Below are 72,089 nucleotides of genomic sequence, written 5' to 3' on the forward strand. Positions count from 1 at the left end.
CTTCTCAGAGAATGTCTGGTGCTGGTAATACGAACCGACAGTCCTAAATGAGGGGAGGGGCTCCGTCATATTGGAACCACATACGCACTTCAGTAACGAGTGACATTTGTTCCAGGAACCTGGGGAGTACGTCAGTGGTAAACACTGACAAGGAGACGGCACGACCGTGGGGTCGAGGATTTGTCCGAAATTTTGAGTGGTGAAAGAAGACCCCTAACATCTCACGTGGTTAAAATATTAGGACGCACTACTCGGAAAATCCCGAGAAAAATCGATCCGAAATTTCTTAGGTGAGTTATGAGTAAATAATGTTAGTCCTTTGCCGAGCCGCCGTCTGTCCAGAAGGTTAGGGCTCAGACTCGGACTTTTACGCCAGAAGTCTCGGGTTCGATTCCTCCTCTAGCACTTTTTTTTCTTCTGTTTCATTTTCTTTTGTTATTCCACCAATTATTCAAAATGTTTCCCAAACCTACATTATTTTTAAAACATTATTTTTGCTGAAGAACGGAAAGTTTTTCATTCACTGAAAAATATTCGTGCTCATGCTCGTTGATATTTTACATCGGTAAAAACATTTTGTACGCAGAAAACATGTATTTACCTGTTTGGTCAGTATTTATCACATAATCCTCATGGTATTGACGGATTAAACGGCACGTCTGCCGACGAAAGTTCTCCGCAGACGCCTGGATGTCCTCCATTGACACCGCTTCTTTTTTCGAAACCAGTTTCGTGATCTTGCGTTGTGAAATTCTGTGCTTCTGTTTGAATGCCGTGACCCATCGATCAGACGCCTTGAATTTGAAATCGACGAATCGTGCAGCCGCAGCCAATGCCCATTGCTGTAAATTTCTTGTCGTGACTTGCTGATATTGCTGTCTTGCTTCCACGAAACGGTCGTAGGTACACGAATCTATCTCCTCAAATTTATCCATTCGCGTCCCACCACTTTTAATATCCTTCTCCCATTGTGAAAGATATTCTTTTCTCTTCAATTGGCGACATCCTTTTTTTGCAATGAAATTATTTTCCCTCAAAGCTTTTCATAAAACACCACTGCATCCTTCAATCGTAATTTTGATAGATCACTACGAATGGATTCTTCAGGAATTTCTTCTCCTATTCGAGATGAGGCAGCAAGTTCTTCAGTCGACATGAAATTTGAAACAGGCACCTCTGTTCACGACGAAATCAAAAAACAAACTGCCGTTTACTTCTCACAGCTCGAGCACAGTGCTATGCGCAGATGACTTTTATAATCCCAAGGGGACCCTTACAAAGCCCCTTTAAACCTTGAAACCCCATAAAACGAAATAGAACAACGAGCAAAAATATTTCTCATTGGATGAAAAACTTTACGTTCTTGAGCTAAAATGATGTAGGTTTGGGAAACGTTTTGAACAAATGGTGGAATAACAAAAGAAAATGAAACAGAAGGAAAAATAGTACCAGAGGACGAATCGAACCCGAGACCTCTGGCGTAAGAGTCCGAGCTCGAGCCCTAACCATCTAGGCCAGACGGCGGCTCGGCAATGGACTAACATGTTATCCGCATAAAGCACCTAAGAAACTTTGGATCGATATTTCTCGTGATTTTCCAATTAGTGCGTCCTAATATTTTAAGCACGTGAGGTGCTGGTGGTCTTCTTTCACCACAAAAAACTTCGGACAAATCCCCGACCCCACGGTCGTGCCGTCTCCTTGCGAGTACGATGGTGCATTTAAGCAGGGATGAAGAAGAGACGGGCCTAGTACGTAATCACTGAGTAGGCCTGGTCACACGTTAGCTGATAATCTGTGCTGATGCCTTTTCACAACTGTAGCGCGGGGATTCTCATGGCCCAAACATGACTATTGCGACTATGTAGTATTCCGCTTGTGTTGAAGCTGGCTTCATCTGTGAAAAGTATATGCGCAGGAAAGAGAGGATCGACTGTAAGGTGGTGCAACAACAACTGGTTGAACACGACACGAGATTTGAAGTCAGCAGGAGTCAAAGCATGCACTTTGTGGATGGCAGGAGTTTAGCTGCATTTCCCGTAACACTCGCCACACACTACTCCGCGAAATATTCATTCCTCGTGCGACTGTTGGAATGCTGATTGCAGGCGCCACATTTACCCGAGCAACCACTGCATCTTCTAACTCAGGAGCCCGTATAGTTCGTCGTCCCCCTCGCTCGTCGTACTGTTATACCAACTGCCTGTTTCACTTAATCGTTGGAACAGTCGTGGAAACATGGTGTGAGCCGGATGTCTTTCATACGAATATTTGGTCCTGTACAACATTTGCGCTTCACTGCTGGTTCCATTCGCTTGTCCACACACGAAAACCATGTTTGCAAGTTCCGTCACCGGATACAACTCTATCTCGTTAGGGTTGGTCGACGTTAGTACTTCAACTTGTAAACACAAACTGCAGAGCGCTACAGTACAGACATTGTAAACCAGGGCTGCTAACGTCAGTACATCTGCTTTGGATTAGCCTCTACACCTAAGCGCTCGTCGAGAATGCATACCTTACAATCTTCGCAACAACGGTACCCGTACTTGTGTTCCGCTGTCAGAGGTACCGGTAGGATTTTCTCACATAACTTTCGACTCAGTCGTTTACGGACCAGAGTCCCTTTCCTCAAACTAATACATTTACCTTCCCCATCATCCCTGAAAGTTTGTAACATCATCACGAAATCACGTTGTATGTTGAAGCAATTATCAGCAGCCAGCTTAGTAGCAATAAAAGGGAGGTAGGTGAGGTCGTGTTATGTGATGTCGTCTAGCACACACGTGCTTAAGGCACGATCATCCCGATAACTATAATGCTAGAGTGAATCAACTTTCATGACCGTTACTTATAAGACACATTACTTAGTTACATCTAGTAGCTGCTGTTTATCTCTTTTTGCTTGTGTGATATCTACACTTCCCCTCCGGTATTTTTCATAGTGCAACAGTTACTATGTTCCAAAAGAAAGAAACCTATTTGTAATTTCTATTTACCATGAATTTTACAGAAATCCTTATGTCTTGAAAATAGATAAATTGATAAGTAGTAGAGGGACTAAAAGGAAAGATTTCTAATTTTCGTTTGAATTTTTACGGAATTTTATTGTCTTGCTTTATGTGAGATGGAAGGTCGCTGAACAGCTCACCACAGTAGAACACTTCCATCAAATCATTATTGTTATTATTATTATCATTATTATTCACTACAAATACAGTTAATGGATAAACATAAAGGGAACGGAATGAAAATAATCCCAAGATCTTTCAATAGTCCTATGCAAGACTTACAGTTACCTACTTTCGAAAGCATTTTTACCGTGTTTGTAATTCCACGATACGATTGGATGTATCACCTCGTCACAGTATCCACAGTATTTTCACTGTTCACAAGCGATGTGATTTTTGAACGCTATAGATGAACTCTCGTTTACCGTTCGTTAGAACAAGTCTCGACAATGAGCTGTCCATTTAAGTTAAGCAATACTAGTGTACGGTTCCTCAGTTCACTCAGAGTGGTAAAACTGCTGTGACGCATTCGGTAAAGGAGTTTACTAAATTGAGTAAAAAATGAACAGACTTCAAAAATTCTCAAATTCCTAACTTCCGTAAGGTGACCGATTGCTAAGGGGATCCAAGGGAGAAACAATGACAGCAACACTCCTTTACCCTCTGCAAGATTCCGGTAGCTGTCACCATTGCTACGCTGAGGTGAATACAGCTGTTTAGTTCTTTCGGACTAATTAGCTATTGTGAAATTGAAATAAGCATTTTTGTCAAGGGACGTCATTCTAACGACTACTACGAACTGTTTTTAGCATACTGAAAATGCGTGAGTTTCTACATCTCTGTCTATACTTAGGAAGCCACAGTGCGCTGTATGTGGACGGTACTGTCGGCATCACTAACATTTCCCCATTTTTATTGCCATTCGGGAGTGGTCCTTGGGATGAGATACTGATGGAACTCTTTCGTAGGATCTCGAATTCATCTGGCTTTTGCCGTCGTGGTCGTTTTGCGAGATGTATGTGGGAGCAAGACGTGTTTTGCCTGGGTCCTCTTCGAAAAATTGCTCTCGAAATCTGACGGCAAGCCTCTCAGTGATGCACAACGCCTCTCTTGTAGCGTGTACCAATGGAGTTTGGTGAGGGACTTCCTAACATTCTCGCGGTTACTGAACGATACCGTGAAGAAACGCCTCGCTCTTCGTTGGATATTTTTTCTATATCCTGAATTAATCCTACATGATGAGATCCCTGACTGACTAGCAATATTCTCTAATCAGTGGAACAAGTCATTTGCAAACTACCTCTTTCATCAGTAAATTATATTTATCTGACTCTTGCAGTAAATCGACACCGAAATGTTCGTTTCCTACAAATAATTTCATGTGTTCGTTCTACTTTAGGTCGTTCCCGTTCTGTACTCGTGGATGTGTTACGGTAGTGACTGTTTCTAGTCACTGAGCGCCAAACGCACAGTCAAAAAATAGCTTGCATCTATTTGTTGTTGTCTACATTTGTCTACGCTGAGGCTCATTTTCCAGCCACTGTACGAAGTGCCGATTTTTTGCAGGATTTTCTGTACTTCGCTACAATTACCTGACGTTGTGAGCTTCCTATATACAACAAAATTATTACTAGCGAACAGATCACACAACGTCTGATGTGTTGTAACACCGAAAATGCAGATAAAATACCTCCCGCACCGTTCAGAATTGTTCGGCATTTAATATCCGTTGTAATGTCACTCTGAAACTGTAAGCTTTATTACAGAAATTATATTTAACACGTAATCGATGTAATCGTGTATTTATTTCCGTCTGTATATAATTGATTGTGATTATAATAAAAATACTGTAAATTGCTGGCTAATAGCAAAGGGAACTTTATTGAAATGTATCGATAGCAACGACAAAATGGTAGTAGCTGTGCCGTTGTTTATCTTTGCGTACGGAGAGTTTCTGTCGCGTTGCGAGCGGAGAGGAAGCAGAGGAGATTGAGTCAGAAAAGACTGCTGAAGTATTTGCTGGGCGCTCCCGCAGATGTGGGGTGCAGCTACGCTCGCGCCAGTGTAGGCGCACCTAATTCGTTAACCCGCGGCCGTGCGGTTCTGGGCGCCGCAGTTCGGAACCGCGGGACTGCTACGGCCGCAGGTTCGAATCCTGCCTCGGGCATGGATGTGTGTGATGTCCTTAGGTTAGTTAGGTTTAAGTAGTTCTAAGTTCTAGGGGACTGATGACCTAAGATGTTAAGTCCCATAGTGCTCAGAGCCATTTGAACCGTTAACCCGCGAGTATTGGGAGCACAATAGGAGTGGACAGGCGGAGGAAGCGGCAGTTCCAGCTACTGCCTGTCCCATGATTACCCGTCGCTCTGCAGACGGCTCGGGGTTCTCATTCATCAGCAACAGCGCAGCTCAACATTGTCGTCGGCTACATTTTCCGTCGTCCGCACACCCAGAACATCGTAAGACTGTTAAGTGAAAAATGGTAAACTTACGTAGACATAAACCAGCGACATTTCTTTCACAAGGTATGACAAACTTGAATAATGGCCTGCAATAGTTAAAACTTGCAGAGCACCTGTGTTGTCATTGCTCTCAGATTCTATTACCAGGCATGGTCCCTTTCCTCTCCATCCAATCACCGAGTGTTGTAAGAACATGAAAATTGATTAACTATTTACTGCCTGTTTTGTCTGTTTGATAATGAGCAGTTTGTCGCCTCTGTAGTTTCCTGCGAGCGGATCAGGATGGGAGCTAGACGCTAAGCCTAGTAATGATGTGGCTCGTCCCACTCGACGTCCTGGCGCTGGAAACCAATCTGGAAATTCTTTACAGATAAGGGAACTCGGTGCGATACAGGACGTATACTTCTGATGAAATAACTGAGACGAAACACGAGATAGGATAAGAGCACTGTCGAACCGTAAGAGGCACAAACACATTGAATGTAAGTTGTGCAATCCTGCATGTACCCTGTGCAGCTAAGTGCCACGAGAAACTAAGTCCCGTCCCGAGGGCAGAGTTACTCAGGTCCAGCGTCTGAGGCAACTGTCGAAGGAATCCCCCAGCAACACCAGCGGCCCTGCTTATATAGACTCGTCTAATGCAATCCCCGCAATCACGCGCGTCTCCCGTGTCCTGTCGTCCTTCTAGAACATTCTGTCGTAGCTGGTCACATAGCTCCAGCGACCCTTACCACAAAAACGCAACCTCTCCCGCTGACGTTAGGTTGCTTTCCTACATGTCCATCTTATGCAATATTATGCATTTCTACTCATATCCGCGACCCATTCGCGACGAGTTTCAGTCTAAAGTTTCTGCCTCAGTAACTGTTCATTCTTGTGTTGCATAACATAGGCTTGAATAATTTGCAATTTTAAGTTTTAAGTGATTTATGTAATACTGGATTTGCCACTGGCAAAAATTAATAACTAAAGATACAGCGCAGATTAATAGTGGGCAATTTCATTTATTCTGTATTTAGCTTAGCGAGTGACTTCTGCTGGCTTGGTACATATTTTATTGTTATTAAATTAAAAGCAAAATCAGTTGCCAGTTTCATCAAAGTAAATTCAATTCAGTCTTTCAATAATCAAAAGCAATTTGCTTGCCTTTTTCTAAATTTTGGATTACGTTACAGACGGGTTACTGAAAGTAATTTTTTTTTAAATAACGAAGTTTTAGTTAGATTTATTTAATTAGTGACTCCATTTAACTTTACTTTCAAAATTTAGTGCTTCAGAATAAGTAACTGCAGACTCAGTGCTTTCCGATTCCTTTATTTTCTCGTGAACTGTTGTGCTGTGGAAACGAAGGCAAACATGTGCATTATGTTGTGCCGGATGTCAGCTTGTGGGATGGAGTTCTATGCCTGTTGCACTTGGTCGGTCAATACAGGGACGGTTAACGCTGCTTGTGGATGACACTGCAGTTGTCGTCCGATGACGTGTTGTGTGTTCTTGATTGGAGACAAATCTGTTGATGGAGTAGGCGAAGGCAACATGTCGACACTTTGTAGAGCATATTGTGCTACAACAGCGGTGCGAGGGCGGGTCTTATCCTGTTGGGAACACCCACGGAAGCTTGTTAACGGATGGCAGCACAACAGGTCGAACCGTCAAACTGACGTACAAATTTTCTGTCAGGGTGCGTGGGATAACAACGAGAGGACTCTTGTTGTAATACGGGTCCGAAATTCCCTCGCTCTGTTTGCGAGTGGAACAGAAAAGAAAGTGGTTAGCAGTGGTACAGCTGGCCGGAATGGTTCAAATGGCTCTGAGCACTATGGGACTCAACTGCTGTGGTCCTAAGTCCCCTAGAACTTAGAACTACTTAAACCTAACTAACCTAAGGACATCACACACATCCATGACCGAGGCAGGATTCGAACCTGCGACCGTAGCGGTCGTGCGGTTCCGGACTGTAGCGCCTTTAACCGCTTGGCCACTCCGGCCGGCCGGCCGGAGTGGCCGTGCGGTTCTGGGCACTACAGTCTGGAACCGAGCGACCGCTACGGTCGCAGGTTCGAATCCTGCCTCGTGCATGGATGTCTGTGATGTCCTTAGGTTAGTTAGGTTTAATTAATTCTAAGTTCTAGGCGACTGATGACCACAGAAGTTAAGTCGCATAGTGCTCAGAGCCATTTGAACCATTTTTGAAGTAGTGGTACAGGGTACCCTCCGCTACATGCCGCACGGTAGATTGCGAAGTATCTACGCAGATGTAGATGCAAGTACGAAGTCGCACCCCAGACCATAACTCCAGGTGTAGGTCCAGTGTGTTTAGTACGCAGACAGATTCTTCGTAGGCCCTCAACCTGCACATGGTCACCACTGCTACCGACACAGAAACAGCTTTCATCAGAAAACACAACAGACCTCCACCCGCCCTCCAATGAGCTCTCACTTGAGTCATTAATGGCGGTGGTTTGGAGTCAGTGGAATTAACACTACAGGGCGTCTGGCTCGGAGCTGTCCTTGAATTAACCGATTTGCAACAGTTTGTTGTGTCACTGTGGTGCCAACTGCTGCTCAGATTGCCGCTGCAGAAGCAGGTTGATGCGCCAGAGCCATGCGCCGAACTCGATGGTCTTCCCTTTTGGTAGTGTCACGTGGCCATCCGGAGCCCGGCCTTCTTGCGGTCGGACATTCCTGTGAGCACAGCTGCCACCACTCACGTACATTGGCCACATTCCTGCCAAGTTTCTCTGCAGTACCGCAGTTTCTCGTAACCCCTGTTATATAACCTCGTTCAAAGTCGGTGAGGCGTCGACAATGCCGTTTTTGTCGCCTTAAAAGCGTTCTTCACTAACATTGTCTCGCAACGTCCAATCTCAAATGTAACTGACGCTCACGACCGTTACAGCGCGTGTTTAAAGCAAACAAACCTGATAAACATCCTCATGGAAAAAATGGAAATGTCGTGTGGCTAGGGCCTCCCGTCGGGTAGACCGTTCGCATGGTGCAGGTCTTTCGATTTGACGCCACTTCGGCGACCGGCGCGTCGATGGGGATGAAATGATGACGATTAGGACAACAGAACACCCAGTCCCTGAGCGGAGAAAATCTCCGACCCAGCCGGGAATCGAACCCGGGCCCTTAGGATTGACAGGCTGTCACGCTGACCACTTTACGTAAATAAGTGGACTTTTTTTTACATAATAGTGAAAAAAAAGAAAATAAAATATCCTGCTTCTGTCCGTACAAAACAATAACGTTCTACGTTCCTCTTTTAGGCGCGTACCTCCCTAATCCCGTCATACCTCGCGTTGGTGTCGGGTACGTCTTCACGTGTGTTTGTGGATCCTCTCCACTGTCCTGGTCCGTTCTTGTTCTGATACTTATAGACAATAATTACATTCTCCTACCCGGGACACCCCAACTGGGTGGGGGATCAAGCAAGGCACTCCCTAAAAAATTTGCGTAATATGTTCGATATCTCGGATGTCTCATAAGCTGTGAGTGATGTTCCTGTAGTAAGGCCCAAAAGTCAAGCACATTCTTACTGCCGTCTCGGAAAAGATAACGCACAGTCAAACCTCGAATCCAAGTCACTCCGTTTGTCTTCGTTCGGGGATAATATGTCCTATCTGGGAGAAGTAGTGTGCGTGGTTCTATTGTTTGCGGCCCCACCCGAAGGAGGAAGGCGATCATTTTTTTGACCAAACACCATACGTACGCCGAAGGCCCGCATATCAGGCGATGCTCCTCAGTGTCTATAACATTGCACTGCGGACACAGTGGCTCGTCCGCCATATGAATTGTATGCAACCGGGAACGAGTCACGTATTTCCCATTTACCACCTGATACCACAGTGCGCGCGTTCCCGTATCAAGGTGTGGGTGGTGCACTGTACGCCATACCACTGACCACGTAACTGTTGGTTGGCGGCGCTCTGCGGCATTATTCGGCCGTCGTCGAGTCAAGATGTGATATATATCACGTGCCGTCGCCGTCCTGGTAGTCGGTAGTTCCATATGTACATAACTGTGTTCCACAAAGAAGGTTCGCATATGGGCAAGCGATGGTGAGATGTGGGCCACCGCTACCGGAGCCGAAAGAGAAGGTGGAGCGAGTTCGTCTATCAAGCTGCCCGTCAGACCTGTCTGGTGTCGTGTCCACAGCTTTATCATTGTGGTTACATAAATAGCCACTGCTCGGTCGCGTACGTGGACTATTCCAAGACCTCCACGACTACGAGGAAGGGTGAGGGTTTCGTATCCTACCTTAAAAAGCAGACCTGTGCTCACAAAATATCCTAGTGCCGCCAGGATTCGGCGGGCCAACACCACCGGCTTAGGAAGAACTTGTGCCAGGTGGGGGATGCGAGAGGCTAGATAAGTGTTGGCAAAGGTGACCCGTTGTATCATATCCAGCGCCCTTAACCTGTGACTTCGGACACTCGCACGAATTGTATGCAGAAGATGTCTGTAACTCAGTGCCGCCGTGCGTCGAACGTCTGTAGTGAAGATAATTTCTAGGCATTTCATCTTGTTGATCGGCTGTAATGGTGCTACACTTCCTGTCGGGAGTCCTCTCCCGATGTTCATCGCTCCTGACTTTGCCATGTTCAGGCGACTTCCCGTAGCCATACAATACAAATTAATCCAATGCAAGGCCACTCTTGCCTCGTCGCCTGACCGTGCTAAAAACACTAGGTCATCTGCGTATGTTCGGCATATAAACGTGTTGTGCCTTATCGTCATTCCTTGGAGTCGATTCCGGAGCCCGCAAAGCAGCGGCTCGACAGCGATGGCATACAATATCGTTGACAGCGGGCACCCTTGTCTGACCGATCGTGAGATGGTGATGGGCCCCACCAAGCGTCCATTGATGAGCACTTTGGATGCGGCTCCGTGGAGTAGTCTCATGACGACGGTGACAAAACTTTCCGGAAACTTAATTTTCGTCATCACGTTCGTGAGATAAGCATGACTCAGCCTGTCAAATGCGCGATCGAAGTCTATCGAGACCAATACACCCCGGAGACGACTTGTTGAAGCCAGTGCGATAACATCGCGGTAGTCGCTGAGTGCCGTTTATATATTGCTAGCTCCTCCTAGCTGGGTTTGGTCGAGTGAAATCACTTGGCGTATCACGCGTTTAAAGCGTGCTGCAAGTATCCTGGCGTAGATCTTGTAGTCGCAATTAAGAAGGGTCAGTGGCCGGTAGGCCTGTATCCCTGTGCCGCCAGATGGTTTGTGGCTGGGGATGATCATTCCTTCCACGAAGGAGGGTGGAAGAGTCACGTTGGGAGACATCAATTCGCAGTACATGGCAGTCCATCGTGGAATCATGAGATCTTTAAATGTACGATAGAACTCTAACGGAAACCCGTCGGGCCCCGGCGATTTGCGCGACGCTCCCTTATCAATCGCTTCCATTACGTCGTCAATTGTGATTTCACCTGTTAACTCCAGGTTGGCCGACTCGTCGAGACACGCGGAGAGCGTTCGTCGGACCTCATGAAAGGCTGCCTGATCGTGTTCCGCTTCTTGATAGAGATGACCGTAGTGTTCCACGAAAGCGTTGGCAATGTCTTTTTGCGTCGTCATGCGGCGACCATCTGGCAGTACGACCGTCTGTATTAAGGTTCTGCGACTACGTTGTTTTTCTCTGATAACGTGATACATCGACGGGGATTCTCCACGGACTCGTTCAAAGGCCCTTGCACGGATTGCGACACCCTCCAGTCGGCGGCGCGTTATGGAAATTATTTGGGCCTGTGCTCGTTTTATACCGGCACGACGCTCCTGTGAAGGTGCTTGTACAGAAAGTTCGCGGAGCATCGTGAAATAAAATTCCGTCGTGTATCGCCTCCACATCATCTGCTCTCTTCCGTATGCATTTAACGCTCGGCGCAATGCAGGCTTAACGCATTCCAGCCACCACTGCAACGTCGTCGGATATGTCGGGAGGCGTCGTTCACACACGTGCCAAGTGTCTTCGACTAAGCGTCTGCACACAGGTTCCCTAAGGTGTGCTGTATTCAGTTTCCAAACACTGCGACTCCTCCACACTTGTTGACGACTCAGGGAGACCGTGCATATATATGCTATGTGATCTGAAAAGGCGACAGGCCACAGTTCCGCATCGAGGATCGCAGGTTCGAGACGACGTGTTACGTAAATGCGATCGAGACGACTTGCAGAGTGACTCGTGACGTAGGTGTATCCACGTCTGTCGCCATGTATCTTCTCCCATGTATCAATGAGATTCATGTCCTGTATGAGTTGCCGCAGCTCCGGGCACGAAGTATAACGTGGGTGTTGATCTTTTGGTGCGAGCACGCAGTTAAAGTCACCTCCAAATAAGACATGTTCATACCGACCTAAGAATAGTGTTGCGATCTCCTCTGCGTAAAATCGGGATCGGTCGCGCCGTCTGTCTGACCCCGACGGTGCGTAAATGTTAACTACCCTTACTCCCAGCACTGTGAGCGCCAGTCCTCGCGCTGACGGCAGGTACACCACGTCCTCGCCTACTATGCCGCTACGTAGAAGTATCGCTGTTCCGCTGCCGCCGTCGGTAGTAGGTGTAATGTACGTATCGTACCCATAGAGGTCGGGGAAGCTCACAACACATACTTCCTGCAGCAGAACGATGTCGACGTCTGACGCATGCAACATGTATCGTAATAATCGCAATTTGATAGGCGTTCTGTTCCTCAGTGCGTAAAGCGCACATGAACGCTTATGTTAATTTGTGTGCTGCTGCCCGGTGACATGCTGTCCGTGCGTCAGTCTGCATCTTCTGCGCGGTTAACATCCGGTGGACGCACCACTCGCCATGGCGGGTGCGTCGTCGGTGTGGGGGTCAGTATCGGATTCGTCGGCCCAGTTCCTGTGCTGGAGGTCCAGCTCCCGTCGTGTCTCTCCGGCCGGGCTGACCGAAGGCTGTGGCGTTGCTACGGTGGGTGGAGGGACTCCTTCCGTCGGCTTTCCGTCCGGTTTGTCTGTATTTAACCCCTGTGTGGCATGATTCGCGTCGTACTGCTGTGTGGGAGGTAGAACCTCCCGTTGCGCATCCGGATGCACTGTATCGACGTTACACCCAAGTTCGTCTGCCGTGGACTGCAGTAAGCAGGTATCCGACGGCGCTAGCCGTCGTTTCTTGTGGCGCTTCGGCGATCGTTGTTTGCGCGTGTGCGCCTCCGTATCCGAGTGCGGAAGTGACTCCCGGTGCTCAGGGACGAAAGCAGCTGTCGGCACAACAGCAGGATCAATGTCCATTTCTCCTACCGATCCTTTCCGCTCGGTTAAGTGCGTCGTCGGCGCCGGAGCGGCAGAGGTGTGCGTCGTTTCGTCACTGGAGGCGGTCTCTGCCGCAGTCGGTTGCCGTAAACTGTCAGGATTCTGTAGCTGGTCATTCTTCGGGATGGGATCCGTTCGAAACGCGTCCGCATACGTTAGTGGCAGCGGCGTCAACGTGGACGGAGGTACGGGTTCGCCGTTTGGAACTTGCACTATCCTCCGCTGCATACATTCGGAACGGACGTGGCCCTCTTTCCCGCAGCCTCAGCATGTTTTGGGTTGTCCATCGTATATGACTATAGCTCTGCATCCGCCGATGAACAAGTACGAGGGTACATGTTGTGTCAGTTCTATTCTGATTTGACGCACCCCATTGAGAACGGGGTAAGTCGTGACGTTGGACCATTTTTCCTCAACGTGGCTAAGCGCTCTTCCATATGGGCGTAAGGCGTCAAAGACCAAGTGAGACGGAACCTCGAAGGGAAGTTCGATAATACGTATGTTTCGTAAGCCCAGTCCTGCATGATCAATAGTTACTTCTCCAACATGTCCATCAGAGTGACGAAATTTGAGTCCATGTTTAGTATCTCGGATGATTCTGTCACATACTGTATCGTTAATCAGCTTGACGTAAACGACACTGCTCACTATGGAGAGGTGGATTCCGATAAGTTCGTTGTAGTCAAGTTTAACTTCGTCTCGTAGGAACCTTTCTATTTCGTAGGCTTTCGGTCTCGCATATTCATTCGAAAAACTAATCTTGAGAGTCGACTTTCGGTATGCATGTGCCATTCTATATCGAGTCGTCTAAACGCACGAGTACGCCGAAGAGGTAAACAACTGCGCGAGCGCGAACTTCTCCGGCAGGGACGTAAACAGACGTCCGTGCCGTAGCACCGCCGAAGGCAGACTAGCACTCAGCTACCGGGGCGGACTACATCCTCCTAGTGGCGCTACTAGCATCACTCTTATACGACTGGCGTGGAATATGAGTAGACATCATCTTTCAAATGTAGAAACAACGCCTACCAACTTTTGTTTATGTCGCCCAAATCCTTATTGGTGTTGCGATTTTTTTCCATCAGTGTACATAGTCTGGGCAAGGCCTTGCCACAGTGGATACACCGATTCCCGTCAGATCACCGAAGTTAAGCGCTGTAGGGCGTGGCCGGCACTTTGATGGGTGACCATCCCTGCCACCATGCGCTGTTGCCATTTTTCGGGGTGAAATCAGCCTCGTGATGACAAGTGAGGAGCTACTCGACCGAATAGTAGCGGCTCCGTTCACAGAAACCCATTATAACGACCGGGAGAGTGGTGTGCTGACCACACGCCCCTCCTATCCACATCCTCAGCGGAGGATGACACGGCGGTCGGATGGTCCCGATGGGCCACTTGTGGCCTGAAGACGGAGTGCATTATATTGTCTGATGATCACCTTGTAAACTGAGAAACGGTTAACCGTATAAATTAACAGTGTGCAACATCCACATTTTTGTGCATTTCATCTATAAGTTATTCTTAGTTGAGGTTTGCAGCGAGAAGATGGCAAGTAGGTGGGGGAGGCAAGGGGAGAGGCAAGGAGAGGAAATCAAGACCGAGTTGTGTCTGAGTGAATAAAAGATTTTTCTTTATTTCAGATGGTATGTTCAGTTTGATCCCTTTTACTTTTTACAGATTCTTCGCGTCTCTTTAAGGCGACCGAGGCTCTGTATTGCTGTCAACTGCCCGTTTTTTGTGACTATATTTATCGTATAACGGCAGTTACGGCATTTTTTTATTTTTTTTTCTGATTTATAATTCGTGGTCTGGTTATGTACTTCCGTTTATGAACCATTTCTGCGTGTGAAACTTCCTGGCAGATTAAAACAGTGTGCTGGACCGAGACTCGAACTCGGGACCTTTGCCTTTCGCGGGCAAGTGCTCTATCAACTGAGCTACCCAAGCACGACTCACGCCCCATCCCCACAGCTTTAATTCCGCCAGTACCTCGTCTCCTACCTTCCAAACTTCACAGCGCACTTGCCCGCGAAAGGCAAAGGTCCTGAATTCGAGTGTCGGTCCGGCATACAGTTTTAATCTGCCAGGAAGTTTCATATCAGCGCGCACTCCGCTGTAGAATGAAAATTTCATTCTATTTCTGCATAGTGAACTGACTTACAGAATGTAGCGGTGGTACAGGAATAGCGTCATGACTCCGTCTTTATCTCCACATGGTTCAAGCAGGACGCGCAGGTTCTATCGAAGCAGAGGCAACGAGACACGTGGGTGGAACTCCCTCCGTCATATGATGGACCTGCAGAAGGCTGACACCGCCAGGTAACGTCCATTGTTCGGCAATTAGTGTAGGTCGTGGGTCGAAGGCAGCGGTCGGGGGCGAAGGAGGACGTGCCTGCCGCCTTCTACCTCTGGCGAGACGCTGGCGGTCACCTGTTGCCCTGAGCAACGGGACTCCACACCGGCAGAGTCGTCCAGTCGACCAGCAGGCAGAGGAAAAGGCGTCGTCACCTTCCGCCATCACGCTAAGGAGGAGAGCACAGCTACTGCTTTCTTGCTCTCTGCTTGCACACCTTTAGTGCATACACTACTGGCCATTAAAATTGCTATAGCACGAAGGTGACGTGCTACAGACGCGAAATTTAACTGACAGGAAGAAGATGCTGTGATATGCAAATGATTAGCTTTTCAGAGCATTCACACAAGGTTAGCGCTGGTGGCGACACCTACAACGTGCTGACATAAGGAAAGTTTCCAACCGATCTGTCATAAACAAACAGCAGTTCGGCGTGTTGAAACGTTGTTGTGATGCCTCGTGTAAGGAGAAGAAATGCGTACCATCACGTTTCCGACTTTGATAAAGGTCGGATTGTAGCCTATCGCGATTGCGGTTTATCGTATAGCGACACTGCTGCTCGCGTTGGTCGATATCCAATGACAGAATATGGAATCGATGGGTTCAGGAGCGTAATACGGAACGTCGTGCTGGATCCCAACGACCTCTTATCACTAACAGTCGAGATGACAGGCATCTTATCCGCATGGCTCGTATCACTAACAGTCGAGATGACAGGCATCTTATCCGCATGGCTGTAACGGATCGTGCAGCCACGTCTCGATCCCTGAGTCAACAGATGGGGACGTTTGCAAGACAACAACCATCTACACGAACAGTTCGACGACGTTTGGAGCAGCATGGACTATCAGCTCGGAGACCATGGCTGCGGTTACCCTTGACGCTGAATCACAGACAGGAGTGCCTGCGATGGTGTACTCAACGACGAACCTGGGCGCACGAATGGCAAAACGTCATTTTTTCGGATGAATCCAGGTTCTGTTTACAGCATCAAGATGGCCGCATCCGTGTTTGGCCACATCACGGTAAACGCACATTGGAAGCGTGTATTCGTCATCGCCATACTGGCGTATCACCCGGGGTGATGGTATGGGGTGCCATTGGTTACACGTCTCGGTCACCTCTTGTTCGCATTGACGGCACTTTGAACAGTGGACGTTACATTTCAGATGTGTTACGACCCGTGGCTCTACACTTCTTTCGATCTCTGCGAAGTCCTACATTTCAGCAGGATAATGCACAACTGCATGTTGCAGGTCCTGTACGGGCATTTCTGGATACAGAAAATGTTCGACTGCTGCCCTGACCAGCACATTCTCCAGATCTCTCACCAATTGAAAACGTCTGGTCAATGGTGGCCGAGCAACTGGCTCGTCACAATACACCAGTCACTACTCTTGATGAACTGTGGTATCGTGTTGAAGCTGCATGGCGAGCTGTACCTGTGCACCCCATCCAAGCTCTGTTTGAATCAATTCCCAGGCGTATCAAGGCCGTTATTACGGCCAGTGGCGGTTGTTCTGGGTACTGATTTCTCAGTATCTATGCACCCAAACTGCGTGAAAATGTAATCACATGTCAGTTCCAGTATAATAAATTTGTCCAATGAATACCCATTTATCATCTGCATTTCTTCTTGGTGTAGCAATTTTAATGGCCAGTAGTCTACCAGGTCCTCCCCGAGCCAATTCTTGTATACTTTTTCTTTGGCTTCTCTCGTATTTTTCCTTGCACTGCGAACAAAATCGAGCAGTTTTACAGGCCACCATCGTATAGCGAGACCTGACCAGAAACGCTGTTAACATTTCATGAGGGCCCACGACGATTGGGCTGTTGTACATCTCAACCAACTCACAACTCTACCATATCTGCCAGTCTTCATTGCCCACATCTTTTGCTCAGATACAAAGTGCGTATCAAAGTCTTGATTACAAGTAATCCACGTTTCGCACCCAGACAATATCTCTAGCTGGATCTATGTCTATGGTATTAGTGATTCACGGTTTGTAGCCTTACTTTGATCTTTGGTATTAGTGATTCACGGTTTGTAGCCTTATTTTGATCACTGTCATGAAATGTCTTATGGAAAAATTTCTCTCGGGTAGCCAATCTGAATTATCTGATGCTTTTCTAGATCGTGTCCCGGCTGTCAGTGGCTGCAGTCGATCTGCTTCTTTAACCTCTCATCAGCTAATACGAGATACATGGTCTTTGCTTCACTTGCAACAAGATTAGTTAGAGCGTCTCAGCGCAACGACGACAAACAATAACGACAATAAACAAATCAATCCTGTCCACTCTAATATTCATGCCTTACTCACTGCTGTAAGTTGTAACAGTCCGTAATTATTGAAAGAACTTATTTTACTTTATTTATGTCAATTAATGGAGAAGTGGTTTATGAGAAAAAGGCATAACATATTCTTAATCAAACTGGAATATTAAAATTTTATTAGCCTACATTAATAAACTATCAAAGTATAATCATTAACAAAAAAACTAAACATTTTCAAAAATTTACAGATTTCTGAATTAGTTTGCCCTGTCTGAGTTAACAAGCAGGGCTGTTACCAGGATGCGATGCGAATTTAAGTTACAGTGGAGTAGTTAAGATACTGGAAAGGTATTTGACAGAGACAGCTACAAGAAACTATTCATGATCTTGAAAGAAGCAAATATAGCCTGAAAATACACAACATCAGTATTAAACACACAAAAATCCAATGCGTGAGGATAAAAGCTAATGGTGAGCAACATAAAGGTAAAATTAATAAAGAGGAAAAGATTAGGTTGTTCTTTAGCACCGTGGGCGTTTACCCTCTTCGTGCAATAGCTACGAAGAATTTTCAAAGGAAAGGCATCAGGAATTGAGTTGAACGGAATTCTCATTCACTGTAAAGAGCTGTGACTGATATTGCTCGAGCAGGTCATTGTGAAAAATATATGCAAAATAGACTTTCTGAATAAGCAACGCTCCTGAAGAAGTTTGAACCTGAAATTAATAACTAAAAATTATGATGGTAAGGAAATCAAAGATCAGATACCAAAATCGGAACAAGTAAAATACAAAAACGTCGATAAAATTTTGTAATTTAAATACCTTAATTACATGAGTCAATAGATGTGATATGGAAAGAAATGCAGCAGGGGAAGTGCTTTGCAATGAAACAGGGTAACTATTTTTTAAAGGACATCACATTCCTCGTTGTCTGCAGAAATTATTTACTTCAAGATTGCAGTTCGGCCTTTGGGCCATCTTCAAGTGGTAATGCAAAAGATTTTGCTTCAGCACATGTCAGATTTTAAAATCCTCTGAATTGTGTGCATGTCATTATCAAAAATAAGCCTTTTCACTGTAGAAATACAGTAACATCAAGCGAGTGCGAAGCTCTGTACCGTGTGAATTTTACAACTTGGAGTGTGTTTCTTTATGGATGTGAAAACCGGGCACTGCTAAAGGCAGGCAGAAAATGCTCAAAAATGAGAGAAATGAGGTTTCGGAGAAGGTTAATGAGGATCAGGCAGACAGTAAGAAAATCTAGTGAAAATGTTTCGAACGAAATCATTGAGCAAAAATTCCTAATCACAGATATTCACGAGAGGAAAACGATATTTTGCGACTTTTATTTGACGATAATAAGTTTTTAGCTAATACAGGATAGGCAAAATATCGTAAAACTGGTCCAGAAAATATTTCATGCGTCCCAAGATAACGCTTACTTTAATCATCTGCACCTGGGACAGACAACGCAAGTTGTGTTGTCTATCTTACAGTGATGAAATTATTCAAGGCCAGCTTTATTTTGCCTCTCCAACATATTGATAGGTAAAGTTTTGGGATAGAAAAGCAAGGGGAAGCCAAGACAGAAAATACTAGAAAATTTATCGAAGTTTTAAACAAATGAGGAGGACAGCAAAGAAGAGTAATTGCTGCGACAAAGCATGTGTTTTAGAAGTGGGTGTAAATCATGAAGAGAGCAACAGAGTTTTTCTCGCTAGCGACTGCCCGGCACGTTGCGTAGAACTTCGCTGAGGTGCGAAGGCACTACTGCAGTGAACGCGCGCACTCGGTTATTGACGTTCCAGGACCGGGTTCAACAAGATGTTTGGTATCGACGGTAGTACCTAAAATTTTATCAATATTTAGATATTATCAGAACAAATTTTTCGATACCGACGACTTGTGTGTTTTAAGATTTTTCAACACAATAGTGGTTATTTAAAATAGAAGTCGAAATACGAAATTATGCTACGGTGTCATGAACCAACTTGATTATATAATGAAATAACGAAAGCAGTAATGGTCAAATACGCCTATCACAAACAAAATATAGGTATGGAAATAAATGTTAGGCTGTCCATATGTGTCGCCATTACAGGCCCTAATTACAGGCTTTACTTAATGTAAGAAACAACTGATATTGAATGCGAGGAAAACTACAGAAGTTATACCATGTTTGCATGAACAATCTCGAATATAAAATCAAAACATGAGCTACCTTTCAAATGTAGGGGCTAAATAATTAATAATGGTGGCATATGTTGCCGATACCTCAAATGTTTGTAACGAAATATGCATTGTACGTAATTTTACTACTGGCTTCCTGATTGCTACATAAGAACTACATAAATTTTACCTCTTATTAAAGTAGTAGAGAATAAGATTTTCACTCTGCAGCAGAGTGTGCGCTGATGTGAAACTTCCTGGTAGATTAAAACTGTGTGCCGGACCGAGACTCGAACTCGGGACCTTTGCCTTTCGTGGGCAAGTGCTCTACCATCTAAGCTATCCAAGCAGGACTCACGCCCCGTCCTCACAGCTTCAATTCTGCCAATATCTCGTCTCCTACCTTCCAAACTTTACAGAAGCTCTCCTGCGAAACTTGCAGAACTAGCCTAGCACTCCTGAAAGAAAGGATATTGCGGAGACGCGACTTAGCCACAGCCTGGGGGATGTTTCCAGAATGAGATTTTCACCCTGCAGCGGAGTGTGCACTGATGTGAAACTTCCAGGTAGATTAAAATTGTGTGCTGGACCGAGACTCGAACTCGGGACCTTTGCCTTTCGCGGGCAAGTGCTCTACAAACTTAGCTACCCAAGCACGACTCACGCCCCTTCCTCACAGCTTTACTTCTCGCAATATCCTTTCTCTCAGGAGTGCTTGTTCTGCAAGTTTCGCAGGAGAGCTTCTGTAAAGTTTGGAAGGCAGGAGACGAGGTACTGGCAGAAGTAAAGCTGTGAGGACGGGGCGTGAGTCGTGCTTCGGTAGCTCAGATGGTAGAGCACTTGTCCGCGAAAGGCAAAGGTCCCGAGTTCGATTCTCGGCCCGGCACACAGTTTTAATCTGCCAGGAAGCTCCCCAAGAACATTCACTGCTTCCGATGCGTTTAACTAAGATTGAATTCATCATATCGACGTCAGTACCTCAGGTATCAAAATAATAGTAGCTGTAGTTACTCCTGTCAGCATTTCTGGGACGTTCGTAGCTGAAGATGAGGTGCCGCCCCTCTTTGCAACTGGGTACCGCAGCGAGTCGCGTCGGGCCCTGCTGTCTGAACCTTTGACAATGTCTCTCCCGCGGTAGTTGAGAAATTATGAGCCTGTTGTTTACATGTGGTACCTGGATCGAGTTGCTCGCGAAAGCCAGCCATGGCAAATTGATTCCGCCTGGTGTGCAAGATATATGAGACAGGAGAAATACCCTCAGTCTTCAGGAAGAATGTAATAATGCCCGTTTCACAGAAAATAGGTGTTGACATGTGTCAGCCGTGGCTGCAAAATTATTTACATGATTGGAAAAACTGCCAGAAGCCGATCTCGGGGAAGATCAGTTAGAATTCGGGAAAAATGTCGGAATACGCAAGGCAATACTGACCCTACGACCTAGCCTAGAAGATAAGTGAAGCAAAGGGAAACCTATGTTTGTAGCATTTATGGACTGAGAGAAAGCTTTTAACAGCTTAGATTGGACTACACTCTGGAATTCTGCAGGGAGCAGGGATAAAATACAGGGGCCAAAATGTTATTTACAAATTGGAGAGATATCAGACTGCGGTTAGAAGATTCGAAGGGCATGAAAGGGAAGCAGTGGTTGAGAACGGAATGAGACAGGGCTGCAGCCTGTACTCGATGTTATTCAATCTTAACACTGAGCAACCGGTAATGGAAAGCGAGGAAAAATTTGGAGAGGGAAGTAAAGTTCATTGAAAAGAAATAAAAACTTAAGTTTTCCCGATGTCATATTAATCCTGCCTGAGACTGCAAAGAAGTTGTAAGATCAGCTAAAGGAAATGGATACTGTCTTGAAATGAGACCCAAAGAGAATAGAAGCTTTTGATAGGTGGTACTACATAAGACTGCTGAAGATTAGATGGACAGATCACGTAAGTTATGAAGCGGTACTGAATCGAACTGAGGACAAAAGAAATTTGTGACACAGCTTGACTAAAAGAATGGGACGGTAGATCTTCTCAGGTATCAAGAGAAGTGTATGTGGGAGGTGGGGGGGGGGGGGGGATGGAGAGAGGTAAACAATCCAGAGACAGATCGAGCCGTGAACAGGTTCAAATAGAAGAAGGTTGAGGTAGTTACGCACAGATGAACGGGCTTGTACGCGCTAGTCTAGCATGGAGAGCTGTATCAGACTAGCCATCGTACTGAAAACCACAACAACAACCTGGTTTCTAGGAGACACTCTCTCTGGAGGAGAATACGTCCCACTATGACTTTACTTCAAATATGGCTTGATTTTCTGCACAAGTCAGTTATTTCCTTTTTAGGTGGACTTTTGGCAACTTTGTCTCGCCCTATTCTGATGCCGATCGTTGAAACCAGTGCGTGTCGCTCAGCATGCGCTGAAGTCCTCAGCGTGTCATAAAACGTGAAGCTCGCCGCAGAAGAAATGGATTCTTGAGTTTGTTCAGCGTGCCTTTTGCAGAGAGGCCGTGTAGCAAATGTCTTCCCAAGCGATATCATGAGCCCTGCAGATGTTAATAATAACTGAACTTTAACTATAGGTTGCACACAACTACGGTTACTTTCTGATGTCGTTTCATATCCATAGGTGAGTTGCCACAGAGTTGCAGCCAGAATCAGTACAAGACCATCAGTATTACCGCGTCAGCTATGCTCTTATCTCAGACTTGAATTCTGTGAAATTTCTGTTGGAACGTTTCCTTCACTATCTTTTATAGGAGACAGCCTGTGACTAAAGGATATGTTAAGTTATTTTCCACCCATAAGAGTAGAAAATATTTGTAGAAGGAACAATTACAATATGCAGTCTAAGGGGAATGTTGTTGTAAAAAGATTAACACGGCAGCGAATGAGATGGAGAACACAATGAAGCCAATCAAAAACGTAAGGCTAATGAAGAATATTGCTTTATATATTAACTATGATAATAAAAAGAACAAATATCGTTGATTTCTTGTGTGGGTGGGCCAGCGAGTCCGGAAAACGTCGCCGATCGAAAACGCGGCGCAAGACTTCTCCGAGATTCGGACCCGCGGAGTAGATGGACTGTGTTTACCCTCTCAGCCGCGGCATAAGCACAGTCATTACTAAAACAATGCTCGCTACCTCAATAATACCAAGAATAATCCAAAGCGAATGTCTTCCCAAGCGATATAATGAGCCCTGCAGATGTTAATAATAACTGAACTTTAATTATTAATCTGTCTCCGGCGGGCCACCCCTAAGTTGCCTTTCCCTAGCGAATTTAGGACGAAAAATAAAAACTCTCGTTTTGTTTACGCTTTACGCGTTACTTGGCGCCGGGCTACGGCCGCTTTCATTATTCATACTAGTGCGAATTGTATTGCGCGCGCGCGCCACCTTTAATTATGTATTCAGCACTCTTTAGCTAAGCAGTAACTGGTACTGGGGAGAGCCGGAGCTTTTTCGAAAAAAAATGACGTAAGCTGGCACCCGCGGGGGCGTCGCGTTGCGTTTCTGCCGCACCGCACTCCTCTTCCGGAGCTACCGGCTGGGACCCAGTCGCTGTCCTGCCAACGACGCGCTAACGAGTTCCGCGAAATGTGCTGTCGCCGTCATATTTTAAGCGTCGGGATCAGACCTGTTCAGTTCGAAGAATACCTGTATAACCAAAATCCCTCTGCAGCCCGTTTTATGCATTATTTTCGTTAACAGCTAGGAAGCGCCTAGGATGCTGGCTCCTATGTACGAGGGTTATTGGGAAAGTAATGAACGATCGGTCGCGAAATGGAAACCACAGGGAAAATCCGATGAAGTTTTACACTGGTGTGTTGGGCAGTGTTTGAAGTATGCCCGTCGATCGCGCTACGTGGCTGGTCCCGGCGGAGGTTCGAGTCCTCCCTCGGGCATGGCTGTGTGTGTTTGTTCTTAGGATAATGTGTGAGCTTAGGGACTGATGACCTTAGCAGTTAAGTCCCATAAGATTTCACACACATTTTTTCTCCCGCCAAGTACGAGGGCCTGGTGAGAAATTTCGCCTGAAGCTATGCAGCCAACATTGCATAACTGTCGTGCGTTTTCTTCTTCAAGACAAATCTCAGCCGGATTCTGAAGGGGAAATGTTTGATTACTCACAATACAGCCTGTAATTGTCTCCCTCTGAGTTTCATCTTTGCTCACATGAACCGCTGGCTGTGAAGACAACATTTTGGCACAGACAACGAGCAATGGCGGCTGCTTTCTATGGCGAGGCTATTGGAAAGTTGGTACAACGCTACAACAAACGTCTAAGTCGGATCGGTGTGCATGGAGATAAGTAGCTGGAAGTTGTAGCTAACTGTTGCAAATAAAACAGTTTAGATTTTCACTGCGGTTTTCATTTCGCGACCTATCGTTCCTTACTTTCCGAATAGCCCTCGTATAACGTCAGGAGAAAGTGACTTTTTCAATTAATCCTCCTGATCGTGCTCGGATTTATTCTCAGCAGTGTGTAATCCGCAGTTAGAACTAGAATTAAATCAATTTCACTTTGTATTTAATTGGCCGATTCGTTCGTCGAGAGAGACAGAATTGGATGAATATGGCTGTCTTTTGTCCTCGTAAAATTGTTGGTTCTGTCGATAAAAGTGGAAGATGCCTTTTATTCCTGCAGCTTGCTTCGATTTTTATGATCTCAGACTCAGATTTTATTCGTCGCTGGACTCACAACTTGATAAATAATTTCATTTTCACGTTAAAGAATCTTTAAGTAGGCTGTTTAGGTTTTTATGTTGGTAACGCCACGTAGCGCTCTGGATGAAAATCACTGGCTGTGCTGTGTGCAGTCTGTGGCTGGTTGGCATTGTTGGAATATTCGCTATTGTAGTGTTGGGCAGTTGAATGTGAACAGCACGTAGCGTTGCGCAGTTGGAGGTGAGCCGCCAGTAGCGGTGGATGTGGGGAGAGAGATGGCAGAATTTTGAGAGCCGACGATCTGGACGTGTGTCCATCAGAAAGAGTAAATTTGTAATATTGCATATCACATGAACTGATATACACTCCTGGAAATTGAAATAAGAACACCGTGAATTCATTGTCCCAGGAAGGGGAAACTTTATTGACACATTCCTGGGGTCAGATACATCACATGATCACACTGACAGAACCACAGGCACATAGACACAGGCAACAGAGCATGCACAATGTCGGCACTAGTACAGTGTATATCCACCTTTCGCAGCAATGCAGGCTGCTATTCTCCCATGGAGACGATCGTAGAGATGCTGGATGTAGTCCTGTGGACCGGCTTGCCATGCCATTTCCACCTGGCGCCTCAGTTGGACCAGCGTTCGTGCTGGACGTGCAGACCGCGTGAGACGACGCTTCATCCAGTCCCAAACATGCTCAATGGGGGACAAATCCGGAGATCTTGCTGGCCAGGGTAGTTGACTTACACCTTCTAGAGCACGTTGGGTGGCACGGGATACATGCGGACGTGCATTGTCCTGTTGGAACAGCAAGTTCCCTTGCCGGTCTAGGAATGGTAGAACGATGGGTTCGATGACGGTTTGGATGTACCGTGCACTATTCAGTGTCCCCTCGACGATCACCAGTGGTGTACGGCCAGTGTAGGAGATCGCTCCCCACACCATGATGCCGGGTGTTGGCCCTGTGTGCCTTGGTCGTATGCAGTCCTGATTGTGGCGCTCACCTGCACGGCGCCAAACACGCATACGACCATCATTGGCACCAAGGCAGAAGCGACTCTCATCCCTGAAGACGACACGTCTCCATTCGTCCCTCCATTCACGACTGTCGCGACACCACTGGAGGCGGGCTGCACGATGTTGGGGCGGGAGCGGAAGACGGCCTAACGGTGTGCGGGACCGTAGCCCAGCTTCATGGAGACGGTTGCGAATGGTCCTCGCCGATACCCCAGGAGCAACAGTGTCCCTAATTTGCTGGGAAGTGGCGGTGCGGTCCCCTACGGCACTGCGTAGGATCCTACGGTCTTGGCGTGCATCCGTGCGTCGCTGCGGTCCGGTCCCAGGTCGACGGGCACGTGCACCTTCCGCCGACCACTGGCGACAACATCGATGTACTGTGGAGACCTCACGCCCCACGTGTTGAGCAATTCGGCGGTACGTCCACCCGGCCTCCCGCATGCCCACTATACGCCCTCGCTCAGAGTCCGTCAACTGCACATACGGTTCACGTCCACGCTGTCGCGGCATGCTACCAGTGTTAAAGACTGCGATGGAGCTCCGTATGCCACGGCAAACTGGCTGACACTGACGGCGGCGGTGCACAAATGCTGCGCAGCTAGCGCCATTCGACGGCCAACACCGCGGTTCCTGGTGTGTCCGCTGTGCCGTGCGTGTGATCATTGCTTGTACAGCCCGCTCGCAGTGTCCGGAGCAAGTATGGTGGGTCTGACACACCGGTGTCAATGTGTTCTTTTTTCCATTTCCAGGAGTGTATATATATATGATGACTTTTGAATATTATTAATGTAAATACATTGTTCGTCCTCTATCAAAATCTTTCATTTGCTAACTATGCCTATCAGTAGTTAGTGCCTTCAGTAGTTAGAATCTTTTATTTAGCTGCCAGTATTGGCGCTCGCTGTATTGCAGTAGTTAGAGTAACGAAGATTTTTGTGAGGTAAGTTATTCATGAAAGGTATAGATTATTGTTAGTCAGGCCATTCTTTTGTAGGGATTACTGAAAGTCAGATTGCGTTGCGCTAAAAATATTGTGTGTCGGTTTAGTGTTGATCAGCATAAGTAAAGAGAGGAATGTCTGAGTACGTTCAGTTTTGCTCAGCTGTTTGAAAATCAAATAACGACGAAGAGGTTCATTAGCACAGTAATTCATAAATTTTTCTAAGGGGATGTCTCAGATCCACATAACTCAGCAGATAAACTGCCTTAGAATCGTTGCCCACGCATTAAATAATCTCTTTACACTTGTTGATTGAGTAGGAAGGAGAAATATATTTCACTTCATAAACTTTTATTAGGGTCGTATAATACACAAATGGTATGTATGATATATATTAATGATAGACATGAGAATAGAGGCTGTTTCACATGTACATTTGGAATTACATTTCGTCATTCATTTTTCATTTAAATACAATTTTTGTAAAAGAGGAGAATGTAGCGGTAACACCGGTCGTCTTAAACGGCAATCGATGCTAACGTTAAACCACTGCGAGGAATTTTTGAAATGTTGTGAGCGTGAGATAACCTAATGGAAACAGAACAATCAAACTGGGATTCGTTTCCGAAACACTCCAGCAGAGTAAAACCAACAGTAAACAGGTGGGTCGCGAATAGACGTTCTCCCAGCACAAAAGCAAGTTCTAACATTACGTATTAATATCGGTCGGCAGCCTAATTAGGCATTCTTGTGTCAAGCAATATAATAAAGCAGAAGGCAGTGCTAACCTTCCTTGAAACACACTGAACTCTTTCTTTATACCCGTTCACACTACAATACAGTAAGCTAACCTTGCAGATAAATGTACCGCTAACTTGGAAGGCAGACAAACAAATGGACAATGAGATAGCAAACAGTAACATATGCGTCTCAACAACTCCTACCTTAAATGAACTAGATACAGTATTTTATAGACCCAATACACATAAAACTAATAGCAGTACTAAACAGCATGAAAGGATTCTGATTTAAATCGGGGGTCTGTTAATGATCACACTCTATGACTTCACTGCTTAGTATAGCGTCTCTATGACTGAGCATTAACCAACTTGCATTAGAATAGCTAACACAGTAAATATTTCTTTCTTAAACTCGGTATGAAGCAATTAAACGGAATGCAAATCTAACTAAAATGGCTCTGAAGAAGCTTTTTGTATTGCTTCATTAACTAACCAGCCTAGTACATGAGGGCCCTTAGACTTTCATGGTTTGAAGAACCATGATCATTAAAAAGAACTACACCAGTATGTTTGAGAAATGGTAAGTATTCTTATCAATAATTATTAATTAAGTAAAGCACAACAAACTATTACTCTTTAAATAACAAATGTGCTTTGATACGCACTCTTTAAATCTACTGAAAATATAATTGGCTGTGCAAATGCCAACACAACATTAAATTCAAGTTCAAGCACTTTCTCATGAAAAGATCACTGATAAAACTTCGTAATTCGGATCAAAGTGCATAAATGCAACAATTAATAATCTTTTTCATTTCAAGTTAACTTTGCTACTTTCAGGCAGATTTTCAAATAAGAAAATAACTGCAGATTGATTTAAAATTGCACTGGAAGTGGAGTATTTCTCAAACTATAAAACTAAACTTTAAGCACTGTAACTCCACACATTAGAAAACAATCATAACTATTTTACAGCTGCCGAATAAGTCTTTCCATAATAATTGAAGACACTCGGAATTACATTCACTAGGATAGGAATCCTGTCCAGATTTGCGATTTGGGATAATCACGGGTGTAAGACAGAGCTTTCAGCAACACCACGGTTATTATTAAAATCAATCAAATTTAACAAATACGTGGCCCATTTACAGTGTGCTATATATAAAAAATTTCCTGGCAGATTGGTGGCGTAATTTGCAGTGGCTGTTAACTTGCCGGCGATGCAGCCATGGCAGTATTGTTGGCCTCGCCCTATTACTGATCTTCATGGCGTCGGAATTACATTTTCTATACGGCCAAAAACCATGCCATGATAATAGTATTACCAAATACAGCGCCCGAGACCCGTAAGTACTGCTCTTAAGCTCTTCTGGCCTCAAAACTCCAAGAATATGAGCCACACTGATCCTCTGCTGCTAGCGAGGTGTTAACCACAGCACTGCTCAGCCCAGACTCCTTAGCCGTCACAAACGACGAGTTGCCACTTGCGCGCCAGTCACACCTTTTCCACCCCGCCAGGCTACTTCCGTCGCTGCAGGGCTTCCCCACATCTTTTACATTCAGCCCTACGTTCCCTAGCTGTGGACTAAAGTCATTTGCAGTTCATTATCTAACAATCATTCCAGTAGTTATTTAAATCCACAAGCATAATTTAAATAACATCTTTCAAAAGTTCACATAAATGAAATACAGCGTGAGTCAGGAGGAAAGGTACAAGCTTTGATGGGTGATGGTATTAGTGTTTCTGAACAAAAAACGTCAGTTGGGCATATGCCCTGTTCCGAACGGTTTATGAGATATAACACATTTAATGTACATTGTGTTTTATTTTCTGTATTTCCAAACAAAGTCATTGTTTACAATGTAACGCAGTGCTGCAGAGGAAGCTGAGACGTATAATTTGATAGGGACGTTTGTGGTCTAGTAAATCGGGAAACTACTTCTAATTGGCCTACAAAATCTACCTAAGTTACAGCACATGCGCGTTGCGCGAGATTTTGTATATTCTCGCGCTCTCTTCGCAAAAACTATTAGTCATAGAGAATAAAATGAATAGGTCGTTTTTAGTAGGAAATATGACATAGTTTAATTTTGTGCTGCGACACGTTATTGCTAGGGGAAGTGGTTTTTAAGTAACACAAGAGAAAATGTACAAAAGTGATATTATGTGCCGGCAGCGGTGGTCTCGGGGTTCTAGGCGGTAAGTCCGGAACCGCGCAACTGCTACGGTCGCAGGTTCGAATCCCGCCTCGGGCATGGATGTGTGTGATGTCCTTAGGTTAGTTAGGTTAAAATAGTTCTAAGTTCTAGGGGACTGATGACCATAGATGTTAAGTCCCATAGTGCTCAGAGCCATTTTTTGATATTATGTGTTCTATCTCGGAAACCATTCAGAATAAGTGTTGTGTCTAGACAAGACAGCCTAGACACAATGAGAGGAAGCCGAAAGGCACGCGCTAAGCTAAAGCAGGATGGTGTGAGGTCTGAAACAGGATGCGTAATGAATGCTATAAAGAAAAGTACGTAGCTTCTGGAATACTTAACTTTTGGTACATCTGAAGATTGTGGCGATACAAGTGAGACTCATTAGATACACGCAATGTTCCTAATGGCGCCTTGCTAGGTCGTAGCCATTGACTTAGCTGAAGGCTATTCTATCTGCTCTGCAAATGAGCGAGGCTACGTCAGTGTGCATCGCTAGCTACGTCGTCCGTACAACTGGAGCGAGTACTAGTCCGTCTCTCGAGACCTGCCGTGTGGTGGCGCTCGGTCTGCGATCACTAACAGTGGCGACACGCGGGTCCGACATGTACTAATGGACCGCGGCCGATTTAAAGCTACCACCTAGCAAGTGTGGTGTCTGGCGTTGACACCACAATAAGGCATATGTTCATAGAAAGTTTTTTGTTCAGAATCACCAATACTGTCAGTTCTCAAAGCATGTCCCTTTCCTCCTGACTCACCCTGTACTTATACGTAGTCAAAGAATTTCCATGACAGATACAACACTCTACATAAGCGACACTACAAATTGGCATCGAAATACCGATACAGACACAAAATAGGTCGAAAATAGGTGTTACAAGAACAACAGTCGGTGCCAGTATCTTCTGTTCGCCTCTGGGTGCCGCTGAGCTTGCGGTAGTGGCCAGCGCAGCTTTCCTGGCGGAAGGGACGATGCTGCCTCGGCGTGTTGCAGCGCTCTCGATCTCGTCGTATTATACAAGAAAACAAATATCCCCGGAGAACACAGTCACAATAAAATGAGAAAAACACAAACAAATGTTGAAGTCATCAACTTCTTGTACCTTAAGTTTACTATAACGCTTTCTCACCTGTACACACTGGGGTGGCAAAAACACCGGCGTAACAACTGCTAATTTTTCTGTTACACCACAAGAAGAAACTAAAATTGGTGATGACAGTGGGTTGGTGACGACGGTGGGAAACTGAAACAGAGCAGGCTGAAACAACTAGTTACTATATCATGTGAAGCAGTTCTACGTAAGACTCAGAACGCCCTGTAACATAAGATCATCGGAGACAGTATTTGTCACTTCACTGGCAAGACACTTTGGTTGCTTTGGAGCGGTGCACTTGGTGGTGCTCAACTGGTAGCTCACTCACGTGACTCTGCACCGCTGATGTCACCCATGGCAGTGAAGCGGTGAGTGTGTGCCAGTCGGTTGAGTCGTGGAGACGTTGAGCCGTGGTAAAATTTGCTGTTTTGAAGAGCGCGCTGCAGCGCGTAGTGTGAGCTTCTGTAAAGTTTGGAAGGTAGGAGACGAGATACTGGCAGAAGTATGGCTGTGAGGACGGGGCGTGAGTCGTGCTTGGGTAGCTCAGTTGGTAGAGCACTTGCCGGCGAAAGTCCCGATTTAGAGTCTCGGTCCGGCACACAGTTTTAATCTGCCAGGAAGTTTCATACCAGCGCACACTCCACTGCAGAGTGAAAATCTCATTCTGGAAAATTGTTTTTATGCGTTTGTACACTTTTTAATTCATCCTTTTGTAAAATTTTAAAAAAGTGCTGAGAACAAAACTGAATTTGTATCCTAGAACATGTAAAATCACACACAGTACTACCTGCTACATAATAACAGGCGGCAGGTCTTTACTTGAGAAATAACGATATTAAATAATAATCATCGCGGTCAAGTCCATTGGACATTATCTTCATGATCGTCCTGATAACTCTGCGCTCTTTGATCTCCAGTTATTCGAAGAGGCCTTTATCTGCACTTAGGGATATACACTGCCGGTAAAAAAATTAGTAGACCTGGATAGATATTGTTGCTATGATGGCAAATGCCACCTGTGGGGCAGTAGATGCACTGGTAATGGTTTCACCGTCGTTCGCCAACAGGTAGCGTAGTGCCAGAGCTACCAGAGAGCCAACTGCGTCTACCCTATTATAGGGAATGGTTACAGCTTTCGGAATGTGGTGCTACAGAAGAATGCTGAAGATTAGATGGGTAGATCACATAACTAATGAGGAGTTATTGAATAGAATTGGGGAAAAGAGGAGTTTGTGGCACAACTTGACTAGAAGAAGGGATCGGTTGGTAGGACATGTTCTGAGACATCAAGGGATCACCAATTTAGTACTGGAGGGCAGCGTGGAGGGTAAAAATCGTAGAGGGAGACCAAGAGATGAATACACTAAGCAGATTCAGAAGCATGTAGGCTGCAGTAGGTACTGGGAGATGAAGAAGCTTGCACAGGATAGAGTTCCATGGAGAGCTGCATCAAACCAGTGTCAGGACTGAAGACCACAACAACAACAACAACTCCTTATGCACTGTTGTAATAGTAAATTTCGAATGAGTTGGAAGCTTCTAAAATGGTGTGCTTATTTTTCCCCGGCAATGTATATTTTAATATTATTAATAACATTGTAGGTAATTGTAGCATGTTAGAAGTTGGGGTTGTACGAGGTCTGTTCAAAAAATTCCGGAACTGCGTCCATAAAATTTTTCTTCGCTTATCTTTTACTTATTATGCGTGGTATCTTTCGAAATACTCTCCTCCACAATTGATACACCGCTCCCCAGTCTTCGTACGCCTCTTGCTGGATCGCGCGAAGCGCCGCCTGCGAATTTTCTTTTGTCGCGTCTATCGTTGCAAATGTTCGTCCTTTCAACTGGGTTTTCAAGTTAGGAGATCTGGAGAATAAGGAGGATGAGGCAACACAGTGATTTTGTTTTTTGCGCAATAGTCACACACCAACAGGGATAAATGTGTGGGTGCGTTATCGTGATGTAAGAGCCATGAATTGTCTCGCCTCATTTCAGGCCGTTTCCTTCTCACATTTTCTCGCAGACGTCGCAACACGACCAGATAGTACCACCGATCAACAATTTGTCCCAGTGCAGCGAAATCATGGCCAAGTAATCCTTCAAAGTCAAAGAAAACTGTCAGCATGGCTTTGACATTTGACCTTACCTGACGGACTTTTTTTGGTCTTGCAACACTTTTCCCGACCGATTGTGAAGACTGAACTTCGGTCTCAACATCAGAACCGCAGATCCACGTCTCATCACCGGTTATGATTCTCTTAAGGAACACCTCATTCTCATTTGTGCAATCCAAAATCTTTTCACAGATGGTGAGGCGAAGGTCTTTCTGGTCTCGACTCGCGAGCCGTGTGGTGAACTTGGTGGCAACGCGAAGCATTCAGAGATTCTGTGTCAGGATTTCATGACATGATCCAATTGGAATGTCGAATTCTTCTGCAATCTCTCGGACAGTCAGTCTTCGATTGGCACGCACGGTTTCGTTGACGTTCCTGGCATAAGCGTCGTCGCTAGACGAAGGGCATCCTTGAACGAGGGTGGTCTTTAACATCCGTCCGAACATTCTTAAACCGTGTGAACCATTCACAACACCAAGTATAGCTTAAGCACTCGTCACACTAGGCTTTCTGCAGCATTTGCTGAATCTCTGTAAAGGTTTTCTTGAGCTTCACGCAAAATTTAATGCAGACGCGTTGCTCCTCTAACTCTGCCACTCGAAATTCGCAAACTGTGCAACGTAACGTTCTACTCAGTGCAGCACTAAGCAATAACTAGCAGACATACAACAGTGAAACTCCCGTCAGTTGCACTTTAAACACAGGCGTGTGAAGGGATGCAAACGGCATTTCGCTCCAACACATCACTGGCGCAAAATTACGAATGCTCCAGAATTGGTTGAGCAGACCTCGTATTTAAGGACGGGGTGGGGGTGAAGAAAGGTAAAAATTGTGACGCGACTCACCGTCCCCACCCCCACCCCACCCCCATCTTCCGAACCCAACCTTGAATCCATAGTTACTGCGGTATGGCATTGTTTCATTTGACGGCACTAGCAGTGGTTTTAAGGAAAGGGGGATCATCCTGGGTACCTGGTCCTCATATTATTATTATCATCATTTACGGGTCTGTATTTCACGCACTCTGCCAGCGGAGCCTTCCGCGGATGACGATCGCCGCCTCGCACCGCAGACGCGCGCCCGGTTTCGCCAGAGGGCGCCGCATTGTGTGCTAATACAGGCGCGAGAAGGTGCGTCCTGTCCGTGTTCCAGCGACGCGGCTGGCTAATCTTAATGTGTCATCGCGCCGGATAATTGTTCGCTAATTACGCGACCGCACTCGCTCGTGCGCGCGCGCACACACACACACACACACACACACACACACACACACACTGAGAGAGAGAACACCGTCGCTCGTCCTCCGCCGGGAACCGAACCGAGACCGCTGCATATCCGCCATTGTTCTCGTACCGGCACTGCCCGCCCTCCTGATGGAGAACGTGCTACTGACCCTCGTCTCAGTGCAACTTCAGTTCGACAGCGCACAGGTGGTAGCCGTCGGACGGAATACTCGTGAAGTCCTGTTGTGAACACCGCATTCTGGAGCTTGTTCCCTCCTCCTGTAACGCACTGTCGTTTGTCCCTTCTACTGTGACGACTGTTAGGCTGCAGCGGTGTGAAACTTTATCTGTCATCGTACCAAGACGTCCAGCAGATCGGGTACGTGAGACCTGTCAAAGGACATGTGGTGTCACCGCCAGACACCACACTTGCAAGGTGGTAGCTTAAATCGGCCGCGGTCCATTTAGTACATGTCGGACCCGCGTGTCGCCACTGTGTGATCGCAGACCGAGCGCCACCACAAGGCAGGTCTCGAGATACGGAATAGCACTCGTCCCAGTTCTACGACGACTTTGCTAGCGACTACACAGACGAAGCCTTCTCTCATTTGCCGAGAGACAGTTAGAATAGCCTTCAGCTTAGTCAATGGCTACGACCTAGCAAGGCGCCATTAACCGTATCTGAAGATAGTCTTATTTGTATTAACAAGAAGAACGATGTATACAACGAGGATAAATAAAAGTTAAGTATTCGAGGAGCTGCATACTTTTCTTATTAGAATTCACTACTTATCCTGTTCCAGAATTCACGCCCGTCTGCGTTAGATAGCGTGCCTTTCGGCCTCCTATATCTACAAGGTGTTGGCACATTTGCCAACACATCAGGACACTATGCATCTTATCCGAGATTTCAATGCTTCCGAGCACTCCTCACACGCAAAGCGAACACACATAAAGCATGAATAGGCCTATGAAACTACAAGATCTAAAACGCTCTCCACAATAGGTACCTCCAGAAAAAGCTTCATAACACTTAAATTTACTATCGACGTTACCAAATTTCTGTTTTTCGTTAACACTTTTCGCGCCGTTCTGAGTTAGTATTTTATATCTCTCTGCTTCGTCCATTCTCAGTAACTTTCCTGCCGAAATCGCAAAACTTATGTACTACTGTTACTGTCTCATTTTTCTAGTCTAATTCCATCCGTATCACCTGATTTAATTCAACAGGCTTTTAGATTTTCCAGGGTTGTAAGTTAAATACCTGAGGTGTCCCCATAGATCACCTTGAAATAAATTCCCAATTGGTGGATATAAGGACACTCCCCCATTTAAATAAAGACTGTCGTAACAGAATTAAAAAATCCTAAACCAAATTTTCTGACTAGTGCTTACAAGAAGCCCGCCTTCCCCGCTAACAACAAAGAATGAAAAGTTAAAAAAAGACGTAAATAGCAAAATCTTCAGAAATAAAAGAGCTGCCAGTTTTTTTATTTTATTTTATTTTATTTTTTCATCAGTATTCTGTTTGGGTTGATGCTGCGTGCCACGAATTCATCTCCTGTGCCAGCCTCTTCGTCTCGGTGTAGCACTTGTTCTCTACATACTCAGTTATTTGTTGGATGTATTCAAATCCCTGCCTTCTCCTAAGTGTTTACCCTCTACAATTCCTGCTCGTACCATAGACGTTATTCTCTGACATCATAACACAAGTCCTGTTATCCTGTGCCATCTTTTTGACAGTTTTCCACAAACATCTATCCTCGCCGATTGTTCGTAGAACCTCTTCATTTCTTAGCCTCTCGGTGCACAGCAACGAAGCTCGTCGCTGTTGTCACAGACGGGACGACCGGGAACGGCCGACCGCCGTGTCAGCAAATGGAACCATCTAGATGCAGTATGGACGGATGTGGGATCAGCACATCGCTCTCCCGGCTGTGGTCGGCTTTGAAGACTTTCGATGATTCGATTCTTTTCTTCTCAGGTTCCCCTACAGTCCTTGTCACAGTCCGAGGCCTATGTTTAGTATTAAAATACTTGCCCCAAGTGATTTCCATATGTTTGGACCACTCATAGACGCAATGGGAGTAAAGAAGTTCCACTCTGATGAATAGGTACGCCACACGGTGCATGTGTGGTTGCGCGGACTAACAAAATAATTTTTTTCTAAAGGAATTTATGCACTTTGTAAGCGCTGGAGGACTTGCATTGAGCGTGGGGGACATTATGTTGAAAAGTGATACAGCTTTGTACCGCTTCTGCACAGTAAATAATATTTTTAAAGATATTTAAGTTTTTCATTTGACTCACCCTCGTACTACTGCACGATAGAAAGTACCCTCCACCACATACGTCACGGAAAGCCTCAGATTACAGTTGCAGAGCCCCACTGACCACAATTCGCGACCTACGTACATCGGTCCGCTGGAAGAGGTATGCAGTCTTTAGAAACATTATGTGCTTGTTCAGATCGGTGTGCAACATCAGTATTGAGGGAAAACGGCCCTCGCTTTACGCTTGTGTCGACGGAAGCGGTGAGTGAGTTAATTACACGACTAGAAAGGCGGTGGGCGGAGCAGCTTGCATCCGGAACTCATGCTCGGACCGTGAAAGCCGGGTAACGGTACGACTTTTCGCAGGAGACGCCTGAGAAGAGGCGCATAACACACGCTTACGCGGTAATTAAGGGCTTTTGTTGCGGTCGACGATGACGAGAGCTGCTATCACATACCCATCTCGGTTTACACGTCCTTCTTGAACAGCCCGCCACGTTTATTGCACAGTGTACAACTGCCTCCTCTACTTGTAATTGTAGCTCTAATAGAGACATTATGCAAGGGAATGATACATTTGCCGCACTTTAAATAAATCGTTAAAGGAAGGGGGAATAAGCCAACGAACTGCAACCGGCCACAGGGACGTAAATGTACAACTTGTCCGCGTAGGGCTTCTCTTATATGTAAAGTGCTTGCACAACTGATTCTTCAGTCGGGGTCCAAAACCTTGTCCAGCAACAAAGACTTAGGGTGGCCGTGGTTTTCTTGTATCATGCCTGCTCAGATAATTTTATAAAAGGCTGATGAACGGTCGGGGTGAGACCTATACGGGCACCATGTTATGGTCATTGCTCCGGCTCGCTACATGGATAAAGGGAGTTGCAACGATGGACGCTTTGATAAAGACATTATCTGTTTATATTCCTCATCCTAGTCCAATCCACCTCTAACGAACTTGTCGTTGGCGGCGCGTTAGTTCTTACATGAAGGAAAATAATTTTTTATACCTAATCCCCTGTTTTCTCTTTTCTTTTTGTTTGACTCAGATGTATTTATTGATATAAAATTTACATCCTACTGATATAATATTTATATCCTGTACCTCGTTCTTACCTTAGAGGAGTGCAGTAATCAACCTAAATCAGGAGTCTGCATCATCTCTGGCTAGAGCATGTGAGAAAACTGTTTTCATATATCAACACGGAACTAAAAACATATTAACCACAAACCAAGCTCCTTTACATTCCGTTAAGTCTATCAGCTGATATCCGTAGTGTCTTTCATCGCCATGGTGGCTACTGGTCGTTTTTTAACCTTTTCGCTCAGCAAAAGTTTTTTCTTCTTTTTGTACGGTGACTGCTGCTGCTCACCTTCATTTTCTTCTTCTTCTAGAACTGCTAGTGCTGCTGCTTCTAATACGAGTATTATTTACTTCAGGGAGCCTACGCCATCGCTAAGACCTGTACTACGAAAGAGAAAGTGTGTTATTCCCGTCTACACATCCTGGTTTAGATTTTCCATAGTAACCCAAAATTCGTTGGAGGCGAGTATGGGAACGATTCCTTGAACAGGGACGCGGTCGGTTTCTTTTGTTTACATCACTGAATTCAGCTTGTCTTCCCGATCTAATGACTTTAACGGCACATTAAACATTCTATCATCCGACGTTCTTGTCCATACTCCAACCGCGTTTTTCTGGGTTTTTGTATCTCAGTTAGTGAAATGATTACGTATGAATTCGCTTAAATTCAAACAAGAGATGTCTGGGGACCGTGTGTAAGGGAAGTCTGATTCAGTAGACTCACTTAAAACAACCAACGCGGATATTTCTCAAATAAGGTGTGTAGTTGATGTACCGTACCCACAATATAAAGGTACATCTATGGCCTAACGAAATTAAATCTATGCACGGACTTCAACGTTCGTAGGATCATGTGTACATTTCTGAAATAGAACAATGCCCATTTTATCACTAAATAGATTGTAGGGATGATTTGCTTACAATGGAGTACGCTGCGTCATTCTGCCGCAAAATGTTCATGATAAATTGTGACTGCAATGTATGACAGCAGCTCTGCCTCCATCGCACCCTATTTCCCATTACAACCACCGCTGTATCTTTTCCTTCTAGTAAATAACATTCATTTTTCACATTCAGTAACATGTCAGTGTCCATAGAGTGTAAATATTCGAGAGGATTGGTAGGCAATCGTCTCATATGGTTATTTTATGAAGAACAATCTCTTTTGTTTTACGAAGAGTAATCCCTTAATCACAAGAAGCACTTAAACTTAGGCAATCATCTCATATGGATATTTTATGAAAAAATATCCCTTAACCAACAGAACGGTGTAACACAGTCTTTTCCTGATAGCGGTTTTTTAAATCACATCTTCAAGTTACATCAAATACATTCGCAGTTGATGGCCATCCTGATTTAGGTTTGCCGCGCGGGACTAGCCGAGCGGTGTCAGGCGCTGCAGTCATGGACTGTGAGGCTAGTCCCGGCGGAAGTTCGAGTCCTCCCTCGGGCATGGGTGTGTGTGTTTGTCCTTAGGATAATTTAGGATAAGTAGTGTGTAAGCTTAGGGACTGATGACCTTAGCAGTTAAGTCCCATAAGATTTCACGCACATTTCTTTGATTTAGGTTTTCCGTGCTTTCCCTATATCGCTCCCGGCAAACGCCGGGATGGTTCCTTTGAAAGGGCACGGCCGGATTCCGTCCCCGTCATTCCCTAATCCGATGAGACCGATGACCTCGTTTTTATTTGTTTGTTTGGTCTCTTCCCCCAAACAGCCCAACCAACCCAACCATTCGCAGTTGAGAATTTATTTTTCAAGTAAAGACACAACTGCCTGTTGTTATGTAGCAGATCGCACATTTTGTGATTTTACATGTTATCATAAAAATTTACTTTTATTACTTCTACGTTTTTGTTTTTAGAATTTTACAGATGTATAAAATAAAAAATTTAAAAATTTTACACTGATGAGCCAAAATATTATGACACCTGAATGAGATTTTCACTCTGCAGCGGAGTGTGCGCTGATATGAAACTTCCTGGCAGATTAAAACTGTGTGCCCGACCGAGACTCGAACTCGGGACCTTTGTCTTTCGCGAGAGTGCTCTACCAACTGAGCTACCGAAGCACGACTCACGGCCGGTACTCACAGCTTTACTTCTGCCAGTACCTCGTCTCCTACCTTTCAAACTTTACAGAAGCTCTCCTGCGAACCTTGCAGAACTAGCACTCCTGAAAGAAAGGATATTGCGGAGACATGGCTTAGCAACAGCCTGGGGGATGTTTCCAGAATGAGATTTTCACTCTGCAGCGGAGTGTGCGCTGATATGAAACTGTGAGCTCAGAAATGAGGAGGGTCATACTGGAGACACTGTCCAACACATCAGTGCAAAGTTTTATCGGATTTTCATAGTTGTTTCCATTTCGCGACCGGTCGTAACTTACTTTCTGGACACGCCTTGTAGATAGCTCATTAATTGTCTTCTGCAGCTGGAGATGTTATTCAGTTCTCTAATATAATGCAGGACGTTCTTCCAGAGTTGGGTTCCTGCTACGTAGAGAAAGTGGCTGAACGATGGAGTGGGGCAGAAAGGATTTTGCTCTGATGGGTTTCTTCCTGTTCCATTAGAGTCTGTGGAACGTCCCTTTATAAAAACTATACATGATTGTGCTTAAACTGACACACAATATTTTTTAGCGCAACGCAATCTGACTTTCAATAATCCCTACAAGAGAATGGCCCTGACCAAATTAACCTATACGTTTCACAAATCACTTACCTCACAAAAATCTTCGTTACTCGAACTACTCAATACAGCGAGCGCCACTACTGCCAGCTAAATAAAAGATTAAAACTACTGAAGGCACTAACTACTGATAGGCATAGTTAGCAAAAGAAAGATTTTGAAAGAGAACAAACAATGTATTTACCTTAATAGCGATCAAAAGTCATAATGTGTATAGCAGTTCATGACATCCAGTCTTACAAATGCACTGTTTCTGATGGACACACGTCCAGATCATCCGCTCTCAAAAATTCCGCCATTTCTCTCCCCACATCCACCACTGCTGGCGGCTCACCTCCAACTGCGCAACGCTACGCGCTGTTATCAGCCAACTGCCCAACACTACAATAGCGACTATTGCAACAATGCCGACCAGCCTCAGACTGCACACAGCACAGTCAGTGATTTTCATATAGAGCGCTACGTGGCGTTACCAATAAAAAAACCTAAACAGCCTTCTTACATCTGGAGCTATTTAAATGCCTCAGAGCATGGTGTAGTTGCACAGAACTTTTCTTTGCAGTTCCAAAAGGAACGACAAAAGGGGTGGCTTCATATATTCCTAGGTTCTTTACTTAATACTGGTTGTAGAAACTTTGTAACTTAGTTTTCGAGAAATAATTGGCGCCAATCTTCAAATATCTGCCAATTCAGTTTTTTTAGCATTTCTGGGAAGCACTCGCTTGAATCGAACAAACCAATGACCAGTTGTGCAGTCTTAAATGGCAGCGTTGCCACATACTTGAGAAATATTTTTAGACAAAACGCAAATATTGTAAGCAGTCTTCTTGGACTGGATTTTCCCATTATCCAAATAATGAACTGAAGTCTGCAACCTGCTTTAGCTACGATTCAGGGTATGTGGTCATTCCATTTCTTATCCACACCCAGTAATGTATAAATTATTCCAATTTCGGCTCATCGATATTGTAGCCATACTTTTATACTATACATAGATAATACTTTTCTCGTTTTCTAATGTACACGATGTTAAATTCTGAACATAGGAAGGTAAGGGTATTTTACGAATCCTTTTTTTTTTTATCGGTCTTTAGACTGGTTTGATGCGAGCCGCTACGACTTCCTATCCTTTAGAAACTCATTCGTTTCAGAGCAGCATATGCACACAACGTCCTGACTTACTTCTTGGTTATATTCCAATACCTGTTTTTCCTTACAGGTTTTAGGATCCAGGACTCCCCCAAGTACAAAGTAATTTTTTCACGCTTCAAAACAGGTCCTATCATCCCATTCCTTCTTCTTGTAAACTTCTTCCAAATGTTCCTTTCCTCACCGATTCTTTGGATAAGTTTTGATTTCTAATCTTATAAGTCCACGAAATTTCCAAAATCCTTCTGTAGTACCATATCTCTAACGCCTCGATTCCCTTCTTTTTCGATTTTGTAACACTCTCCTCGAGACATGCATTCTCAGAAATTTCATCCTCGATGTAAAGCAGATGCTTGATACTAGTGGATTTCGTTTTGCTGAGAATACTGTCTTTACCTGTACTAACCTACTTTTTTTGCATTCCTTTCTCCGTCCGTCATGGGTTATTTTGCTTCCAAGGTAGCAGAATTCGTTAACTTAGCCTACTTCATGATCCCCAATTTTGACGTTAAATTTATCGCTAATATCATTTCTGCTTCTCCTGATTACTTGCATCTTTCTTCAGTTTACTGTCAGTGCATAGTGTGTCCTCCTCAGACTCCATTCAAAAAATGGTTCAAATGGCTCTGAGCTCTATGGGACTCAACTGCTGAGGTCATTAGTCCCCTAGAACTTAGAACTAGGTAAACCTAACTAACCTAAGGACATCACAAACATCCATGCCCGAGGCAGGATTCGAACCTGCGACCGTAGCGGTCTTGCGGTTCCAGACTGCAGCACCTTTAACCGCACGGCCACTTCGGCCGGCTCCATTCAAAAGATCTGTAATTCCAGTGAGGGGAACGTTGTCAGCGAATCTCATCATAGATATGCTTTCACTCTGAATTTTAATCCTACTCTTGAACCATTCTTTTATTTGCGTCATTACGTCTTCGATGTATAGACTGAAGAGTAGAGGCGAAAGACCGCATACCTGTCTTACACCCTTTTTAATCCGAACACTTCGTTCGTTGTCTTCCACTCTTTGATGTTCCCTCTTGTTTCTCGTACAATTTGTATATTACTCGTCTTTTCCTGTAGGTGATCCCTATTTTTCTCAGAATTCACCATCTTGCACCATTGAACATTGTCGGACGTTTTTTCTAGGTCGAAAAAATCCTTTGAACGCGTCGTGATTCATCTTAAGTCCTGCTTCCATTATTAAGCGCAACATTGAAACCCCCTGTGGGTTTTGTAAAATAAAGCGTCGGCATGTGTAGTTGCCTAATGTTGTCTCGACAATGGAATTCTCCCGCCTATAAATGATTAAAACGACCTTGCCATTAGCAACATACACCAAACGACCCTGCCATTAACAACCTACACCTTGGGATTTCCATAAAACGAAGTATCATGTTGTGGTATTACCTCATTTCACTCTAACAAATTAACCAGTGAAACCTTCCCGTCTCCTCTATACCTCTTGTTTTACTGATAACCTTACCTTTTACAACAAACTATGTAACCTTTTCTTAGGATTTCTATCTCTTGCTTGTTGTTGTTGTTGTGGTCTTCAGTCCTGAGACTGGTTTGATGCAGCTCTCCATGCTACTCTATCCTGTGCAAGCTTCTTCATCTCCCAGTACCTACTGCAACCTACATCCTTCTGAATCTGCTTAGTGTATTCATCTCTTGGTCTCCCTCTACGATTTTTACCCTCCACGCTGCCCTCCAATGCTAAATTTGTGATCCCTTGATGCCTCAAAACATGTCCTACCAACCGATCCCTTCTTCTAGTCAAGTTGTGCCACAAACTTCTCTTCTCCCCAATCCTATTCAATACCTCCTCATTAGTTACGTGATCTACCCACCTTATCTTCAGCATTCTTCTGTAGCTTAATAATAACAAATGAAATCTTCCCTTTGAAATTTATTCTCTTTCTCTATCCTTGCATACAAATTTAATTGCTGCTTATTAAAAGTGATTTTATGATTATTTCGACGAAACATAGAATGTGTCGTCGTCGTGGCCCTCAGTCGTTACCTGCAATAACCCAAAACTGTTCCTTACCTTTTTCACTGTTACTGGATCGCCATCTGATTGCTACATCGAACTGCGACATGAATATACTTACTCTGTTTTACTATACTCTATTAGCTGCTGGTGGGCTTTCATAATAAGTGGCTGTTTTTATGACCATAGGTGACGTTATTCTTTAATAGCAAAGCTGACGTTATTCTTTAATTAATTTGACTGAAGTTACGTAATTCATAGTTCAACTTTTCCTTGGCTACAATAAAAATTTTGCAAAGTTTTACGTTAATGGTTTTTGGGATGGATTAGAATTAGAAATGCAATATTGCTGGCAAAAGTTAATTATATTCTGAATGAAATGATTTCACAAACGTTCAAATGAGACTTACTTTTTACAATAATCTTACAACTAGCAATGCGCAAACATACCTTCAGTAGTCTTGAGTTTCTCCAAAAAATTAATTGAATAATATTAGTTCCTCTTATGATAATAGTTAGCTCTGTACATCCGTTTATAATCTCTTGTAAATCATAGCTAGTGGCTGTCAGGCACACCGCTCCTCTCAACCTCTCGCTTCAGACCTGCTACCGACTCGCTTCACTTCTCGCTTACTACTGACTTCCTACGAACGCTAAAGTGGCGTTTCTCCTGCCAACAATGCTTTCTGGTGCAGACAATCCCTGCTACCATTACAAAATGTATCAATGCGCGGTCGTTCCCGCTCTTTTCTTAAAACGTATCAATACGCGGTCTCTCCCGCCCTTTTTAAAATTATATCAGTTTGCGGTCTCTCTTGTCGACAATACTCTGGTGCAGACATTCCCTGCTACCACAATTATTTCCAACATGACAAATATTAATTATTCCTACTTAATCCTATTAATAAAATATAAACGTCTTTCATAAATTGTGATTTGACAATAAACAATAGGAATATACACGCCTTACACCAGTTATGCCTATCGGGTTGCTACTAGAATGAGTCACAGCTTGGACACCGTGGACGATTTATTCTAAAAAAAAAAAAAGATGTACAGTGCAGAAATTTGTATAAACATGAAGCACGCAATATCAGTTTCTACCCTAAAAGTAATTTCGGATCGGTAGAACATATGCTTTACTTTCTGTAGACTGAGTCTGTTTTATCAGAGGAGTTAGCGGTGAGAAACAGAAAACCTACATCCTGACTGCTACTTTCAGAGAAAGCTCAGTAGACAAGCAAATGGAACTGAACACATTTACTGTGAGTGTCTCCCTATCCACCGAACCGAAGTGCGCATATCTTCTGCTGAAGTACGGGCAGCAGTCACGCTGCACCGATGATGTGCTCGTTGGGGCGATGCCCGCTGTGCAGGTGGCGTACGTGGCGTACCTGCAGTGCTCTGCCTACACGGTAGACACAATATGCCGTCCGGAAACTCCTAGGGCAGAAATTCCCTCAGTACAAAACAGAACGTGAGTCAAGATTTCTGTTTGCTCACTAGCCATTAACAGAAATTCCTTAACCCTTTGTTTCCTGACATAAGAAAAAATTTGCTTTTTAACATTTTCTTTGCAGAATTTATGCTATTGTGGCCTCAAATGACGGTAGAATTTTTTGTAAAATGTTATTTTATTTTGCACAACTTTTTTCTCTCCTGGTACTCAGAAGTACCGTCAGACTCCATGGACAGAATCACAACATGCGCAGAAAAATGCTCCAATTTTTATAACTTGTACTTTATTCCACGTAAATATTAAATATTTTTACATTAGAAAATTAATTAACAGAAATATGATATTTCTGATTTTTTTTTAAATTTCGCATAGATTTATTCTAGAGCAACTTCACAATGCATAGTAACTTAGCTATACATTTTTGACAGTGTATACATATCACATATTTAGTGATACCTCATGAAATCGTAGGAAACAGTTCTTTTTTTCATTGCAGCACAAATATACTTTACATGTGCTACATTGTGAATGTGGTCTCGACTGAATTTTATTTTTCGCACACATTTCGCATCGTCCTCTTTTACAACTGAACACTACAAAATGGTTTCCTGGGTTGCCAAGACGTACATCCTTCGGAACAGAAAAGTTATCCTTCGTTCTCTTTGGGAGAGTTATTTCATCTTTACCAGAGTTTCTCTTTTTGAGATTTGGCACTTGCTGTTCATTCATTAGCCCTAGTGCCACAGCACGCCTGAATTCCAGCAGTGGCAGTGCCCCATGTAGATCACTGAAAATGACGTAAGCATTGACAAAAGCAGTTTCTATTGCTCCCCAGAAGAGACGGTGCCACCGTTTCTTTGATCGCTTGTCAAGACCAGAAGTTGAACGTAATCTGTCTGCATGATCCACACCACCCATGTTTTTATTGTAATCACATACAATAACTGGACATGGTATAGTCATACTAGTTCCATCTTTCTGATTTTTTGTCACTACGCTCTGTTCAGTGCCATGGAAGTTTGACGCCAAATACACTACTTTATTTTCCTTCCATTGAAATACTGTTAGGTCTAAAGATGACTCTCTGTGATTTGATTTAGACATTTTTCTTTAGGTAAATTCCCTGGCAAACCTTTCCTGTTTCTTTTAATTGTTCCACAGGCAAATGTATTTACCTATTTCTGTGTGAGAAAAAGTGGACAGAACAACTAGTGAGGGGTAATGCATTGTTGCTACAATAAAGTGTTCACACAACCTGACGGTACTAATAAGTCCGCCTTATATTTTACACTTTATCTCATTCACATGTAACGTAATGCTTCAAACTATTATAAAAAAAACAAAGAAGGTAAGTACGTACAATGGAAAACTCAACGGAAGTTTCAATAAATTGCGCACAAATTCAGGCAACACCATGGAAACAAGCACATACAATCTTCTGCTTTCACAGCAGCGCGCGAAAAACAATTTCAAGCTCTGACCGCCAGAGAGGTCTATGTATTGCACAATAACATCTATGAAACAGTAGAGCAGAGTTACTGTTACGTACCGACAGGCTCTCAGATCACGAAACTGCACCACGAGAAAATAATGAAAGTCAAAACTTACTGGTACTTTTAAGTACCGTCAGGCAACAAAGTGTTAAAGGAGCACTCCAGTGTGTTTAATACTCCACAGAGAGCTAAAGAATCGTCACTCGAGTAAACAGAATGACAACTCTGTTCACTGAAAAACGGCTACAAACCCTTCTTGTGGCGAAATCAACACTTCTCAAAATTTAACCGCCAGATTCTCCTCTTTGGCTCTCACCAGCGGAGTCCCTGTGTGCTGGAAGTGCCCTCGACCGATCCCCATGGTGAGGTGTACCTCCACGCCATACGCGTGCCTCCTCCTGGACGTTTGTGCTCAGGCGACGAATCCCGGTGGCTGTTACAAAAACATTACCTCCTACAACATGGGTCATGAATGTGCCAGCCAGTCACCCGAAGCTCGTACTCTTTTCAGAAGATTTTCCTGGAAGTTCCATTTCCCCTCCTACATCCTTAGCACTTGTAACTGCTCTTTAGAGAGTGGGTATTCAGAAACGAATATTAGATTAACTTCTGTAATACGACATGACCCAACAGCCAAAAAACGGTAGTTGTGTTTCGAAGTAATAGTTAGTTAAAATTTTACAAAGAGTAGATATTTGAAATAGAGTAACGCAAAGTAGTACAAAGGGAATCGAAGGAAGACATAACAGAGCTGCGTTTTATTTTGAATATAATATATAAACCAATGCGCAGCACTGTTAGCTCTCTTGCGTCTTTGTTTTCAATGGTGCATGTTCGCAGTCTTCCGTGGTGGTTGGAAGTTAGGGATTATAAGCCTAATTAAATATCATTCTGATAACTGGATTAGACATTGGAGTGGTGGATAATAGATTATTTTGAGATATTGGGACAGAAAATAATTGGACCTTATCATACTAACATCTTTGCCGGTCGTTGTCAAGGCAATTCTTCTAATAAACGAGATGTGAGATATAGTGCCGTGCAAAGAGTACATTTGTGCTGAACAGACATTGAAAGAACTCGAACTTATAATTAATATCGTGCCGTGAGAATTAAGCATCTTAGACATTGTAAAGCCAATGACATATTTATGGTTTATCAGGTATTAATGGTAAAGGACAGTTTCATGGGAAATCATATCTTTGGTGATAGGATCGCGAAGGAATGTGGTACGGACTGACTATTATTATACCGAAACGATACACACTAGGATCAAATCCTTTTTCATGGATTCCCCAGTGCCATTTCTCATTTATTTAAGAAGTGAATTGTGACAAGAAAACAGAATATATACGAGACTTTCTGCAAGTTTTCTAAATCCCAAAAGTCAGCTAGTACATAGACAATTATATGTTGAATATTCAAAGGTTATTGAGAAAAGCTGATCAACCCGTTACAAACAGATAATAGGATTTAACAAACGCATATTGACAACGAGACAACGAAGGTAACTAAATCAGATTATTTGTGAAACAAAAATTAGAAAAAATGGGCTGGAACCCGATTGCTATGTTATTCGCGAGTAATAAATAAAGTCACTGTCTTTAGATCCGTCGTGGTTGAAAGTGTACGAAATATCTCTGGAAACAGAACACGAGATCAATTTTCAACTGCTAGTTCATACAATTTGATTCATAACGTGATTCAGAGATGTTTTATGCCCGACCCACACGGCGGGGAATGGTTCTTAACTAGCCGGGACAATATACACACAAACTTTTGAGATCAGTTCAGCTGCCGGGGGGAAACGGCGAAGCGATATCTGTGCAGTCACGACGATGGACAGTGGGTGTGCGGGCATACGCTCCACCAATCAAATTCGTGTCTCTGCTTTTCCGTGGGAATCATGCACCGGTGCTTCCCTTGAGAATATTCCTCTGAGACCGGCTAGCGACCATCGTTTGTGACCCCATGCATTCTTTCCCGCTGTAAAGGATGTCTTTTCGCCTTGTTCCACCCGCGATGCACTTTCGCTAGGTACGCTATTCTGAAATTTTTTTCTGTCCACCATAGTGCAACCTCTTGCCCACACTGCCTCATTATGAAAGTTCTGCAACTTCCAGAATTGTTAACCGCTGACTCCTCGCTCTGCTCTCTCTCAGGGCAGTGAATGTCCACTCCTGCAGAACACGACAACTCTCTTCCCAGCTCCTCTTTAGCTGATAGCGGCTTCTGAGAAAAGCACTGCCCATTGCCCTCTCTAATTCCCAGACATAGAGCGCTACAAAAATTGCTAGTAGTGACGGACAGTTTTTAATGAAATAATACTCGGACAACTTTAAAATTAATGCATGTTTACTTACACAAAATCAAATTTGCCATTTTATGTACCAAAGTTATTTGTGAAAAATAATGTCGTCAACGTGTTGTCCATCATTTTGAATGGAGTACTCAAGTCTCTTCTCAAAATGCTCCATCACACGGACTAAAATCTCTGCAGGGATGGCAGAAATTTCTTGAATGATTGCATTCTTCAACCCGTCCAAATTTGGTGGCGTGTGGTTATAGACACAGTTCTTAGGGTACCCCCACTGAAAAGAGTCACATACTGAGAAGTTGGGAGACCTGGGAGGCCAAGGAACATTGCCAAAACGTGAGATAATCCGACCAGGAAACATGCGTCTAAGAACTGTCATTGAAGTGTTTGCGGTGTGCGATGTTGCCCCATCCTGCTGGAACCGAACGCATTTTAAAGGCATTCGTCGTCTTCTTAGTTATGGTTTCAAGAAAGTTTTAAGCATACGAATGCAACGAACCGAATTAACAGTAACTGTGGCCCCGTTCCCTTAAAAAAAATAGGGTCCAATAATGCCAACAGAGCCAAGAGCACCCCAGACTGTTACTTTTTCTGAGTGTAGAGGACACTGGTCGATAAAGTGTGGATGCTCTGGAGCCCAGCAACGTAGGTTTTGTTTATTCACGGTCCCGTTTAAATGAAAATGAGCTTCATCGCTCATAAATAAAATTTCATTTTCGTTCGATCCCAAAGTCACGTGCATTGCTCAAGCGAAGTCTTCTCGTACAGCAAAATCAGTTTCCTTAAGTTGTCGGACAATGAGCATTTTGTAGGGATGGAATTTTAATTATTTATGCAAAATTCGTGTAACCGATTCACGATTGATTCGTAACTCACTAGCATGACGTCTAGCTGACCGTCCTGGGCTTCTGACTGCCGCTTGCCTTACCCTTTCAACATTTTCTGGTGTCGTTACTTTGCGCCTCGGGCCGGGATGCTTCTTATCCAGTATGTTTCCAGTTGATATGATGTTTTCCACCCATCTGAGGATTGTGTTACAGCTCGGAACAGCTCCTTGTCGACCGACATTAAACCACGCACGAAACAATCGCTGCGTAGCAATCACAGACTCACCACTTTTCACGAAACTGTCATGGACAAACACTCGACGTTGCAAGTCTCTCTGCTCCATGGTGACTGAGTAAATGAAATGGCGTCTTGTGTGGATCAGAACTATCCCCGCCACGATCACCTCCCACCACCGCGCCCTCAGTACTACGCAGTTCAAAACCGTCCGTCTCCCGTGTGTCACCCTGTACGTGACGCTAGCCAGTATCAACCAATGAAATGATTAATAATCCGATTGTGCATAGTAAACAGTGATTTAATATGAATATAAACTGATTAATATTTACAGAACATTAAGTGTATGGTGGGAAAGTCTTGTCGTCTTACACCGTTCCTAAAGCCAAACTGATCGTCATGTGACAGGTTCTCAATGTGTACAGTGAGTGCAATATACGAACGGAGTAGAGGAGAATATCGATGATGTACCGTTCATCGTTAACTGTACAATGGTTGTCGAAGTATGCATGTGGATGCAGGATGTCTTAAAGCGCTAATAGGATCAGGTTAAATAAAAAATGGAAGTGTCCGCCGCGTATCCTGCGAGCCCGCAGCCGCTACCCGCCACGCTGCCCGAGTGGCTCCCAGCCCAGCAGCCGGCGGGCGCCCCGCGCTATCTCGCACGAGGCGAGAGCGCGAGGCGCGGCCGCATCTTTGATGGCGGCTGAGTGATACAGCGCCCCGTCCCGGCCCGCTCCGGCCGCTTCCCTATTCCCGAGAATTAGTGCCAATAAATTTCCCCGGGCGACAGTCGGAGAGCGGCGGCGCGCGGCGCGGGAGCCGCGGCCGCCTTTATTATTTATAACTTGGCGAAGCAATTTTTATCTGGCACGCAGTTGCACGCCCCCGCCCCCCCCCTCCCCCCGCTGGCCGCCGGCGCCACCGCCTTACGCGCTATCGCGGCTTCCTCTGCTCCAGAAAAAGTACCGCGCAGATCTGCCTTCCACCCGACTGTCCACTGGCGGTGATTCGTCACGTGGAATCATCAGAGTTTCTGCTCCCTCATATCTACCCTTCACCTTCTCCTCTTCACCTTCTTATTCCTACTCCCATTCGTCCTACAACACTCTAATTTCTGATACTGTACGGTCCAGCCGGCCGCGGTGGTCTAGCGGTTCTAGGCGCGCAGTCCGGAACCGCGCGACTGCTACGGTCGCAGGTTCGAATCCTGCCTCGGGCATGGATGTGTGTAATGTCCTTAGGTTAGTTAGGTTTAAGTAGTTCTAAGTTCTAGGGGACTAATGACCACAGTAGTTAAGTCCCATAGTGCTCAGAGCCATTTGAACCATTTTGTACGGTCCAGTCATATTTATTTGACCACCTGCCAAAAGCCTGAACAACGACGTTTTACAGGACGGACGTGCTGGAAGAGAGAAAATGGCGCTCTGGAAGGTACTGTTCTATGTTCCTCGCTCGAGGATCCATGCCGCGAACAGCCCGATCGACCTGGTCCCACCGACTGGGTTTAAATCTGGGGAGTTTAGTGGCCAGAGAAGTACGGTAAAATCATCCTGGTCTCTTCGAACCAAACATATGCACTGCGAGATGTGTGACACGCTGCATTATCCTGCTGGTGGATGCCATCATGCAGAGGGAAAAAAATTGCATGTTAGGAAGGTACTGTGCTATGTTTCTCGCTCGAGGATCCATTCTGCGAACAGTCCAATCGACCTGTCCCACCGACTGGGTTTAAATCTGGGGAGTTTAGTGGCCAGGAAGTACGGTAAAATCATCCTGGTGCTCTTCGAGTCAAACATATGCACTGTGAGATGTGTGACACGCCGCATTGTCCTGCTGCTGGATGCCATCATGCAGAGAAAAAAAAGATTGCATGTACGGATGGACATGGTCCCCAGGGATAGATGCATACTTGTGTTCATCCGTTGTGCCTCCCAGAATGACGAGATAACCCACAAAAACTTTCGCCGACCGTAAGGCTCCCTCCTCTGGCGATTATTGCAGACGCCGGCCGCGGTGGCCGAGCGGTTCTAGGCGCTTCCGTCCGGAACCACACGGCTGCTACGGTCGCAGATTCGAATCCTGCCTCGGGCATGGATGTGTATGATGTCCTTAGGTTAGTTAGGTTTAAGTAGCTCCTTAAGTTCCAGGGGAGGATGTGTCTTCGCGTCTTCAAGTAGGTGAAGGATAAACGAGACAATTTTTTCTATGACATACTTGCTGTTATTACGAAGTGGTGGTGGTTTTTTACTGTACTGAGGAGGATTCGGGTTGTAGGGTATTGGGGCTTGGGGGAGATGGTAAGAGACAGAGTATTCTTGACTAACTTCTGAGAATCCCTGCTGCCAGACTGGTCTGGGAACGTGCCATTTCGATGAACCTTTCGTGCCAGAGACGGTACTCTATCACCGTGCAGACTGAAAGTCATTCTGACGATGCCCAGCTTCCCGAGGAAGAGAACCCAACTGGGGTGCCACTGGCGGTGGTGGTGGTCTCGTGGAATAGTCTTTGTATAGCGACTGGAGGCTTTGTTGGATGCTTTGGAGGTAGTGGCGGAAAATCCATGTCACTTTGGAAACTGGGAGGCTGTCGTAGGGCAGTTGAGTATGTGTGCTGCAAGCTATCAGTTACCCTTCCAGATATGGCGTAGTCCCTTGCACGTTGTAGCTCAAATACCGCATACGACAGATCTATGACTGAGTGCTGACCAGAGCAGTTTAAGCAAGTTGGAACCGTCGCCATGCACGACTCCATGCCTCACCTGCTGCAACGAGTATGGCTTCTGCACTGGTTCGCCCGATGTTGAAAATACCAGCCATTTCTACAATGGATGACTTGAGCGACGTACGGTTCGATCAGTCAGCGGTTCCCATATAGTGACATGTGAGAGCAAAGTTTGTGAACGAAACCGACTACTGAGTCGGTATAATTAAGTCGGAATGTACGTGATGTTTCTCCGTGTATTGATTGACACTTGCCACAGGGTATATACTCTCCATTTCGTCGACTATCGTCTTATCTGTCAGAGTAATGTCAACATCGCAAATATTCTCATACGTATGGAGCACGACTTAGGGATATATACATCAAACTTATGGTCTTTGAGAACGGAGTCCTCTGTTAAATCACTTGCAGCTTCAGCGGACTTCGGTTCTATCTTAACTCTGTTTCTGCCAGACGGACTAGTGTTGACAACATCGTGTTTTAAATGAGCGGTGTAGGCATACAATAAATTGCCTACTGACACAGGATGGAGTTTGCCAGTGCTCTCATCTAAACTCTCTACGAAGACAATTTGTGGACCTGAATCAGGTCGACTCTACCTATTGTTGACACCCTGACGCGCAACCGCTTCGCTATGTGTCGATGACTGATCCTACAGTCCGCCCCCGGTAGCTGCGTGGTCAGCGCGACAGAATGTTAATCATAAGTGTCCGAGTTCGATTCCCGGCTGGGTCGGAGATTTTCTCCGTGCAGGGCAAAATAGAATTTCTAGGTCAGCGACATACAAGGCGTATACTAATGGACGCAATATCCCACTCTGCTGAATCCCACCGGACACTAAGCGAAGGCCATATAGCGTGGTGTCCTGGTCACTGTCGGGTATATAATACTCCAAAGCGCCAACGAGATGTGCATCAGTTTCAATTTGTTAATGAGGTCATGTGTCATGACATAACACAACTCCTAGAAAAATCAGTAAATGATGACCTCAGATACCCGTTAGTCTGGAACGTTTTTTCTCATCCATCGGAGCATAAGTAATGTTCAGAAGTGCTTCTGCCCTTTCGAAGATCGTATTGCATCCGAGAGGAAGTCCTCACTTCTAACCACCATTCTAAGCGGAGCTTGAGGAGACGTTCAAAGTCTTACACGTACACGACGGTAGTGTGCTCTTCATCTGCATACATACATACTCCGTGGTGGAGGATGCACTGTACCAGTTGAAACGTCCCCTTAGAAAAATTATACATGACTGTGTTTAAACTGACACACAATATTTTTAGCGCAACGCAATCTGACTATCAAAAATCTCTACAAAAGAATGGCCCTGACTAACATTAAACTATACCTTTCACAAATCACTTACCTCACAAAAATCTTCATTACTCGAACTACTGCAATACAGCGAGCGCCACTACTGCCAGCTAAATAAAAGATTCAAACTACGGAAGGCACTAACTACTGATAGGCATAGTTAGCAAATGAAAGATGTTAATAGAGAACAAACAATGTATTTACCTTAACAGTCATAATATATATAGCAGTTCATGACATCCAGTGTTACAAATTTCAAAACTCCGCCGTCTGTCTCCCCACATCCACCATTGCTGGCGGCTCACCTCCAACTGCGCAACGCTACACGCTGTTCACGTCCATCTGCCCAACACTACAATGGCAGACAACAATGCAAACTAGCCACAGACTGCACACAGCACAGCCAGTGATTTTCATACAGAGCGCTACGTAACGTTGCCAATGAGAAAACGTAAACAGCCTACTTACACAGTACTAGTCATTTCTGTTCCCGTTCCACTCGCGAACAGAGGGAGCGAAAAACAACTGTCCGTATGCCTCCGTAAGAGCCCGTACCTTACCTTCGTGGTCCTTGTATGTTGGTGATAGTAGAATCGTCTGGAGCCAGCTTCGAGTGGCCATTTTCTAAAGTTTCGTAGTACTGTTCATCGAAAAACAACATCGCTTTCCTTCCAGCGATTCCCATTTGAGCTCCCGAAGCATTTCCGTAATAATTGCATGTTGTTCGAACCAACTGGTAACAAATCTAGCGGTCCACGTCAGGATTGCTTCGATGTGTTCCTTTAATCCGATCTGGCGCGGATCCCAAATACTCGATCAGTACTCAACAATATGCGAATTCGTTTAAAGTTGAACCATACTTTCCTGTAATTCTCCCAAAAAAATTGCAGTGACCATTCGTCTTCCCTACCACAATTGTTACATGCACGGTCCATTTCATATCGCTTTGCAACGTTACGCACAGACATAAACGACGTGACTGTGTCAAGCAGGACACTACTAATGCTGTATCCGAACATTACAGGTTTGTTTTTCCTACTCATCCGCATTAACTTACATTTTTATACATTTAGGCCTAGCTCCCATTCATCACACCAACTAGAAATTTTGTCTACGTCATCTCGTATCATCCTACAGTCACTTATCTTCGACTTCTTCCCGTACACCACAATATCATCAGCAAACAAGCAGAGATTGCTGCCCACCCTGTCCGCCAGATCATTTATGTATATGGAAAATAATAGCGGACCTATAACAGTTCCCTGGAACACGCCTGACGGTACCTTGGTCTCTGATGAACACTCGCCATCGAGGACAAGGTACTGGGTTGTGTTGCTTAAGAAATCGAGCCATTCACATATCTGGGTACCTATTCCACATGCTCGTGCCTTCGTTAAGAGTCTGCAGTGGGGCGTTGTGTCAAGTGTTTTTTCGGAAAGCTACAAACATGGAATGGAATCAGGCGATACGATGTTGCTTGATCAGGATCTTCCCCACGTTTCAATGAGGACACTAATATCTGAGTCGTCCAATCTGCTAGAATGTTGCCATCCTTACAAATGTCATTGAAGACGTCCACAAGAACGCATTTTGCGTTGTTGGACAAATTTCTGGTCCTGGAGTATTGTATCTGGTCGTATCCGGACAACATGTCCGTTGGGTATGTCAGAGCTCTGCTGAGTTCGGCGAGAGAGAGTATCGTGTGGTGAACCTGTCTCGAAGACTGTCATTGGTTCCGCTCGCAGCAGGGTGAGTGGGTTCTGGCATGGCAGTAGGTGGTGCTATAATGTCACACACTCGATTGTCAACGTCTCCAACCGCTGGGAGGCATCGGTTTCCGTTTGAGCGAGGAAACCATTGCCCAAACCCTCTCGGCGGGGATGTCCGTGTATAGTTTTTCGCAAAATTTCTTCCAGTCCTTTCTTGCACCTCTTGAGAAAGCGCTTAGTACCTGCATCCGTTCAGTTGTAGGCAACATAGGTCTTCCAAGTGGTATGCCATTCAAGTCGACTGCGAGCCAGCCTCCTTTGTGCCACCTGATGCAAACATTCTTGGTCCTGCCAGGGAACCAGTTGTTCTGCAGAATAGAGTGTGATACCACTACATTGATATGATTCCTAAGGATGACGTTTTTTAATTGCGGGGGCGCCACAGTGAGAACGACGTAAGTTGTGCATCCATTATTTCCCCGTAATGGGACAAATCTGCCTCCGTGACGTCCCATTTGCATGGCGTCCTACTGACCGTGACAGGGGTAGAAGTTAATGTCGTTATAGAAAGAGCGTACTTGTTATATCCCACAGAACAGGGAATAGTTATCCATGCAAACAGCGAAGAAATCGAACACAAGGTCACATCGACGGCTGAGGTTCTCTTTCCTGGTAATGGAAGTAACAAATGGGATCCATCATCTAGAACAATACGACTGAACTCGAGAAGCTCAAGAATCGCGTCACCTAAACTATCATTAAACGCACAGACCCACAATTAGTAGTACGCATTAAAGTCCCTACACAATATGAATGGAAGTTACTACTGCTGTACCAAAGCGTACTTTTCTTCGAGGAGGATAAACGACCGCGGCCGGCTGTAGATGGCCACAACGGTTAATGGAGCGATTAGAAACGAGAGCCTGGCCGCTATCGCTTGAAGATGCCAGTAGTGGCATGGGATATCATTACTGTGGAATGATACAGCCGTTATTGATGAAGAGGACAACTCCTCCTCGTCGACCCTCTCCGTCTTGTCTGTATACTTGATATCCTCGAAGGCGGACGATGGTATCTGGTTGAAACTATATTTCGGAGATGGCTCCCACTGCTAACATCCACGCCCATTGTTCATGTTGGGATACACCGCTATTGGCAGTCGCAGATCGCACGTTCCACTGGAGGATCCCAAATCCCACTATAGCTGGTAGATTAATAACTGTTGTACAGGATGTATCTGGAAAGTTACAGGAGGATGTGTCTTCGCGTCTTCAAGTAGGTGAAGGATAAACGAGACAATTTTTTCTGTGACATACTTGCTGTTATTACGAAGTGGTGCTGGTTTTTTACTGCACTGAGGAGGATTCGGGTTGTAGGGTATTGGGGCTTGGGGGAGATGGTAAGAGACAAAGTATTCTTGACTAACTTCTGAGAATCCCTGCTGCCAGACTGGTCTGGGAACGTGCCATTTCGATGAACCTTTCGTGCCAGAGACGGTACTCGATCACCGTGCAGACTGAAAGTCATTCTGACGATGCCCAGCTTCCCGAGGAAGAGAACCCAACTGGGGTGCCACTGGGGGTGGTGGTGGTCTCGTGGAATAGTCTTTGTATAGCTACTGGAGGCTTTGTTGGATGGTTTGGAGGTAGTGGCGGAAAATCCATGTCACTTTGGAAACTGGGAGGCTGTCGTAGGGCAGTTGAGTATGTGTGCTGCAAGCTATCAGTAACCCTTCCTGATATGGCGTAGTCCCTTGCACATTGTAGCTCAAATACCGCATACGACAGATCTATGACTGGGTGCTGACCAGAGCAGTTTAAGCAAGTTGGAACCGTCGCCATGCACGACTCCATGCCTCACCTGCTGCAACGAGTATGGCTTCTGCACTGGTTCGCCCGATGTTGAAAATACCAGCCATTTCTACAATGGATGACTTGAGCGACGTACGGTTCGATCAGTCAGTGGTTCCCATATAGTGACATGTGAGAGCAAAGTTTGTGAACGAAACCGACTACTGAATCGGTATAATTAAGTCGGAATGTACGTGATGTTTCTCCGTGTATTGATTGACACTTGTCACAGGGTATATACCCTCCATTTCGTCGACTATCGTCTTATCTGTCAGAGTAATGTCAACATCGCAAATATTCTCATACGTATGGAGCACGACTTAGGGATATATACATCAAACTTATGGTCTTTGAGAACGGAGTCCTCTGTTAAATCACTTGCAGCCTCAGCGGACTTCGGTTCTATCTTAACTCTGTTTCTGCCAGACGGTCTAGTGTTGACAACATCGTGTTTTAAATGAGCGGTGTAGGTATACAATAAAGTGCCTACTGACACAGGATGGAGTTTGCCAGTGCTCTCATATAAACTCTCTACGAAGACAATTTGTGGACCTGAATCAGGTCGACTCTACCTATTGTTGACACCCTGACGCGCAACCGCTTCGCTATGTGTCGATGACTGATTCTACAGTCCGCCCCCGGTAGCTGCGTGGTCAGCGCGACAGAATGTTAATCATAAGTGCCCGAGTTGGATTCCCGGCTGGGTCGGAGATTTTCTCCGCTCAGGGAATGGGTTTTGTGTTGCCCTAATCATCATCATTTCATCCCCATCGACGCGCAAGGCGAAATACCCTCAGACTTCAAGAAGAATATAATAATTCCAATCCCAAAGAAAGCAGGTGTTGACAGATGTGAAAATTACCGAACTATCAGTTTAATAAGTCACAGCTGCAAAATAGTAACGCGAATTCCTTACAGACGAATGGAAAAACTGGTAGAAGCGGACCTCGGGGAAGATCAGTTAGGATTCCGTATAAATGTTGGAACACGTGAGGCAATACTAACCTTACGACTTACCTTAGAAGAAAGATTAAGAAAAGGCTACGTTTCTAGCATTTGTAGACTTAGAGAAAGCTTTTGACAATGTTAACTGGAATACTCTCTTTCAAATTCTGAAGGTGGCAGGTATAAAATACAGGGAGCGAAAGGCTATTTACAATTTGTACAGAAATCAGATGGCAGTTATAAGAGTCGAGGGGCATCAAAGGGAAGCAGTGGTTGGGAAAGGGGTGAGACAGGGTTGTAGCCTCTCCACGATGTTATTCAATCTGTATATTGAGCAAGGAGTAAAGGAAACAAAAGAAAAATTCGGAGTAGGTATTAAAATTCATGGAGAAGAAGTAAAAACTTTGAGGTTCGCCGATGACATTGTAATTCTGTCAGACACAGCAAAGGACTTGGAAGAGCAGTTGAACGGAATGGACAGTGTCTTGAAAGGAGGATATAAGATGAACATCAACAAAAGCTAAACGAGGATAATGGAATGTAGTCAAATTAAATCGGGTGATGCTGAGGGAATTAGATTAGGAAATGAGACACTTAAAGTAGTAAAGGAGTTTTGCTATTTAGGGAGTAAAATAACTGATGATGGTCGAAGTAGAGAGGATATAAAATGTAGACTGGCAATGGCAAGGAAAACGTTTCTGAAGAAGAGAAATTTGTTAACATCGAGTATAGATTTAAGTGTCAGGAAGTCGTTTCTGAAAGTATTTGTATGGAGTGTAGCCATGAATGGAAGTGAAACATGGACGATAGATAACTAGTTTGGACAAGAAGAGAATAGAAGCTTTCGAAATGTGGTGCTACAGAAGAATGCTGAAGATAAGGTGGGTAGATCACGTAACTAATGAGGAGGTATTGAATAGGATTGGGGAGAAGAGAAGTTTGTGGCACAACTTGACTAGAAGAAGGGATCGGTTGGTAGAACATGTTTTGAGGCATCAAGGGATCACAAATTTAGCATTGGAGGGCAGCATGGAGGGTAAAAGTCGTAGAGGGAGACCAAGAGATGAATACACTAAGCAGATTCAGAAGGATGTAGGTTGCAGTAGGTACTGGGAGATGAAGAAGCTTGCACAGGATAGAGTAGCATGGAGAGCTGCATCAAACCAGTCTCAGGACTGAAGACCACAACAACAACAACAACTGTCATCTATCCCGTTACACTGAAAGCTAAATTGCACAAGTCCGATGCGGACAACAGCGACTCGTTTCAAACGCTTTCCTTTATTGATCTCAAATACTTCACAATGTGTCACAGTTAGTTGCATTTAAGTTAACCATGTCACCAGCTACGTCTTCGTTCTCGTCAAAGCTGAAAACATGGATTTCTATTGACAGTACTTTAACCACAGTAGTCCTCTGCCAAACTTGTGATGAACGTGTAGGATGTACGATGGAATCTCAAACTGAACAACATTTACGAAGAAATCTCCATATTAAGGATAAATAATGGATTTCTTCACAGAAATAGATTCTGCATACACAGTTGCAACGAGAGCCTACATCATCTCATAGTGAATTTTACAAAGAACTGTGTTTAATAAACGTAAACATGGTCCGCAGTAGAGTGTGAAGCGACGTGTATTTAATCCTGCGATTAGCTAATTTCGACGAACCGTCATTGTCAGACACATTTGTAACACCTGTATTTCGTGTCATTTTCAAATCACTCTTAATTACAAGTAAAAAGTTGCCATATCCAGTCATTTTACGAAAGGATCCACACTACAGTGACATCTTTTAAGATAATATTTTGAACTTTCAGAATACCATCTTAAAAGATGTTATAAGCTTTCAGAATGCGATCTTAAAAGGTCTCACTACAGTGTGGATCCTTTCGTAAAATGACAGTATATGGCTATTTTTTACTTGTAATTTCAAGTGATTTGAAAATGACATGAAATAAAGGTGTTACAAATGCGCTTGACAATAACGCTTATTCGAAATTAGCTAATCCCACGATTAAATAAACATCGCATTACAGTCTGCAGCGGACCATGTTTACGTTTATTGAACATCTGTAGGCTGTGGATCGCGATGGATACAAAATTTTAAGGAACTATGTGTTACGTTGCCTGGAGGGAAATTACACTGGAACAAACTTGAGGTACCTGAATTCAAACATTTCTTACAGAAATATTGCAACCGCAACATTGCCGACGAGCCCACTCTCAGGAAGAATTACCTGGTTTGATGCTATGTTGACAGAAAAAAACTGGAGCTGTCATTGGCATTTCACCTGTATGGATTTCTGCTACGGAGATGTCAGATGCAGTAGCTCGTTACATCGCTATTCTGATTGTGGGCAAGTTGGGCTCTATGGCTGAAATAAACCCTACTTAAATCACTGTAAACCTCTGGAGGCAACGAATGTGTCAGCAATTCTAGATTCATTAATGCCGGGCCGCGCGGGGTAGCCGAGCGGTCTAGGGCCCCTTGTCACGGTCATCGCGGCTCACCCCGTCGGAGGTTCGAGTCCTCCCTCGGGCACGGGTGTGTGTGTGTTGTCCTTAGCGTAAGTTAGTTTAAGTTAGATTAAGTAGTATGTAAGCTCACGGACCGATGACCTCAGCAATTTGGTCCCATAAGACCTTACCGCAAATTTCCAAATTAATGCCGGCCTTAAGGTACTATGGCCAGATGGCATAAAAGAAGATAGTGTCCTGCAGATGTACAGAGATGCAGCTCCGTACAACTTGAAAGCGGACAAATCGCTTAATGTATTTTGTCCGAACATAGTGCTTGTTACATGTACGGCTCATGAATGCAACGAGTGGCAGAGGGTCAGTCATCAATTTCCAAAACTAAATACACTGATATAAGCAACGAAAAATTTTTTATGAAATATCCTTATCGTGTACAAAAACGCAAGCAGCTTCTACCTGATGTACCTCTGCCTCCGGAGCTAGTGATACCAAGGTGGGCAACTTGGATTGAAGTTGTGATTTTCTACCGTAAGCACTTTCACTTTGAAGCTGTGAAGTCAGTGATGGAGAACTTATCTTCTGATACTTCAGTGTCTGTCACTGAATCCTTGTCAGCATTCAACAGTTCTGAAGTGTCCATTTCAGTTTCATGATCACAAGTCACTTTAGCTGGGTTCCCGACTCTATCTAGAAAATGGAGGCTTCAAGTATGCTTCTCTAAGAGGCTGTGAGAATAATGGAAAATGCACTTCGGAAGGTCAGTGTGATGCCAGGTGAAGTGGGTGATATACTTTCCAGTAAACTGCAATCTTCGCTGAATAAGAATCCTGGGTGCTCAAATCTTGTTATTTTGTCTCGCTTAGTTAATAGTGAAACTGTAGAGCCATATGAAAATATAATTCCGAGCACAATCCCTCTGAATAAATATGAATCGTTGACTTCTTGTAGAGCTGAGCGATCTTTTTCTAGTTATAAAAACGTATTGTCAGACAGAAGACACGGAGTGGCAGTAGAACATTTGGAAAACTATTATAATTAATTGTGGATCGATTTCCAATGTGTCTTAAATGCTTGAATAGGAGACACTTGCACTTCAGTACTTTGTAGCAGAAGTGAACCGATTAAGAATTTACATACACTTTTGACTAGCCTACCTGAAAACTTTGACTGGAATACTCTCTTTCAAATTCTGAAGGTGGCAGGGTAAAATACAGGGAGCGAAAGGCTATTTACAATTTGTACAGAAAGCAGATGGCAGTTATAAGAGTCGAGGGACATGAAAGGGAAGCAGTGGTTGGGAAGGGAGTGAGACAGGGTTGTAGCCTCTCCCCAATGCTATTAAATCTGTATATTGAGCAAGCAGTAAAGGAAACAAAAGAAAAGTTCGGAGTAGGTATTGAATTCCATGGAGAAGAAATAAAAACTTTGAGGTTCGCCGAGGACATTGTAATTCTGTCAGAGACAGCAAAGGACTTGGAAGGGTAGTTGAGCGGAAAGAACAGTGTCTTGAAAGGAGGGCACAAGATGAACATCAACAAAAGCAAAACAAGGATAATGGAATGTACTCGAATTAAGTCAGGTGATGCTGAGGGAATTAGATTAGGAAATGAGACACTTAAAGTAGTAAAGGAGTTTTGCTATTTGTGGGGCAAAATAACTGATGATGGTCGAAGTAGAGAGGATATAAAATGTAGACTGGCAATGGCAAGGAAATCGTTTCTGAAGAAGAGAAATTTGTTAACATCGAGTATAGATTTAAGTGTCAGGAAGTCGTTTCTGAAAGTATTTGTATGGAGTGTAGCCATGAATGGAAGTGAAACATGGACGATAGATAACTAGTTTGGACAAGAAGAGAATAGAAGCTTTCGAAATGTGGTGCTACAGAAGAATGCTGAAGATAAGGTGGGTAGATCACGTAACTAATGAGGAGGTATTGAATAGGATTGGGGAGAAGAGAAGTTTGTGGCACAACTTGACTAGAAGAAGGGATCGGTTGGTAGAACATGTTTTGAGGCATCAAGGGATCACAAATTTAGCATTGGAGGGCAGCATGGAGGGTAAAAGTCGTAGAGGGAGACCAAGAGATGAATACACTAAGCAGATTCAGAAGGATGTAGGTTGCAGTAGGTACTGGGAGATGAAGAAGCTTGCACAGGATAGAGTAGCATGGAGAGCTGCATCAAACCAGTCTCAGGACTGAAGACCACAACAACAACAACAACAACCTGAAAACTTACATTTCATAGCAAAAAAAGATAAGATTTTACGTGTAATTGCTTCAGTGCATATTTATTTACATATTTAACCAATTTTGGTTATATATTTATGTGCATGTTTCTTGTTTTCATATTATCTAAAATCCAGGCTCTTCTCATTATGTTTGAGCTTAGCATACGATCTAAGATCATAATACAAATGCATGTCAAGGATACATCAAGTCGTTAACACAAGATCTGAAAGTTCAAACGTACCGTTAACTGCAGGGAGTTGTAAAAGACGGGAAAAAATCGAGAACGAAATATGCTTCCGACCAATCTACTAATGGAGAAGTAGAAAAAGATTGTGCTTAGCGTTCAAGGCGACTTCCATCATCTGCTGCAATGTACGCAACATATGCTTCAGTGGGAGCGTGGACTACGATTTATCAAAAAAAAAAAAAAAAAAAAATTGTCGCCCCGACTTACTTTCATTCCCGCAGAGACTGGAGGGCGTATTCGAGAACGCTCCTTATCAACAGACGCATCATTCCGTAGGAGTGGTCCGCTTTCAGTCTACAATAGCGTATACCACCGGACAGCGAACACCCGTGGCGAGTAATTACACAGCTTTCGTCGACCTGCTCCTCATTTCTTCTGCGTTTTTGTCGTCATGCCCTTCCAAACTTTGAAGCAAATTTCCTGAAAGCTTATGTTTAAAGAAGTGATGTACATAGTATTCATTTTCAACCTCTCACCATTCTGTGCTGCCACAGTAATTACTCTTTATGATGGAAGCTGCGTCGCTACGCCTGACAGTGAACAGAAACTTTTTGTCGCTAACGCGAGAACATTTCTTTGCAGGTAGAGAGGTATTCGTTTTAGAAAAGATTGTTCAGCTTTGTGTACCGATCCCTTTATATGGCGTATCATTAGGGGTCTCCTAGAAGGTGCGTTACGTCCGTACGACGGAGCACACAGTTCCCGCCACAAAAGTCGCGTTTTCATTAACGAACTTTTATTCCGTCACTTCTGTCTGTCCCGGTGTCTTAAGTAAGCACTCCCAACAGTCCATGCCGCGAAGCGGACATCGGGAATGCATTAGGGCTTGCTACACATCAAAGAAGTATTCTTCGAGTTTCCAGCACTGGGGCAAATAAAATGTCCTTTTACTGTAAGTGGTTTCTGTCGCCGGCTAGGAGCGTTCCGCAGCAGTGGCCGACTTAATTGCTGTGTGTCGAGCATCTCGCCTCGGCCCCCTCTGGGAGGCACTCTGGGTCTGACGAATGTCTTAACCCACACGTTCGCGCACGGAAATGTTATTCCGTTGTTCGTTTATATTGATTATTGGCTGCAGGTTTCTGTCTTACCGACAGGACAGCACGATATGCTGTATCCAAAACGTCGTTTCTTCGGTTGGTTGATTCAGAGGGGAGGGGGGGGGGGGGACCAACCTGCGCGATCATAAGTCCCATCGGGTTAGGGAAGGATGTGGAAGGAAGTCGGCCGTGCACTTTCGCAGGAACCATCACGGCATTTATCTGAGGCAATTTAGGGAAATCGCGGAAAACCTAAATCAGGATGGCCGGACACGGACTTGATGACGTTTCTTCCTGTGTGCCGTCAGTTTATTTAAAAACAAGTTTCACTTGGATTCTTGGTTTTCGAATACATGCAGAACATCTTAAGAAGTGAAAGTACGAACTACTCTGCAGATAAAACATCGCATAAATGTAAACTTTCTCTCAATTGTTTCCGACGTATAACTCTTCATTGCCGTGATGACACCTCGATATTTCATATCATATTGCGAACGTTGCTTGCCGTTAAGAGCCATGGGTGTTATAACAATACATATTTCTCCCTTCCGAATATCATAAGCAATGGGAATTTTTGCACGGGAAACAAGTGGCGCTGTTATACCAAGAAATGTGGGATTTATAATATTTATAATGGACTTCAAAGTTTTGTCGTCGGCACCAACTAGTTCTGTTGTGGTGCGTTTATAATCACTGTCACAAGACCGATAATTGAGCTCTTGTGCGCTCTTTATTAGGCAAAATAGGGATAACAGTCCTCGTACAAGCCCCCTACTCGCCTGATACGGCCCCAGCAGACAATATTCTCATTCCAAATTCTCATCTGTCCTCAAGAGAGAGCATTTTGAGGATTTAGAACCGATTCAATCCAATGTGACAGCGTTTTGGAACGGCATTACAGTGCAAACCTGTGTCGAGTTGTTCCACGGTCTCTACGCTCGGTGCTGCGAGTGTGTGTCAAGGGAAGTATGTACGCTGTAGACTAATACAATGCTAAATCTGTTTATCATTAATTTGCATTTTATTTCGATGTAGTCCCTTTATTGAACCTGTTGTGTATATCACATGATATTTGTTTTAAAAATCAACGTAGTAACGCTTGGTCCTTAACACAGCCGAAGTCATTAACTGGGAATAAAAACACATAAACTTGAAACAACAGTATTGGCTTAATGATGATGATCTGTGGGTTAGGGCGCTAAACAGCGAGATCATCGGTGTCCTTGCTAGAATTAAATAGAGACGAGCTTAATGAAAATCTAGAAAAAAATAACAATAAATTGGAAGACCATGATGTATGCACACACAGGAAAGTCGGACGAAACGCACCAGAATACTTAAATAAAATCTAGGATAAAATGTCAATACAGATACAGTATCGTTCTGAGGTGAACGTTTGTGTCGTATGTGGGGATGCAAAAGAGAGTTTGAAACCGAGTTAATGAAGCTCTGTACAAATAGAAGGCAAACATTTGATTCGAGTGCCATTCATCTCGATTTAACAGCCACGGTCCTTCATGCATCGATTACGGATGTATTAATAAAATTATCTAAAAGTCACTCCCGTTTGAGTACAAAGTTCCGCGTCTGGAAGGCGATGCCCACCACTGCGTGCGACTGTACACGCAGGGTCAAGAGAAGTTAACCACCCCAAGGACGCCCCTTCGCGGCTATGCGGAGAAAACTGCCGCATTACGGCTCCCCAAATACCATATTTGTCTGCGAGCGTCCTCCCTGGACGCCATTAGCTCCCCTCCGTTTCTTACGCGATATTAACTCAGCACCTTGCCGGAGAGTCCCTCAGACGCAGTAATTCTAGTTAGCGCGAACGGCTTAACCCATAAGTCACGGAACCCTTGCCACTATTGCGTTTCCTGCGTCCCCTTTCCCTAGACCGCTCACGAAACGCCCACACTCTGCGGCTGCTGCATCGAATTATGTAAAGTGTAACTGATATAAATAATGGACGTTTCGTTAATTATTTATATGGGGCGGCACTTCCGCCCACCGCCGTATGTCTTCGCCCCAGATGCTCATAACGTCTCGTTAAAGATTCCTCGTCGGTTTTGTGAGGACAGTCTCATCGAATAGGATTCCGAGTCCCCCTCCCCAGGGCGCAGAGCTAACTGCCAAGTTTCGTCTTATCCTCGCAACGGCAGCTCGAATCAAAGAAATTCATAAACAGACTAGTAACTATGCGGAGATGTCCAAAATTATGTGACAGAAAGTAAGTATTAGGTTGGCGCATAAGTTCGTAGCGCTTTGGTTTTGCATATTGGTATTCAAGTTATTATGGGTTTATTTATTGATTGTCATCTTTTATTTGTAGTTCATTCTTGCTGTTTGAGTTAGTATGTTGTCATTTTGTCATTTGTAGATAATGAGTGGAACTGTGAACAATAGAGGATGGAGTGCCAAGTGGAGAAATCGCGACGTTTCCGACACACTCCCCTGTCTTGAGTTCAGTAGAGGAGTGACAGCAGCGGAGGCAGCCAGAAAAATTTGCACTATGTATGGGGATAATGCCACTGGACAGAGCACGGAAAGAAAATGGTTTTCTCGTTTTGAGGAGGATCCTTTTCACATTAGTGACTCTCCACGTTAAGGAAGACTTTGAGGGTTTGGTGAAGATCGTTTAAACGCATTAAGCCACAATGATCCACATCCGCGTGCTCGAGAAATAACAGATGTGGTGAACTGTGATCATTCCAGCATCGTACAACATTTGGATGCGATGGGGAAAGTTCGAAAATCGGGTGCTTGGATACCGCATGCTCTAGCCGAAGTCACAAAAAAACGGCATGTCAACGTTTGTCTATGCTTGATCGTCATCAACTGAATCGTGAGCAATACCGACCATTTCTATCCTGTATCGTTCCTGGTGACAAGAAATTGTGTCTTTATGCTAACATATGGAAAAGAAAGGGATCGTTGAGCACAGACAAAGAAGCAAATCCTTGCACAAAACCTGCACGCATCCACAAAAGATACACTCATGTTCAGAAAAAAACAGTAAACGTTGAACCACTAAAGACAGGACTTTTATATTCACAGGACATGAACATTAGTATATTCTGCAGAAGTAATTAGCATTTGAACATGTCGGCCCGCGGGTTCAAGGTCAACATCGATATCGCGGAGCAAAACCACCTGCCGGTAAAATGTGCCTGCCGCTCTCGTTGCCGCTATAAACCGAAGGCAATGGATAAGTATGATTGAACAGACGCGCAAGATACCTCGCAGACGTATGCGCGAATCGCAACGTCTAATTTCTGAGTTTGAAAGAGGGCGCGTTATTGGCGTACCCTTCCTGCACAACATCCAAGGCGTTGCTTTTCAGCAAGACAATGCACGAACACATGTTGCTGCACGAGCACATGCCTTCTTGGTATCACAGGATGTCAGCCTTTTGCCCTGGGCCGCAAATTACCAGACTTGTCGCCAATCGAAAATGTGTTTGATATGGTGAAACGCAAGGTGCAGCGCTGTGACCCAGTGCCAACAGCCACAGATGACCTCTGGAGCAGGTGAATGCAGTATGGACGGCTATACCATGGGATGCCATTCGCACCTTGTAAGTGTCGATGCCATCACACGTGGAACAAGTTATCAACGCCCGTGGCGCACCCTGTGCCTATAAGGCAACAGGACACGTGCTGGACCGAGGTGATTGATTTAAATGCCAATCATTTCCGCACAACATGCTAATGTACATGTCCTGTCAATATGACCGTTTTATCTCTAACCGTTCAAGGTTTTCTGTTTTTTCTGAACATGAGTGTAGCATTTTGCATCTGATGGAGTGGCATCCGTGTGGTGTATTGCAAATTGCTTCCCGAGCTGTAATCGTCACTGCTGACATTTATTGTCAATAACTGAGACGTCTTGAAGATGTAATACGAGAACCACGATCATGAAGACAACGTGAAGTGAAGCTACTTCATGATAACGCCCTCCCGCGGTCTGCCAGACTGACGAAAACACAATACAGGGTTGGCTTAAGAAGCAATACCTCACACATCTTATTCACCTGATCCTGCGCCCTCAGATTTTCACTTTCTCCGCTCTTTCCGGATAAAAATGCACACCGTACATGACTCTTTGCCTCAAAACCGCGTGATTTCTATAGTCGCGGAATTGGAAATTTACCCCAGTGTTGACCCTGTTGTAAATAGTGAAGGAAAATGTATTATTGATGACTACAGTCTCTGTTATGCGTATCAGTTGCGTTTATAAACTTACGGAAAAACGGTGCAAACTTATTGACCAACCCTATAATTAGGTCGCATATTTTAATTGACACATTCGTCTCAGTCGACATACCTTTGGGGGAAAGGATCAGTGGGCACACCAAGAACAAAACGCTGAAACCACAGCAGGCTTTCTCTACGCTCAATATGTAAAGCCAGAAGAAGAAGTTATTAAGTAGCATCTTGACCGAATACGTCTTTATGGACTACTTAACTGACTCATAAACGAATACGACCGCGACCACCATTCTGAAACAGAAAACTTCTTTTCAAACAGCGTACTATATTCTTGCTTTGTTCCCCCTCCACAATTTTTAACCCTCCCTGACCAAACTGACTATTCTTTGATCCCTCGGAATGTGTCGTATCAACCGATCTCTTCTTTTAGTTAAATTGTGCTTAAATTTATTTTCTTCCAGTTCAGTTCAGTAACTCCTCATTAGTTATTCGATCCACCCATATAATCTTCAGCATTCTCCTGTGTTAAGTTTCTATTCTCTTCTTGTCTGTAGTGTTGGCTATCCAATGCTGCAACCCAGACAAATAATTTCAGAAGGAATTCCTACTACTTAAATTTGTATGTTGAAAGATCTTCATCCTGGACTCTTTTCTTACTATTGTCAGTCCGTGTTTTATATATTTTCTCGCTTAAAAATATCAGTTATTTTGCAGTCAAACAGCAAATTCAGTTACACTTGTTTCCATCGTTGTTCATATTCGTTTAATAACCTCTTTCTAAGACACTGTCTTTTCTCTTTCACTGATCATTACCTCTGACAGAATTACAATGTCATCGACAAACAGTTTTCATTTATTCTTCCTTAACTTTGATTCAGTTCAAGTTTTTCTTTCGTTTCTTTTCCAACTTGCTCAAGCTACAACTGGAGTAACATCAGAGGTAGTCTATAGTCCTACCGCTCTCCCTTCTCAACTACTGGTTCCCTTTCGTGTCTTTTGACCCATAAAGGCAGAGTAAGCAAATTGTGAACAACCCTCCGCTCCCTGCATTCCTTTCTCTAATAAGTGTACATTTCAAACAGTATATTCCAGTCAACACTGTGAAAATCGTCATCTAAATGTTCAAATGGCTTAAAAGTCGGTTTGCCCTTCTTCGTTCCGAAATACGTTGTCTGGTCAGTATTGCCTTGTGTTTCTCCGAAACCCAGACTGATCTCCCCAAAGTTCGTCTTCTACCAGTCTTTACATTCTTTTGTAAATAATTTGTGTTAGTGTTTTGCAGTTGTTGTTGTGGTCTTCATTCCGAAAACTGGTTTGATGCAGCTCTCCATACTACTCTATCCTGTGCAAGCCTCTTCATCCTTGAATAACGACTACAACCTACGTCCTTCTGAAACTGCTTACTGTATTCATCTCTTGGTCTCCCTTTACGAGCTTTATATCCAAAACTTGCCTCCAATACTAAACTGGTGATCCCTTGAGGTCCCAGGATGCGTCCTATCAACCAATCCCTTCTTTGCGTCAAGTTCTGCCACAAATTTCTTGTCTCCGCAGTTCTGTTCAGTACCTCCTCATTAGTTACGTGATCGAACCCATCTAATCTCTAGCATCCTTCCGTAGCACCACATTTCGAAAGCTTCTATTCTCTTCTTGCCTAAAACGTTTGCCACCCATGTTTCATGTCCATGCATGGCTAGACTCCATACAAATTCCTTCAGAAAAGACTTCGTAACACTTAAATCTACATTCGATGTCAACAAATTTCTCTTCTTCAGAAACGCTTTTCTTGCTATTTCCAGTCTACATTTTATATCTTCTCTTCTTCGACCATCATCAGTTACTTTTCTGCCCAAATAACAAAACTCACTCCCTTCTCAACCACTGCTTCCCTTTCATACCACTCGACTCCTATAGATGTCGTCTGGTTTCTGTGCAAATTGTAAATAGCCTTTCATTCCCTGTATTTCACTGCTCCTACGTTCAGAATTTCAAAGAGAGTATTCCAGTCAAGACTGTCAAAATCTTTCTCTAAGTCCAGAAATGCTGTAAATGTAGGTTTGTCTTTGCATGACTTATCTTCTAAGATAAGTCGTAGGGTCAATACTGCCTCGCGTGTTCCTACATTCCTCCTAAATCCCAACTGATCTTTCCGAGGTCGGATTCCACCAGTTTTTCCATTCTTTTATAAGGAATTCGTGTTAGTATTTTGCAACCACAACTTATTAAACTGATAGTTCGGTGTTTTCACACATGTTAGCAACTGCTTTCTTTGGATTTGGAATTACTACATTCTTCTTGAACTCTGGGGATATTTCGTCTGTCTCATACGTTTTGCTCACAGATGGAAGAATTTTGTAATGGCTGGGTCTCCCAAGGCTAACAGCAGTTCTGACGGAACATCGGCTACCCCCGGGGCCTTCTTTCCTCCTCGATCTTTCAGAGCTCTGCCAAATTTTTCTCGCAGTATCATATCTCCTATCTCATCTGTATCTACGTCCGTCTCCCTTTCTATAATATTGGCCTCATCTCCCTTGTATAGACCACCTATATACGCCTTCCACCTTTCAGCTTTTCCTTCTTTGCTTAGGTCTGGTACTTCATCTGATCTCTTGATATTCATAAGGCTGCTTCACTCTTCCCAAAAAATAGCTCAAGAGAATTTTGGGGCACTTGGAATGGGCTCGTGTTCAAACACCAATATTAGCACGCGATGTAGACGCCTGGAAGGCTATGCAGGCAGTCACACACAGTTACCACCTGCACATTGGTACTAAAGTAAATCTGATGTACTTTAAGTGATATATCTGAGAACAGCGTCACGGTCAGACCTATAAATACGTCGGCTAACACGACCAGTAATAAATGAGCAATGGACGTCAACAGGAGGGCAGCCTGGTCAATACTATGCAAGTAAAATGGCCTAAATTTCAACACGTATTTGTGTATTGGACTTTCCTGCTTATGACCAGCATTGTCATCTGTAAGCATACAGAACTTTGGTTTAAGCACTCTGTGTAACGTTGGAGCAAGCACACTAAAGGTATCTCGAAAAGATTCATCCGATTCCACAATACTGTATCTTCTACATGAATTAACATAGAAACTCGATGTTAATTTTGTGTCTCGAAAGTAGATCTAAAGGTTTTTCTTGGCAAGCTGCAGCTTCATGTGGCCGACGACAGGGGTCTCTCTGGTGCAGCCAGCTCTCTTTCTTGCTCGTTCATTGCTCAGTGTTCACAGGCAGTTCAGTTACAGCTGATTTTCGTTGAGACTGCGGCACTGCACCTAAGCGGCCTACGGTCTCGTTTTGAACGATTGTCCTCCAGGATCGCCTAATCTGAAAGTATGCACTCTTTTAATCATGCTTGTCACCCTCATTCCAGGTAGTTACATCATTATGGGTTTCACTTATTACCAAGTCACCATCAGATGATACGAATACGCTACAAGGGATCTTTTCAATTCAACAGGCTCGGACAGGCGCTAACAATGTATGTCACTTGAAGAGTTACTACTTAATGTATTCAAGTCACTTAATGATAAGGGTCACTTAATGATAACTTGATAATAAATGGAAACCTGTTGTGATACCATGTGTGTGACCTGAGGGTCGAATATACTGCCTGGCAAAATATGGTGAACCACATAGAAGCGGACTTTTTGGGATCGTCGTCCAGGTCCTGAAGGCCCATGCGGTGTCGACCGACTTCCGTGTCATCCTGTGTCTTGCGGTGTCATGTGACCAACACACCGCTCTCCCCGCCGTCTTGCCGACTTTCCAGATCGTGGAGCAATTACTTCCCATTCAAATATCTTTTGAGTTGGCATCACAAGGCTGAGTGCACACCTTCTCAATACTCCCGCCAAGTAAAATTTATTGCCAGTTCCAGGAATCGAATGCAGGTTCTCTGTATAGTATCCATCTATGCTGACCACTAAGCTGCGGAGGTGTACCCCCAGAATGTGTGGAGGAAATGAAATGAAACTTCGCGGAATAAGAACGTATTTGATGTTATTTCAGTGATTACATAATCGAGTCAAATTTACAAAGAACTTAACAATAGGAACCTACTTTTCGTAATGACGTTGCACCGTCTCTGGCCCTGGATGCATGCACTGAGTCGGTTGGGAATGGTGTCAGGAAGCCATTTTATCTTTCCTGAGTAAGCTGGCCCACGGCTGTTGTAACTGGTTATTGATATCCTGAATACTCAGATTTGGACAGAGTTGACATCCAGATGGTCCCACACATG

The sequence above is a fragment of the Schistocerca americana genome, chromosome 8, assembly GCF_021461395.2.
Source record: "Schistocerca americana isolate TAMUIC-IGC-003095 chromosome 8, iqSchAmer2.1, whole genome shotgun sequence".
Taxonomy (NCBI): Eukaryota; Metazoa; Arthropoda; class Insecta; order Orthoptera; family Acrididae; genus Schistocerca; species Schistocerca americana.